The 72,089-nt window shown below is 37.9% G+C and overlaps 1 protein-coding gene and 1 non-coding gene across 2 annotated transcripts; one reads left to right on the top strand and one right to left on the bottom strand.

Moving 5' to 3' along the window:
* Window positions 1-19,883: 19,883 nt before the first annotated feature.
* On the bottom strand, window positions 19,884-24,053 carry LOC136207371 (uncharacterized). The gene is given in 3 exon segments (XM_065998636.1): window positions 19,884-20,825; window positions 21,123-21,829; window positions 21,944-24,053. Coding segments are annotated over 3 exon segments (3,759 nt in total).
* A 537-nt stretch (window positions 24,054-24,590) lies between these two features.
* Window positions 24,591-24,696, top strand: LOC136207785 (small nucleolar RNA R71). The gene has a single exon (XR_010676911.1). It is a non-coding gene; the product is annotated as a small nucleolar RNA R71 (small nucleolar RNA).
* The last annotated feature ends 47,393 nt before the right edge of the window (window positions 24,697-72,089 follow it).

Raw genomic sequence — 72,089 nt, 5'->3', positions numbered from 1 at the left:
AGGTTTCCCTTCAGTTTGGAATTCCCGTCCGCTACATATGGCGGGTGACATGCGGATCTTAACAAGCAGTGATGAAGAGGTGGCGGATCTCATGAAGCAGATCAAGGCGGATGCATGGACTTATGCAGACGCCTTAGCCTTCATGATGAGTGACATTCCATTGATTCGTCGAGAAAGGGATCAATTTATTTATTCGAAAATTACTCAGTTTGATCAAGGTACCTTTCCGTTACCTCAAAAGTCTTGATTATCTTGATGTCTTCTTTGGCAGGGGTGTATCTAAGGCCAATCACGCTCTTGAAGAGACGCGCAGGAAGCTTTTGGAAGATGAAGTGCGCAAGAAAAGTCAAGCGGCTAATCCTCAAGCCGATATGGGCAAACGTCCTGCAGAGATAGCTGTTGATCCGCCACTGAAAAAGAGGCGGCCCAACACTATGGGTAGTACCAAGATTATGGCGGACGCGATACGATCCGCCAAACCTGCTGAGAAGATTGTTCAGGTAATCCATCTTTTGATTTCCTCTGTTGCTCATCCGATTCTAAAGTGATGTATGGCTCTTCTTTGTTTGTGCAGATGGCGAAGCCCGATATTGGAGGATATTGGTCCGCCAAATTGGGGGCCCAAGGTTCTTTTGAGAACGAATCCCTTCTGAATGATCTGGATGAGGGTCAGGTGGGAGAGGTACAAAGGAACTATAACCAAATCCCTGGGCCAACTCATATCCAGAAGGGGAAATCGGAGCTTCTTTCGGTGAGTTCAAAAAGAATGTAGATAATGATAATTCCTTCACCTCTTTTTCGCCCTTGGACTAAATCATTTTGTCTTTTATAGCTGTATGCCCGTCTGCGTACTTTGGAAAATGGACTCCTTCAGAACGTGGCAGATAGGGCAACCATTGAAAGGTTAGAAAAAGAGATAGCGAATGCCAATTCCACCATTGCCTCTGCAAACGCGGATCTTGCCTCCGCCACAGCGGCCTTAGTTCTTCGGGATGAAGAGATTAAAAGTTTAAAGGCAACGATGGCTTCTGATGCCAAAAGCCATGAGGATGCTCTCGGAGAAGCTGAATACACGGCGGGTGTACATGCGTTTTACTACGGCGAGATGCTTATGGCGTACTTCTCCCTGGCCCATCCCGAAGTTGACTTCACAGATCCTCTGCTCGCCGTCCCCGAACCGGAAGACGTGGCGAGGTTCAACAAAATGCCAGATGTCAGGGAGTATCTTCGCAATTATGTACGGAAATGGATGAAAGGACCCCCGCAGGAGACCAAACCTTCTATCACAGTTGTGGCGGACAATTCTGAAGAGATGCCGCCCAAGGTAGGCACAGAGCCCATTCCTGATGCTGTCCTTCCACCGGGTCCTACTTCTTCGAAGGATAAGGAGGTATCTTCTGGTGGAGGATCTGTGACCGCGGAGAAGAAGGATCCTCAAGCAAGCATCATAGGCGAAGGAAGCAAGAAAGAGGATGCCCCTATTATTATTTAGTTTTCTGTTTAAAGATCTTTTTGTAAAAAATCTTCTAAGTACAATCTGGTTAATCTTTTACACTGTTATCTATTTATTTTACTCTCACATTTACGTAGAGAAGTACGTTAAACATAAGCATGTTTAGGATTTTATGTTTGGAGTAGGTGGCCAGCCATACTCCATGGTATGAACCTTTGTGAAGGTTTGAAGCTGTTTTATTCCTTCTTGGAGGAAGTAAAGCTGCCCAGGGGTTCAATTTGCTACCTATCTTTGAGGTGAAATGATCCGCCCGTAGGACTTGTGAATCCCTCTCTGGGAGGGATAAGAGAGTGTAAAGACCTTGCGTCCAAGGATTGTTTTAACTCAATTGGTGATCAGGATCCGCCAAGTGGCGGATCTACATTGAATGTGGAGAGCGTTGGATGCCCCCCTTCTTTTTAAGACTGGAATATTGATATTGCAGCAGTAAACTATAAAAAGAACATGAATAATAAAACCAACAATGTTTATTAATGAGAGAAACACCTTATTACAGCGAATAGGTCTTTATAAATGAGCCTCGTTAAAACCTTTAACAAGAAAAACCACATGGGAAAAAGCTTGTTTAAAGGAAAAAGAGTACTCAAGACCATGGACATACTTCATTTTCTAACAAAGTATTTGCGGAGGTTTTGGAGATTCCACGTGCGTGGCAGCGTATTTCCCTCCATATCTTGTATTTTGAATGTGGCTGGTCCAACCTTCTCCACTATCTGGTATGGACCTATCTAGTTGATCCCCAACTTGCCCTTGCCTTCTCGAGATTGGACTTTATCAGCCTTGCGAAGCACAAGATCTCCTATCTTTAGATCCACAAGCTTGGCATTTTTATCATGATAGGATGCGATCCGCTGTTTATATACTGCCATGCGCACATAGGATTGATTCCTGCGATCCTCAACCTGATCCAGACGCTCCCTTAATCGCTTATCGTTGTCCTTTTCACAATAAAAGGCCACTCGATCACTGGGGACTTGTATTTCAACGGGGATTACGGCCTCCACTCCATGAGAAAGGGCGAATGGCGTTTCTCCCGTAGCAGTTCTTGGGGTGGTACGATAGGCCCATGAAACACTTGTAAGCTGGTCCGCCCATTTTTTGTCGTGTTCTCCCAACCTCTTTTTTATCCCCTTTACAATCGTTCGATTGGTCACTTCGGTCATTCCATTGGACTGGGGATAATAAACGGAGGCGAATCTGTTCAGGATGCCCAATCCTTCACAAAAAGCCTTGAATTGGCCACAGTTAAACTGTGTCCCGTTGTCAGTGATGATGGTATGTGGAATGCCATATCTTCCCACGATGTTGTCCTTGACAAACTCCACTATCTGTTCTGCTGTAATGGAGGAAACAGCCTCGGTTTCTACCCATTTGGTGAAATGGTCGACCGCTACTATTACATACCTTTTTTGCCGACGAGTTGGAGGAAATGGGCCAACAATGTCTATTCCCCAAAGGGCGAACGGACGGCCCTCAATGATTGGCCTTTGAATGTGTTTGATAGTGTGTGACTCATTTGCATGAATCTGACAACTGTGACAAGATTCTACCAAACTTTGGGCATCTAACTCAGCTGTAGGCCAGTAGAAACCTGCTATCCTGGATTTCCTCAAGATCGTGGCGGATGCTTCATGTGACCCACAAGATCCCTCATGTAGCTCCTTGAGGATCTGCTGCCCTTCTTCTGGTAGAATGCACTTCAGCCAAGGATGACTAAAGGATTTTCTGTAAAGACCATCATTGATCAAGGAGAAGTAAGCTGATCTCCTGACAATCCTCCTCGCCTCTTCCTTATCTTCAGGTAATGCTCCATTTAATAGATATTGGCGGATGACTGTCCTCCAATCATCTTCCACCGTTGTGAGTACGGACACTTCTTCGGCAGCAAATGCTGGAGCCATTTTTACTTCGAAGGGACAATCTGGATCCGCCCAGTTTACTTCACTAGAAGCCATTTTGGCCAATTGATCAGCCTCCGTATTGGATTCCCTTGGTATGTGAATCAATTCCCACTTCGTTTCTTTAACTTCAAGGTGATCCAGCAACTTTTTGACTTCTGCTACATATTTGGCCAGAACCTCGTCTTTCACCTCGTAATTTTTGATTACTTGGTTGACCATTAGTTTTGAATCGCTATATATCACGATCCGCTCTGGGGTGATTTCCTGAAGTAGACGTAATCCCAGTATCAGAGCTTCGTACTCAGCAGCATTATTAGTGGCATGGAAATTTAATTTTGCTGCGTATCGCAATCTTATGTAGTGGGGACCTTTGATCACAACTCCCACACCTGCTCCATCCGTCGAGGAAGCTCCATCAGTGTACATTGACCATTCTTCTAACGGAGGCTTGGGATGAGATATCCCTTCGTTAGTGAATTCATTCACGAAGTCCGCCAGGACCTGACTTTTCAAAGATGATCTGCTTTCGTATCTTACATCAAATTCGCCCATTCCATCAACCTTCCTGAAGTGTCTGGCTTCTGTAATACTTTTCTCATTGGTATATTGGTTCGAACTATTACAGTATGCGCCTGAAAATATGGCCTGAGGCGAACTGCCGTGGTTACAACAGCCAGTGCCATTTTATCCAGCTTTGAATATCTGGTTTCAGCGTCTTTCAAAACTTTACTCACGGAATTGTTGGCCATCTTCTTCTCGTATCATGACTGTGCATACAGCTTTATCCGTGACCGATACATACATGTAAAGATCCTCCCCTTTCAAAGGTCGGCTCATCATGGGTGGTTCTGTGAGGAACCGCTTGATTCCTTCAAAGGCATTTTGACAATCTTCAGTCCACTCGAATGCTTTTTGTTTCTTGATGACTTCGAAAAAAGGCTGACATCTACGAGCTGAGCAAGAGATAAACCTGCCCAAGGCTATGATACGTCCGTTGAGGCGCTGTACTTCTCTGATATTCTGGGGCGCTTGCATTTTTAGGACTGCTTTGACATTGTCAGGATTTGGGCAGACTCCTTTTTCGCTGATCATGAACCCTAAAAACTTCCCATATGTTGCCTCGAAAGTGCATTTCTCTGGATTCAACTTGATGTTGTGGTGCCGAAGTACGCCCAATACCTCCTTTATATCTTCTGCATGCCTTTCTACAGTTGTGCTTTTAATGATCATATCGTCTACATAGACAGAATAATTACCGCTTTTATTGTTCGCAAATATCTTGTTCATCATCCTCTGATAGGTAGCACCTGCGTTCTTAAGCCCAAAGGGCATGAATTTAAAACAATAAGTAGCTTGATGCGTTACGAACGAGGTCTTAATTCTATCTGAGGGCTCCATGGGGATTTGATGATAGCTTGACTTCACGTCAGTAAAGGAGTACATTGCGTGACCGGCAGTTCCATCTACAAGCATGTCTATGCATGGCAAAGGATAATTATCCTTGGGGCAAGCTTTATTGAGATCTGTAAAGTCAATGCACATGCGGTAAGATCCGCCAGCTTTCTTGACTAGCACGACGTTCGCCAACCATTGTGTGTAGAGTACCTCCTCAATGGCATCCGCCTTCTGGAGCTTGGCGATCTCTTCCTCTATCACCTTTTGTCTTTCCGGACCATGGTTTCTCCGCTTTTGAGCCACAAGAACTGCATCTTTATCGATGTTGAGCTTATGGGTGATCACATCTGGGCTAATTCCTGGGAGAACTTCGTCCTTCCATGCAAAGACATCTTCAGCTTCACAAAGTACTTTGGTGATTGCATCTCTGATCTTGCCCCGTAGCCCCTTAGCTATTCGTACCTGCTTCTCCTCTGCCATAAAGTACATTTCGGTTTCGCCTAAGGCCATTGTGACACGCTCCTCTTCATCTTCTTCCTTAGATTGAGGGTGAATCATTAAGGATGCCGAATATGTTTCTTGGGCCACCTTTTGACAACCTTTGACCATCACACCTCCCTTGATCGTGGGAATGTAAAGTGTCAAATGGCGAACAGAGATAAGAGCTGCAACTTCGGAGATAAAAGGTCGTCTGAGGATAATGTTATAAGCTAATTGTCCATCCAAGATCGAGAACTCCAAATCTCCTCTCCAAACTTGATCATTATCCACAAGCTCACAATCCAAAGTAACTTGGCCTTTCGTCTGAATGGTATGACCTGTCACTCCCAAAATGTCAACCACCATCGGCTCTACCTGGACGGGATCTATCCGGAGTCTGGTGAATGCTCCTCGGGTAATGACATTACATGAACTATCCGTATCAATCATTACCCTCTTCATTTCCCAACCTTCGACCATCATGGTGACGACCAGTGCATCCGCATGGGGTGGAATCTCAGGACCTGCGTCTGAGAAAGGGAGATTTAATGATGTCCTATCAAGGGCGGTCGTCTTCGCCTTTTTCGATGCTGGCTGATAACCAGGTCCTCCTGCTATGACATTGATGGTACCCTTTCCTTTCTTCTTTGGGTCCTCCTTGGATCTATCCTCTTCTTTTCCTTCAGCTTGGATGAACCGATCCAATTTACCTCTTTCAATGAGTTGCTCAATTTCTCGAGCTAACTCCCAGCAAGCATCCGTATCATGGCCATTTTTCCTGTGATACTTATAATAATTTTTAGGATTTTTACCTTTATTGGTGTACTCCCCCCCTTTTGGCTCGGGGTATGAAATGCTCCGCTTGTGCTGACTGTTTTCAATCCACATAAGAACTTCACTCTTAGAGGCATTGAGAGGTGTGAAGGAGGTGACAAACGTTGATTTATTCCGAGAATCCCTTCGTTTGTTCCAAGAAGAAGAATCCTGACGTTTGTCCTTGTCCCGGTCCCGAGGACGAGATTCGCCTCTGTCCTTTTTTGGTGATGATGGCGAACCTCGGCGAATGTCATCCACTTCTATAAAGTCTTTACAACGCTCCATTAACTCTCACAAAACACTCCACAGCTACGGAGATATCTACATCAACGATTTGTATACACAATTGGTTGAAAGTGTCCACATAATCTCGGAGGGGTTCATTCGCCTTCTGCTTTAATTCAAAAAGCTTTCCAAATTTCACCACTGCAGGAATACAACCAGCAAATTTAGCACAAAATTCCTTGCTTAATTGATCAAAGCTGTTTATTGATCCTGGAGGTAGAGATTGAAACCACAAATAAGCTGGACCTCCCAGTGTGGTGACAAACATTTTGCAGAGCACGGGTTCGGTGGCTCGATTGAGCCTGGCCAAGATTTGATACTTTCGAACATGAGCTTCCGGATTATCTTTGCCTGTGTATATTGCAAGATTAGGAATCTTGAAAGCTCTGTCGGTTTCCTCTGCCTCGATCCAGGCTGCAAAAGGCGAATCCCTATTGGCGAATGGATTGTGCCTAGCATTTTCTTCGTTCATTTGGAGTACTAGGGCCCTCACTCTATCATCAAAATTCTTCGAATCCGCCCTGGGGCGACCCTTTCGTGGCGATCTACTTGGAGAAGAAGAAGAAGAAGAACTTGAATCAGACGATGGATCCGATGGCGAATGTCTTCCAGCATTACCACGTCCGCTCCCTACTCTTCCTCCACCATCTCCTCCACCACTTCCTCTGCCTGGGGGAGTTGGACCATTTCCTCCTTGCTGGCCTCCAGACGAGGTGCGTCCACCAGTTCCTGAAGATGGATGTGGCGGTGGTCCACCTATATGAGATGTTTTTTCTGGCCTTTTACTTCTTCTACGACCAGTAGATGGAGGTGATCTACCACGGCGTGGGGATCCTGCTTGCTCATTTTTATCCTTTTTATGCTTTTTACGAGTGGGCTCCTTAAATCCGCCAAGAGACGAATTTGTCCGCGGACGCCTAGGTACATTTGGTCCATCAAGATTAAACCTTGGAATCCCTGATCCGCAAGGAGGGACCGTATCATTCCTTTGACTTCCCTCGCCAGGAAATAACTCCCTGATAACCGGTCGTCCGCCACCCGATGCCGTAGTAGTTATCATGGAATCAATGTTGTGAGCTTGAAGGAATGAAGAGCTATGGGCACCTGGTCCCAGACCAAAGTTTAATGGAGGTAAAGATGAGACAGCTGACGTAGATACCGTACTCCAACGAGGAGGAAGAGTCATGAACGCCCGGAGGCGGTTCCCAATTTCAAGCCCATATCGTGCCTCGATATCCCGAGCACACATATCGATGAAAGAAGCAGTAGGCATGTTTCCATATATATTTGTTACAGGAGCAGTTGTGTTAGTGCGATCAGCACTAGATGGTGTAATTATCGGTGATTCAATCCCAGAGGAGGGATTTTGTCCTCCATCGGTCATGATGTTTCAGTGTGAACGAAAAACCCTTTATTTGATCAAGGATTCCATGCTCACCGCACTAATTGATAACAAGGGAGAAACTTCTGATCGGAGCTCGTCCCTGTGGGGGGCGTCGTTGGGTTCGACGGGGGAAACTCCGATGCCAAAGTCAGTAGAGAATATGAAGAATAAACTGTATTGACAAAGCTTAGAGAATATAGAAAAGTCTGAGTGTACCTTGATAACTTAGGGATGTAGGCTATATATAGCTAGGAAGTCGTAACCTCTAGGTAACTAGAAAGTCCCCATTAATGCTCATTTAATAGCGGTTACAAGTTACTCTTAACCTGGCGGGTAAGACAGTTAATGACCCATTTAATGATCCTTTATGGCCGAGCCGGCGGCCAGTCGTTACCAAGGTGAATGGAGAGATTCGCCTTATAGATCCGCCAGCGGATCTCTTAGAGCTAGTCCAGGGAGATACGCCAGCTGACTTCCTTTGCTACGTGGCATACTTAAAGGCAAATATCGCTTTTGGTCCTCATGATAATATCTCGATGTTATCAGCGGGTTTTCAATTTTACAAGATTTTTGTCTCTTTTATTTCTGTTGTAGGTATGGCTCGAGGAGAAATTGGGTTTTATTGATCCACCTCATGTCCCTTGGAAAAGGTATAGCCCGCACAACTTCTTGTCTCGAGGCTTATCTTTGAAGACGTTTGCTGGATTGAGCCTTGAAGACTTCCATAGATGGCTTAAGACTGTCACTGATGAGCAGATCCGCTGGATGTGTCCTTGGTGGAAGATTACTCACGTGGTGATGAAGATGCATGCTGATTGTGTTGGAGTTTAATGTCCTAAAGACAATTGTTTTAGGATATGAATATCAATGAATAAATTGTTTATTTAATCATTTGTTTTAATCAGATATAGCATAACTAAAACTATATATAAAAGGCATTAATCTTTTGTAAGAAAAGTAATCCCAAGTTTATTTAAGTAGTTATAAAGTGTTCATACAAGCATGAAGTGAGACTATACTTTATAATAGACCAATAAACTTAAAATCAACCCAAGTCAAGTAATGTGTTAAAATGGCTGGCATATTACTGTCGAGACTTACATGTAACAGTGTTTTCTGTCAAGACAGAGAGCTGATCTCACAAGCTTTAGATATGGAGATATCTAGGCAGTTACATGGATCTGGTGAAGCAGTTCATTAGGATTGGGACCCGACTTGAGATAACAGCATGGATAAATTTATCTGAGTGTCAAATGTTCATCTCATTGGTATTAGTAGGTATAAGTAATCCTCAGACTCAAACATTCATTAATTAGTGATTCTGGATTATAGAGTGTGATGCTTTGATTATGTGCGAGCACGATCCACTACAGGAGAGGCCCTGGGGTGTGTGAGAGCAGGGTTGGGTATCACATAAAGTAATTGCAGGATAGTTAGTGTTAGATTGGGCATTCATCACTCATGATAAATAAGAGATATATCCAAATGGCCATTTGTGGTGAATTGACTGAAATCATTGCAAGGTGATAGAGGTAAGAGTAGAAATGGAGATTTCACTTAACTTATATTTCAGAGTAAATGCAACCTGGACAAGTAAAACAGACTCTTCGCTTTATGTAACCTTGACACATTCCATGGTTATAAGAATTGTCTAAAGCATATAATTGATGAAGGATCAAATTATAATGCACCTAATGCGGAAAGGTAAACGTCAGTATTCAGCCTGTCTTCTTATTTGCACTGGGGGAATGTCTTAGGTTCTGCTAGTAACAGCTCGCGAAGTCATTCCCTTATATATAAGTTGAAATTAATCAGGATGAATTAATTCCAAAGGATATATATGGCTAGTAGCAATAAGAACCTAATGCGTCGCACATGGGACTTGGAACCAGAGGACGGAATTGTAATTTTAGTGGGACATGTGGCATATGGGTCGAAATTTGTAGTTAATTAGAGATAAATTAATTTGATTAATAATTATAATTAGACTATAATTGTGAATTAAATTAAAGGATTATCTGATAATATTAATTAGAGGTTTTAATGTGATTATAACTCTAATTAATTATCCCTAAAACTAATTGGATTAGAGTTATTATCTAAATATATTTAGATATCATTAAGATAATAATAATAAGTATTTATTTAATTTATCTAATTAGTAATTCTATTCCGAATAGGATTCTAACTAATTAATTAACTAATACAACTAGAGTTAGGGTTTGAGAAGTCTATAAACAATACTGGTGGCTAGGAATCGTTTCGAAATCATACCGGCTAAATTACTCTCTTCTTTACTCTCTCTTTGATCTCCTGTCGATTCCTTTAGAGGCAATTAACTTAGATTGCTATTCATTGGTTGTTTACTAATCACTTTACTTTTCTGTTGTGATTGTGGTTCGTGATACATGGATTAAGAGTTGTGGGCACTTCGTTTGCAACTATAGATAGTTCGTCAGAAAAGGTATTTCGTTCTATCCCTCTTTGTTTGAAATAACAACTAACAGATCTTGGAAAAGGGAAATAGATAAAATAGATAAAATTTTATTATTCCGATGTGCCTAGGCTTGTCTATTTTCCTTTAGATTGTATACAACTGTCTGGTCTAGACCAGACATGCTTCTATTCTTTGACTCGGCTGTGTCGACAGTTTGGCTTTGATAACATCCATATATTATCCAAGGGCGAATCCACAAAGCTTCATGTAATCAAAGGACCAAAAGAACATTTGGGCATCAGCTGTGATTAGAGATCCGCAACTTAGATAGCGTACGGAGCAAGTCATATGCCACCAAGGATCTATAATCCAAAAGATACGCCTCGTGATGATCAAACATATTAAAGAGGCCCACAACCGCCATATCTTGGAAGACCCGCCATCCAGCATTGATCCGCCCAAAGGATGTCTGCATCGTCTTCCCATATGGAAACCGAAACCATTGATGACAAGTAATAGCTCCATAAATGAGCTAAAGGTCACACTTAAATGGACATAGTAATTACCATTAAAGTAGCATTAATGGAAGGCTTTCTAGTTACTATATCGATGGTTACAACTATCTTAGTATAAAAAGCCTCACATCCCAAGACATTGAGGTACACTTTCTACACTACACTTTGTGCTTACAGTTTATCACTATTTTATACTTTACTGACTTAAGCATCAGAGTGCCCCCAGCCGAACCCAACGGCACCCCCCACAGGTGGAGCTCCGACGAAAGTTCATTCATAAGATATCAACTAGGAGAATGAAAGACACAATCCTCATGCAAACAGGGATTCGCCATTTATAAGGTGTATCTTGGGATTCGCACCAGGAAGATGTTTCAAAGCCCCATATCTTCCAAGCTACAAAGGAGACGATAATCCAGAAGCCCATACCCTTAGTTGGTTCTGAATTGATGTGACATCCTTTCGGAGCCTTTTTTATTCCTCTTGGACTTTCGAGACAAATTTATGCATAATCTTAAGATTTTCATCCTGTCTGGTATTGTCTTGGAGGAGGTGTCGGATGTCTCCGAGTTTAACTTCCTCAACCTCATCACATCTTCTGGCGAGTGCTCGTATTTTCTTGTTACATTTTTTAACAAGAGAATACACATCACACAGAGCATTTATCATTTCATTTCTAAGGATAGGGAGAGAAATTACCTCAGTGGTTTGGCCATCATTTTCGGAGGCATATGAAGGTTCTGGCACTTTGGAAGCACATCGTTCTTCCATCTCAGCAATCATGAAACATATGTTTGCTGTCTCAACAACATCAGCTTCAGAGGACGATGATTCATCACTATCACTCCAGGTTGGAACCACTGCTTTCTTCCCATTCCTTTTGTCTTTCTTCAGAGTAGGGCAACTGGATTTTTTGTGACCTGGTTGATGACATTCAAAGCATATAATAGGCTTTGAAGTTTCTTTTCTAACCTTGTTGTCACCATACTCATTCTTGGCTTTGTCATATTTTTGGAAGGGCTTCTTTCTATACTTTTCGTTCTTCCGGAACATCCTCTTTATCTTCCGGGTAAACATAGCCATTTCCTCATCATCTGAGGCGCTGTCATCAGTAGAGTTTGCCTTCATGACCAAAGACTTCTGTTTCTTGTCCTTTGACTTTTCTTTATTCTCAAAGCTCTTCATTGAGATTTCATGCGTTAGAAGAGATCCGATAAGCTCGTCATATTTATAAGTTGTTAGATCTTAAGCTTCTTCGACAACAGTCTTCTTTGCTTGCCAACTCTTTGGAAGGCTTCTGAGTATTTTCTTCACTTTTTCTTCTTCTATGAAGGCCTTTTCAAGTCTTTTGAGCTCATTGATTATATTGGTGAATCTGGAATTCATCTCCGAGATGCCTTCCCCATCATTCATTTCAAACAGCTCATACAACCTCATATGCGGGTTCACCTTTGACTCTTTCACTTTTCTTGTGCGTTCATAGGTCACTTCCATCATCTTCCAAATTTCCTAAGCTGACTCACATCTTGAGGTTTTGGTTATATTCTGCAGCATCCAATGCACAGTGAAGCATGTTTATAGACGAGGCATTATTTTGCAATTTTTTAAGGTCATCTTCTGACCACTTAGCCTATTCCTTTATGACTTGTTTACCATCAACCGTTTCATATGGTATGAACGGGCCTTTGACTATTACTAGTCAGACACTCATATTCATATTGAATGAGATTTTTCATCATGTTCTTCTAGAAGGTATAATTTGATCCAAAGAATAGAGGTGGTCTAGTGATAGACAAGCCCCTAGGCAAGATCCGAGTTGTTTCATTTCCAGGTAGGAAACGAGTGCTATTGACAACCATTTTAGGATCATGCTCAAGATAGTGTTATCTTATGTGTTGAGCTTAAGGCTCTGATACCACTTGTTGGTCCATTGTAATGTGAGAATTAGTTCTTAAAGGGGGGGGGGGTTAATGGAACTATTGCCGGTTTAAAAAAATTCTCTAAGTAAAAACAGTTCTCACAGTTTCAATAGCACGGTACAAAGGGTGTATTTTAAAAATCAGAATCAACTTTAGTTGACTAACAACTAAGATTGTTTTTGCCCTTGGTTCGGAAGGTAGCGTCTCAGAGGGGCTTCCGAACTTAGTTCATTTTAGAAGAAACTCTAACTAATTTAACTTTAATACTTCCGAAACAAAAAGCAAGCAATAGTAAAAAGTAAGAGTTAGAAAATGATACTCATCAGTTTTATCTTGGTTCGGCCTCTTGCCTACATCCAGTCCCCGAAATACCCTCTTCCGAGCTTTAATCCACTACCGAGCTCTTTGATGGTAGAGCACAAACCTTTATAGTAGATATTGAGATATTACAAAGTACCTTCCTCTATAACATACACTCAACTATCTATCCCTCTGTTTTCTTAATACCGAACAAACAGAAGAGCTTCTGAACTATTCTATTTTATTGATGATTTTGTTCTGACTTAGAACGCAATGAATGAACTTAGAGATTTTACACATACGAGTACAATAGTTGTGTAAATGGTTTTTGCTTTGCTTTGGTTTGCTTTGGAACTTCAAGAATAATTCTCTCTTAATTTTAGCGCTGAAGATCAAGTTCCAATGTAGCAAGTGATGGGGCTTTTATAGTGACACTTTAAGGCATTGGTCATTTTGAATTTCAAAATAACCGTTGGAGGGAAATGGCTCTCATGTCCCTTTCATCCTTAGAGCCCAATGTCAATAGCCAATAGCATTCCTTCTCTTTTCCGTTATTTTGTATGTTGCGATGTGCTTTAGAGCTTGGTCAGAGGCAGACTGGTTGTCTAACCAAATCATGCAAAGTTTCCAAGTTGACCAGAGGACAAGCCGTTTGGAGCTTTTGAATCTTTCCTTATTCGGTGAAGCTTTGTTAGTTGCACAGAGTCAACTTCTGAGCTTGTCTCACGTGCCTTGATCCTTTGTCTTCTGAGTTTGTCTTATCTTTGAGACAACTATCTTGTGCTTCTGGATCCTTCTGGCTGTTAAGCTAAAGTTGATCCAATGGCCTTTCATCCATGGGCTTTTGATTTATCTCTTAAGGCCTTTTCTTGTTCCATTAATTTTATACTTAATTCATCAAAAAAACTTAACAAACACATTAGTCCAAATAAATCAATATTTAAATTTAATGTGTTATTAATTATGGAGATATTAATTTCCTTAAATATTTTTGTCATAATCAAAATTAATGTGGAAATTGTGTTTCAACAATTTCCACCCATGGCATGGTTGTCGATCCCCTCACCAAACCTATCAAAAGAGATGTTTATGTTAAACATATAAGACCCCAGGGGTTACGTAGGATCTAAATGTACTTCTATGTTTTTTCAATGTTTAGTGAACTTGAATCATTAATAAAGGTTTTAAGAATTGTTTCCAATACACGAGTGTGAATATTTATATGTTTATATCTGCTATTATCTGTTTCCAAATACATGTCAAGTAGAGCAGTAGCTCACTCACACGAGTGTTTACCCTTATTTTTGTCATATGTCACAAATAGTAGGATGATGCCGCTTTTGAACATACGAGAGCATGTTCAATAGCAGAGGCCGTCTTGCAAAAGGGATGAAAGAAATTTTATCATGGTGCAAGATAACTACATACACCTCAGGTATATGTGACAAATTTTATGGAATCTGATAGGAAAGTTTGCGACAACTTAAAGCCTTCTACCTTTACAGCCAGGAGTGTTCGCTACAAGCAGTGAACTAAAGTTAGATGTTTTGGCACATTTACACCTAAGCTCTTGCATGGTGTTATATTTAAGGTACATGCTCTTCTATAAGTAGAATTGAACACCATGGCACTTGAATGTGACAATGTGTGCTTTAGCGACCATAAGATGGAAAAGAGTCGATCTCGTCTTTTCCTAGTGTGAGACTTACATCTCGAAATTATGATTTCTAGAGATATATATTGTCCTTGTGACTTCAAGTTTATTCCAAAAATAAAGTCTGATTACCCTCAGGTTGATGTGATAATTCCAACCAAAAGGAGCCTAATTAGATAGCGAGTTAGACAATGATGGACGAAATGCAACAAGAAGGAAAGATGTCCATTGAGTTCACATCTTGAGGCATTCTGTTTTTCACCGTCCGGACACTTATGCTTTTGAGCGTACTTGTGAAATCAGATGAACTATAGAGATCTAAGTAATTACACGAGATGAGATAAGGAATCTGGGATAATGCATACGCCAAAGACGACCCATGTTCAGGTCTAAAGGCTACATATCTCCAATGAGTATATAGTCCCAAGCTTGAAACATGCACATCGAGCAACTGTATATCTCCAATGAGTATATAGCAATTGAGCTCTTGATAGTATGCCGATCGCATGGACTATTAGCGAAAGGTGAGATAAGAGTTTTGAGATGAGTATTATAGGAATTGGTTCCATTGCATATGAGTGGGAGATGTTAGGATTAATTAGGATTAATGTATGTTCATAATGTTCCTAACCCCCATGATATCAATTAAGGTTCCAGATCAGCCTAATTAATCAATAACCCTATACTTAACCTTAAAATTCTAACCCTTTAAAAGTTCAATTATCATAATAGACTAATAATTTAGAAAAGCAATCATATATATTGGAAACTATACGAAAGGATAAAATTCTGTCCGGAAAACGCTCACTGGAGTCTCACCAAAACGTGGGATCGGTTGCCGAAATATCGTCAGAGTTATCGGAAGTGCGAACCGAGACTACCACGAGATAGCCAACATTCAGGGGAGTCCAAAAACACACCGCTTTCACAACTAAAACCGCCTAAAAGGTTGGCATCTAACACTTTGCCGGTGAAAAGTACCCGCTTCGGTTACCATACTTTTTGCTCAGAAAAATATCAATAGTGGTCTCAAATTGTTCCTCACGAAACAAGAAATTTAATGGTATAATTTTCGTTTCAGGAGTTAGCTGGAATAAGGAGTTATGATGAAAAATAGAACGGAAGAAAATAAGAAAATGAAAAAGAAAAAGAGAAAGAGCAGGTTTTGATTTTCGAATCCCTCGTATTTATCCTCTGTGACAAACTTAATAATAATAATAATTACATATAACTAACAACTTAATTTACCAATAAATAAATAAATAACTAACAACTTATTACTAATAATAATAAGGGTAAATTACACCCATGGCCACTGATTTTTATTCATTTTAACATTATGGCCACTGAACTTTCAATTCTTACCGGTATGGTCGCTGAGCTTTACACTTTTTAACACCGGTGGCCACTCAATTTTAACTAACTCCTCAAAACAACCATTAACGACCTCAAAATGAAAATATTCAAAACTTAAAGTTGTTCAGAACGAAATTTACCGTAAAACCACATTTTTATTTTCCAAAATCACATTTTTTGAGCTTTCTCTCTCTAAAAATTCACTTTCTCTCTCCCAACCAAACAACACCTAAATGACCTCAAAACAAAAATTTCAAGAATTAAAGTTCCTTAGGATATCATTAACTCTTCGAATTTTTTATTTTGAGGCCGTCAATGGTCGTTTTGAGGTGTTGAGTGGCCACTGATGTTAAAAAGTGTAAAGTTCGGTGGTCATACTATTAAGAATTGGAGTTCAGTGGCAACAATATTAAAATGGTAAAGTTCAGTGGCCATGGGCGTAATTTACTCATAATAATAATAATCTATCTATATATAATATAAAGTAAGTAGAGTATCATTCCCACAAGGATTGTGTTTATAGCTATTGATTTTTATGAATTTCTATTAAGCAATAAATTTTGGATTTGATGATTACTAAACTAAAAACAAAAATAACTGCACTCAATTAATTAAAGAAAATAAAAACAATATTTATAACTCTTATGATAAATGTGCTAGAGCAAGGCTTCACCTAACCTAATGTATATAATCCACACAACAATCCTATCCAAGTTCTTAAGTTTTAATCTAGAGACGGTGATTATTTCCTAAAGTAATTAACCTAGCTTTGGGCCAGTCAAGATTAATCCTATTTCACATACAATTACCTTAGCTTTGGTCTAGTCAAGAATAAAGATATAATGAAAGCATTAAGTTCTCTGAAATAACCCCAAAGTTAAGTCGTGAAACTAAACCCTGAAAAACCGCACCGCATAGACACAGGTCTAAACTATGTATTTCCATTAATTATCTTAGTGTCGGTCAACCAAAATAATTAATTGTAATTTAGCTAAATATTGATCAGGTATCTAACTAGGAAATTAAGCTCCATAGTTTAATTCTCTATTTAATAAATTATGAACTTGAAATTGGATTGCAAGTAAATCATCTACTTCGATTAGGATCCGCCATAGCTCTAGCTATAGAGGAGTTAGTTCATGGTAGATGGAACAAAACTAAGAAATTTAATAGAAAACAAACTAATAGAAAACATAACTAAAGTAAAGAGAAGAAAAGATGAAGTGAGAATAAACTTTGAAATAAAAACTAGAATGTGTTTACAAGAAAGAGAAAAAGGAACCAAAAGAAGATTATAATAGGAAATTAACAGATGTGTTCCAGCTCTGTGTTGAAGTCTGTTCCACGTCTCCTTTCATGCTTCACAATGTAGGTATTTATAGTTGCACATGCTTCATGCATTCCTTGTAACTTCCAACTTTAATGCCATTAAAGAGAAGATTAATGGAGGATTGAATTCTTTGCTCTAACTCCCTAACTTTGATGTAGTTAAAAAGAAGATTAATGGAGAGTTGAATTCTTCTTTGTAACTTTTTAACTTTCATAGAATTAAAGAGAGCATTAAGTAGTGTAACTCCTTCTTGAGCATTCAAAAGACTCTTTAAATAGTATTAAAATAGTCATAACATTCATTGGATAGTTTTGGAGGAATTTATGACTATAAAGATTTATTTAAAGAGTCATGATTCTTCATTCTTCAACTGCTACAAGGTCACCAACTAGAGGGAGTTCTAACTTTGCAACTTTATTTACTTGAGTAATGATTCCTTAATTGCATTTTTTTCCCAAATAATACCTAAAAACATATGGAACAAGCATTAGTTCTTGAAACACAAAACTAAACATAAAACAATTATAAAATATTAAAAACTATCTTAAAATGTATGATTATTATAATTAAAATATATTAAAAACTATATGAAAATGCAAGATAACAACTTCCTCACACTTTGAACTTTGCTTGTCCTCAAGCAAGCCTTAGACTCAAAACAAACTCTAGAATACTCACTATAAGTAATTCACACAATAATACGATTTACTTCACTTGCATTCATAGATCTCAATTTCACAAGTTTGGATGAAAAACAAAAGGTTTGGACGCTAAAAGATTCTAATCGTTTCTCCGCAAACCAACACAAGCAGACGTATCTTCAATCATATCACAAAATCAAAAGGCAAACTATTTTGGTACCTCACTAGTGGTCACTCATTTCACTCAAGTGTTTGGGTGTAAATTTTGTCTCTCAAGCCCTATACTAGCTTTGGCTACGGTGAATTTGCATTGTCATCCAGTCGTTACCATTATGCTTATCTAGTCAGAAACAAGATCCCAAGGTCTTTTACGGGTTGTAATGTTGGTTTAGGGACAGGTTTGGATAAGGAAAATATGTGGAAAGTGAATAAACAACTAGTTGTGCAAAATAGATACAATAAGACTCGAAGCTCTTCAAAGATTAGCCGATAAACATAACATGTGCTACTGATGAGAAAACAATTTTTCCTTTTTTTCTTCTTTATTAGGTATTAATTCCAGAACAAGGCCAGAAGCAAGAGTTTCATAAGCAAGCATATGAGAATCGCTCTTTTTTTTTCTTTTTACTCACTTCTATCACCAAGACTGCAACCAATAATGTTGAGTATTCACTCGTTTATCCTTGTTCTTATCTTATTATTACATATTACAATTCCTTGCTTCAAATGCATTTTTTTAGATCGATTGTGCATGAATCTCCACCTCGAACTAAATGACTAAAACCAATGCTTTTTTCTCTTTTTTTTTCTTTCTTTTTTTTCTTCTTTTTTTTTTCTTTGCAAAAGCACATAAAGTAGCAAAAATAATTCTCGGCTTCCTATTTTCCACAAATCTTGAGCTCCCTAAAACATTCCTATTTGTGCACAATAATTGTAAATTCACGGGTGAGAAAAGGGTATTTAAGACGTTAGGGGTTTGTAATGTGGTGAAACAAAGAAAGTGGTATACGTAGACTTCAACGGGGCTTAACTAAACACGATGTAAAAGGGTTTTGGGTTTAAACAAGAAAAAATAAGTTTTAACATTAACAAAGGGCTACACTTAATTGCCTTGATCACGCCAATGCACAAGGTTTCGACTAGCATTTGATGCAAATTCTATAGACAATAGCAAGTATGAGCACACTCAAGAAAAAAAAAAATAAACCGAGCAATGTGTAATAAAATGCTCAAATATTTGGTCTCAAAATCTCACATATGTTCGGGTTAATATTTGTACCAAAAAGTTTAACCAAATGACAAGTTCAATGCTTATTTTCAGTCCACAAGTGTAGTCTCCGGAACTCCCATTTTAATCTAAAGTTCCTCAGTTTCGTAATTCTAAAAAAAATGTAATTTCAAAATTTATGACTGCCATGGTGAAGTTTCATCCTATTAAGGGTCAATTGTTTACGAGTTTTCTTCCTAAGTCCATCTCAAATCCTTGAAAAGCAAAGACAATGATTTTAACATGTAAGGAAGCATGCAACTAAATGAAATTATCCTAAAAAAAACAATAAACACAAACATAAACAATAAATAATAAAAACTTAAACTAAGATAGATAAAACCCTTTTTACCCTTCCTCACACTTTAGAGCATGCATTTACTCCCAAAAATACGATAAAAGGTAAAGTGAAAAAGTAAAAGGGTTAAAGAAAAACTCCCTTAAACCAAAGGTGGTAGAGGAGATGGGATCTTTCACTTTAACTGTTGGGCCAATTTGTTTCTGTTTTTTTTTCTTTTTCTTTTTTTTAGTTTACCTGCAAAAAATAAAAAAAATAAAACTTACGTTAAAAAAATATTGTAAATAAAAGAGAAATTAAGAAAAGAAAAAAAATAAAAAATAAAAACTCGGGTTGTCTCCCATTAGCGCTTAAGTTTAACGTCTTTAAAGCTAGACGGAGCGTGGAGTCTTTTAACTCCTTAGTGAACTCTCTGAATGTGATGATTCTATTCTTGGTGGTGGGTCGGGCATGTAAAGTGTTAACTTTTGAAGCCCAATCTCTCCACCTTCATAATGCTTTGCTCTTTGGCCATTTACTTTAAACGGTGGTTCCTCGTCCTTTTGAACTTCTAAAACTCCAGAAGGAAACACATCAATTACCGTGTATGGTCCATACCATCTAGATTTTAATTTTCCCGGGAAGAGTCTCAGACGTGAATTATAAAGTAACACCTTATCTCCCACATTAAAAGTCGTTTGGAGGAGATATTTGTCATGCCATCTCTTCGTCTTTTCCTTATATAACTTTGCATTCTCATAGGCCGTGAGACGGAACTCATCGAGCTCATTAAGTTGCATTAATCTTTGAGGACCTGTAGAAGATAGATTAAAGTTTAGAAATTTAAGCGCCCAATAAGACTTATGTTCCAATTCAACCGGTAAATGACAAGCCTTCCCGAAAACAAGACGATATGGTGACATACCAATAGGGGTTTTGAAAGCCGTCCTATAGGCCCACAATGCATCGTCAAGTTTAAGGGACCAATCTTTTCTAGATGAATTTACTGTTTTTTCAAGAATGTTTTTTAATTCACGGTTTGATATCTCTACTTGGCCACTTGTTTGAGGATGATACGGGGTTGTAACTTTATGTTTGACTCCGTATTTCCCTAACAATTGCTCGAAAAGCTTATTACAAAAGTGAGAACCCCCATCACTAATGATGGCTCTAGGTGTACCAAAACGAGTAAAAATATTTTTCTTAAGAAATTTAGTAACCACCCGAGCATCATTAGTGGGTGAGGCGATTGCTTCAACCTATTTAGAAACATAGTCAACAGCAACAAGTATATATTGGTTACCAAATGAACTAGGGAATGGTCCCATGAAGTCGATGCCCCAAACATCAAAAATTTCACAAACAAGAATATTAGTGAGGGGCATTTCATATCTTCTTGAGATATTCCCGGTTCTTTGGCATTTATCACATGATTTAACAAATTCAAAAGCATCTTTATAAACAGTAGGCCAATAAAAACCACACTGAAGAATTTTGGCGGCCGTTCGGTTAGGGCCATGGTGACCGCCAGGATCACGAGTATGACAAAGTTCAAGTATAGGTTTCACCTCTTCCTCGGGTACACATCGCCTAATTATTCCATCTCCACAAATCCGAAACAAATAAGGCTCTTCCCATAAGTAGTGTTTAACATCAGAAAAGAACTTACGCTTTTGTTGATAGGAGAAACCGGATGGAATGATATTACCTGCTAAGAAATTGGCAAAGTCAGCATACCATGGAGGTGAGGAAATAGAGAAGAGTGACTCATCCGGAAATTGTTCTTGAATTTCTTTAGTCAGAAAATTCTCCTTTGGCTCAAACTCTAATCGAGATAAGTGGTCAGCTACCATATTTGCTACTCCTTTAGTATCACGTATTTCTAGATCAAATTCTTATAGCAATAATATCCATCTAATTAGCCTCGGTTTTGCATCCTGTTTAGCTAGCAGATACTTGAGAGCAGAGTGGTAAGTGTAAACAATTACTTTAGAAAGCACAAGATAAGATCTAAATTTATCAAGAGCAAAAACTATGGCTAGCATCTCTTTCTCTATAGTAGTGTAATGTTGTTGTGTTTCATTGAGAGTCCGACTAGCATAGTAAATGGGTTGAAAAATTTTGTTTTTCCTTTGTCCTAAACATGCTCCTACCGCTATATCACTAGCATCACACATGAGTTCGAAGGGCAAAGTCCAGTCTGGACTAACTATGATGGGGGCTTTAATCAAATTTTCTTTTAAAGCTCTAAAAGCCTCCATACAATCTTGAGAGAGATTAAAATTTGCATGTTTGAGCAATAATTGGGTCAAAGGTTTAGCTATCTTTGAAAAGTCTTTAATGAAACGCCTATAAAAACCTGCATGACCTAAAAAGCTCCTCACGGCCTTTACAGAATTTGGTGGAGGCAACTTCTCAATTACCTCTACCTTGGCTGGATCTACTTCTATGCCCTTGTTTGACACTTTATGGCCTAAGACTATTGACTCTTTTACCATAAACTGACATTTTTCCCAATTAAGCACTAGGTGAGTGTCAATGCATCTTTGAAGGACTTTTGCTAAGTTATGAAGGCAAAGATCGAAAGTCTTACCAAAAACAGAGAAATCATCCATAAATACCTCCATAGAGTCCTCTATCATGTCGCTGAAGATTGCCATCATACACCTTTGGAACGTAGTCGGTGCATTACATAACCCAAAAGGCATTCTCCTATAAGCAAAAGTACCGAATGGACATGTAAATGTGGTCTTCTCTTGATCTTCTAGTGCAACTGGAATTTGCATATAACCTGAGAAACCATCCAAATTACATAAGTACTCATGTCCTGCTAAACGTTCAAGCATTTGATCAATAAAAGGTAAGGGAAAGTGATCCTTCCGGGTGGCATTATTTAATTTCCGGTAATCAATACACATACGCCACCCGGTTACCTTTCTAACCGGAATGAGTTCATTCTTTTCATTCACTTGAACGGTTGTTCCTCCTTTCTTTGGAACCACTTGTACGGGACTTACCCACTTACTGTCAGAGATAGGAAAAATAATACCCGCATCTAAAATTTTAAGGATCTCTTTCTTGACGACTTCTTTCATACTTGGGTTTAATCTCCTTTGTGGTTGGGCAGTTGGTTTTATTTCATCTTCCATGAAGATCTTGTGAGTACAAATCGAGGGACTAATGCCCTCGATATCTGCCAATGTCCATCCGAATGCCTTCTTGTGGTCCTTTAGAACTTGCAACAATTTTGCCTCCATCTCACCTGTCAAAAAGGAAGAAATAATTACAGGTAAGGTTGAATCTTTTCCCAAGAATACATATTTTAAATTCGAAGGTAATGGTTTAAAATCCAATTGAGGAGGCTCCTCAAATGATGATTTTGGTTTAGGAATATTCTTCCTTTCTATCTTTTCATAATCTCGAGTCCAGAAGCAATCTTGTACTCCCTCATGTAATTCCTCAGTTGTTAACTTCACCTCTGTGTCTACTATTATTTCATCCTGGTTTATGCCTAAACCATTTATCACAACTGTTTCTAATGGATCTTCATATAAATGATCCTGAAAAACATCCTCCACAACCTTATTAGTAATATCAAGAAATTTACAATGTTCAAAATTGTCAGATGGATATTTAAGAGAATCAAATACATTAAATGTGACCTCCTCATCTTGCAACCGGAGGATTAATTTTCCTTGTTGCACATCAATAAGTGTTCTCCCGGTTGCTAGAAAAGGGCGGCCCAAAATAATAGGGACTCGTTCATCTTCTTCCATATCAAGTATAATAAAATCAGCAGGGAAGATGAATTTGTCCACCTTGACCAATACGTCTTCTACCAATCCTTTTGGGAAAGCTAGAGAGCGATCAGCTAATTGTAAAGAAACTCTAGTGGGTTTTGGTTCCCCAAGGCCTAGTTGTCTAAAAGTAGGCATTAAATTTATACTAGCACCTAGATCACATAGAGCCCTTTTAAAAGTTATACCACCTATAGTACACGGGATAGAAAAGCTTCCCAGATCTTTAAGCTTTGGTGGTAATTTATTTAACAAAATTGCTGAGCACCCCTCTGTTAATTTGACAGTTTCATTATCCTCAAATTTTCTCTTTTTAGAAAGGATATCTTTAAGAAATTTCGCATAAGCAGGCATTTGCTCAAGAGCTTCGGCAAATGGAATGTTTATGTGTAATTTTTTAAAGATATCAAGAAATTTGGAGAAGTGTTTTTCTTGTTTTTCTTTATTCAACCTTTGAGGAAAAGGAATTTTAGTTTTATAAGGTTGAACATTGGGGTCAGCAAATAACTTAGGAGAAGGGTTAGAATTACTTACCTCGATTGGCACTTCTTCCGTCTTTTTCTCGGGGGTGATTTGAACTTCCTTTCCACTTCTCAACACGATGGCTTTAACATATTCACGAGGATTAGATTCAGTATTGCTAGGTAGAGAACCTCTAGGACGCTCAGATACTTCTTTGGTTAGTCGGTTGATGTTGGTTTCTAGCCCTTTAGTAAAGACATCTTGATTCCGTCTCCATTCCTCGAAACTATCAAAGCGTGAATTGATGTGCTTCAACATTGACATGATAGTGGAGTTATCATCCTCATTATTTTTCCTTTCTTGGTTATGAAAACCGGGTGGTGGTTATGGTTGTGGTGGCCTTTGTGGAATAGGATTTAAAGCACTGTTAGGATTGGACCATGAAAATGCGGGTGACTTCTCCAAGGGTTGTTATAGTTATTTTGTCTATTATAATTCCCCACATAATTAAGTGTTTCTCCTGTGAATGGGTTACTAAATAAACATTCCCCACTTTTATGTCCACTCAATCCACATAGTTCACATGTTGGTGGTTGGGCTAGGTTGGCCATTAACAAGTCCATCTTTTTGTTTAATTCATCAATGCTAGAGTTGGACTATGACTCAACCAAGTGTACACTTGCTCTTCTTTCCAAGTTTCTATCTTCATTCCAATGGGAACACCTCTCCACTAGCTCTTCTATGAGATTGTATGCTTCCTCAGATTTCCTCAAAATATTTCCACCTGCAGCAGAATCAATAGTAGCACGGTCAGAAGCGGACAACCCTCCATAGAAATTATTTACCAATAGGCTCTTTGCATATCCATGATGTGGGCACTTCTTAAGTAAGCGACGAAACCTCTCCCATGCTTCATATAGGTTTTCCTTGGGCGATTGGCGAAAAGAGTGAATTTCATTTTTATACATCGCCGTTTTAGATGGAGGAAAATATTTAGCCATGAACTTATTGACTAAAATTTCCCATGTAGTGATCACCCCGGTATCTAAAGAATCCAACCAATCTGCGGCATCATCTCGAAGAGAGAAAGGAAATAATTTTAATTTAATTGCTTCTGGAGACACCCCATTCTGTTTTAGCATTGAACAATGCTTATTGAACCTGGTCAAGTGGGCGTTGGGGTCTTCTCTAGGATCACCACCAAATTGACCAGCGCTTTGCAATAGTTGGATAAGAGCTGGTTTGATCTCAAAATTATTTGCGGCTATAGTAGGTTCTACAATGCTTGAATTATTTTCAGACCAATTAGGTGTGAGCAACTCCATGATTGATGGCGGTGGTTCTACCATTTTCTCCCTTCTTTGTTCCGCTCAAATCCTACGACAATAACGTTTAATTTCAGGATCAAATTTAAATGAATGAAGCAAACTATTACTTCTAGTGAGCATAAACAAAAAAATAAAAAAATAAAAAAAAACTTAAATTAATAGAATTCAATTTAATCAAAATTATAAAACAAACAATCCCCGGCAACGGCGCCAAAAACTTGATGGACGAAATGTGTATCGTGCAAAACTAAAAGCAAGTGCACCTTATCCTGATCAAGTAATATAAAGTAAGTAGAGTATCATTCCCACAAGGATTGTGTTTATAGCTATTGATTTTTATGAATTTCTATTATCTAAGCAATAAATTTTGGATTTGATGATTACTAAACTAAAAACAAAAATAACTGCACTCAATTAATTAAAGAAAATAAAAACAATATTTATAACTCTTATGATAAATGTGCTAGAGCAAGGCTTCACCTAACCTAATGTATATAATCCACACAACAATCCTATCCAAGTTCTTAAGTTTTAATCTAGAGACGGTGATTATTTCCTAAAGTAATTAACCTAGTTTTGGGCCAGTCAAGATTAATCCTATTTCACATACAATTACCTTAGCTTTGGTCCAGTCAAGAATAAAGATATAATGAAAGCATTAAGTTCTCTGAAATAACCCCAAAGTTAAGTCGTGAAACTAAACCCTGAAAAACCGCACCGCATAGACACAGGTCTAAACTATGTATTTCCATTAATTATCTTAGTGTCGGTTAACCAAAATAATTAATTGTAATTTAGCTAAATATTGATTAGGTATCTAACTAGGAAATTAAGCTCCATAGTTTAATTCTCTATTTAATAAATTATGAACTTGAAATTGGATTGCAAGTAAATCATCTACTTCGATTAGGATCCGCCATAGCTCTAGCTATGGAGGAGTTAGTTCATGGTAGATGGAACAAAACTAAGAAATTTAATAGAAAACAAACTAATAGAAAACATAACTAAAGTAAAGAGAAGAAAAGATGAAGTGAGAATAAACTTTGAAATAAAAACTAGAATGTGTTTACAAGAAAGAGAAAAAGGAACCAAAAGAAGACTATAATAGGAAATTAACAGATGTGTTCCAGCTCTGTGTTGAAGTCTGTTCCACGTCTCCTTTCATGCTTCACAATGTAGGTATTTATAGTTGCACATGCTTCATGCATTCCTTGTAACATCCAACTTTAATGCCATTAAAGAGAAGATTAATGGAGGATTGAATTCTTTGCTCTAACTCCCTAACTTTGATGTAGTTAAAAAGAAGATTAATAGAGAGTTGAATTCTTCTTTGTAACTTTTTAACTTTCATAGAATTAAAGAGAGCATTAAGTAGTGTAACTCCTTCTTGAGCATTCAAAAAACTCTTTAAATAGTATTAAAATAGTCATAACATTCCTTGGATAGTTTTGGAGGAATTTATGACTATAAAGATTTATTTAAAGAGTCATGATTCTTCATTCTTCAACTGCTACAAGGTCACCAACTAGAGGGAGTTCTAACTTTGCAACTTTATTTACTTGAGTAATGATTCCTTAATTGCATTTTTTTCCCAAATAATACCTAAAAACATATGGAACAAGCATTAGTTATTGAAACACAAAACTAAACATAAAACAATTATAAAATATTAAAAACTATCTTAAAATGTATGATTATTATAATTAAAATATATTAAAAACTATATGAAAATGCAAGATAACAGGGACTAATAAATTAATTACCCTATAATATAAAACAGTAATGATGGAGCTGAGGTGTCATTTCCTCCTTTTTTACTGATAAAAAATATAATATATAATATATTAATTTTAATTATATTATTATATTTATCTATAAAAGATTATTTTATCCGTACTATATCTAAGAGTTTTACAGAATTTAAATTAATCCCTAAAATCTTTCTAATTCTCTGCATATCTATATATAATATAAAAAAGTAACGATGAAGCCAAGGTGTCACTTCCTCTTTTTTTGCACCGCTTCTTTCTAATGAACAAATAGACTTTCTTTGGGAGTGTCCGGCTAGTTGTTCCGAACAAAAAACTCGGATAAAAAATATAATATAATATATAATATATTAATTTTAATTATATTATTATATTTATCTATAAAAAGATTATTTAAAGTAAATGTGTAAATAAAATAATAATATTTCATTTATATATCACCTTTATATCATTAATTGTAATTATTAGATTATATTTTCTTAATATTTATATGTTAAGATGAATCTGTGCATCGCACGGGCCAAAAACTAGTAATATGTTAATTATAGTTAACGGATACAGATAAAAAATTAATAATTTTATTTTATATTACTATAACTATAATATATATATTATAAAGTTTAGTTTTTAAAGTCACTCTATAAATTTTATGGATGTTACATTCACTTTTCGAGAAATCTACAACATCGTTGAAAATTTCAAAACTAGGGAACTCCTCTACATTAACCACCACAGGCCTCACTTCTACCAAATAAGCACAAGCTCATTCTTTGATGAATGGACGGACTAGAGTCTTCCCATTGTTCCCTTTAAGAGGCTTCGTCACATTCCCTGATTTATACCCAAACCATGGCGATGACGTTGATCGACATCGATGTTAAACAAGGTAACTCCTTACTGATCTTTACCAAGCCCTAGACCTGGAACAAAGGTCATTTTAAGCATATCATTGGCCACCCCTTTGGGCATATATTCACCATAAATCTTGGCCACTTGGAACCCTCCATATGTGATGCGAACCCACGAGAAACAGTGCCTCGAAAACCCGACAACTAGATTTGATCCCTAGGAAAGCTAACGAATCAGGGTCGGGCAAAAAAGAACCCTTACCTACTTAGGTTGTAAAGACCCAATCCCAGTCTCCAACAATTAAGGATTTAATCCCGAACTGTTCAAAGTACTGCCCCAAAGAACACAAGAGAAACCATTTACAAACTCTTAAGAGTAATATTTTTATTAATATCAAACTTGTGTCTTACATATGAAAAAGCTCACCCTTAAATAGGTAAAGCAAATACAAACAATGACTTGAATTGCCCTTACATATCTTTGATAACAACAATAATACAAGAGCATTTAAGTACTTTATTTAGTCAACCATTAAGAAAAGAAAATCAATGCACATAATTTGACAATAATGCAAATGAGAAAACAAGACTCAATTCTCATGAAATTGATTAGGTTCACATGGTTTTTTGGAAGTTGTAATTTTGACCATTGAAAAAAAAATTAAATCAATTCATATTGAATTTTATTTTTCCCATAAATCCAAATGGTTAAAATTCATATGGTGATTTTTGACTCAATTTCACCACTTGTTTTGTTTAGTCCATGTTCGGTTTCTTTGATGTGTTCGCTTTTCGAATAACCCGAGAGATATGAAAAAGTTATAGCTTCTTGAATTCCACCTGCGTCAATTTGGTCTGATATATCTAACATTTGCACCACATATGTTTGGAGCTCATCTTCAAACTGCTTAGCACGTGCTCGAGTAACAGATCCATCTGGTAGACGTATTCGCTCCATATGAGAATCCAGATTTTCAACACGGGTTATATCATTCCCTCCCTCCTCAGAAGGATTCGACCTCGAATCAGAATCTGCATCATAAAAAGATAAATCAGTAACATTAAAAGTAGCAGATACATTATACTCACAATTTTGTAAGCGTTGTCATTAACACGCTCTAAAACTCGAAAAGGACCATCGCCTCGAGGTTGAAGCTTATTTTTACGAAGTCTTAGAAATCTCTTTTTTCGAAAATGCACGCACACCAAATCACCAGGTGCAAACACAACCCGTTTACGATGTTGGTTTACTTTAAAAGCAACCCGTCTATTTTTTTCTTCAATGTGCTTGTGAACCTTCTCATGAATGGATTGCACTAATTCTGCTTTCTTAACGCCATCTGTACTAGACGTGGCATCCATAAGTAAAGGTAGTAAATCCATAGGAGTACGAGGGTTAAGACCATAAACAACTTCAAATGGTGAAAACAAAGTAGATGAGTGAATACTGCGATTATATGCAAATTCTACCATAGGTAAACACTCTTCCCAATTCTTAAGATTTTTCCCAACCACAGTACGCAAAATTTGTCCAAGAGTTCAATTAATGACCTCGGTTTGTCCATCCATTTAAGGATGACAAGCAGTAGAATACAAAAGCTTAGTACCCAATTGATAGCTCCCATTTGTATAGGGTTTTTAGACCGTTTCTGGTTCAGTTTCGCTTCGTCTTCTTTAAGTTTTATATTCATTTTCTTCTCTTTTAGTAGAAATAAGTCCTCTCGTGTATTTATGGCACTTTCTGTGTTTTCAGGTGTTTGAAGGCGTATTTGAGTTTTCCCAAACCAGACCCGAACCTTTTGGGGCGATTCCGGACAATTCAGGGACCGTTGGAGCACTTTTGGGATTCATAAGGAACCATTAGAGCGGATTTCGGAAGCCCAGGGACCAAAGTGAAGAAAAACCGGGAATTACCCCATTTGGGAGCCTGTCTCGTCGAGACACTAGACTGTCTCAACGAGAAGGCCACTTGTCTCGGCGAGACAGCCTCTGTCTCAACGAGACGAAGCGGGAGAGGCACAAAAATGCCTCTCCCCAGCTGGAATCTCGAATTTTAGCCCAATTAGAGGCGTGTAATACGTGGGAAATGCCATTTTTACCCCTCTAAGACCTAGGTTTGCTGCCTATCGCTATAAATAGGCAGCTTAACATACAAAGTGGGGGTCGTTCTTTTTGTTTTTCATTATTTCGAGAGCAGACACCAAAGTAGAGTTTTAATTTCACACTCGTAGCCTAGGTGTATTTTCGAAGAACTGCTCAAAGGGTGGAGGATCTACCTTGTTTACCTTGTAATCAGACAAACGGGTTTAGAATTTCTTTACCCTTAATCTTCTTTACATTTATTCAAGAATGTCTACATTTATCCCCTATAACATGTTTATTCTGATTAGTTTGTCTATGAACTAATTCCCATCCAATCTAGGATGGGGATGAGATTGATTAAGATGCTATGAATGGTAGGGTTTAGGGTTTAAGAATTGCTTATTGAATTGATTGGATTATGTATGCTTTATGCCTAGATGATGTTAGGAACAGGATTAATTGCTAGAATGAGCATTGATAATGCTCAACTAGCGCGTTTATGTATATATTGCGCCTAATGCCTGTAACCCTGACATGAGCTAGATATTAGATAGATCGATTCTTGACCATGGAATCATCTTTACCGAATTTGCATAAATCTGACTTCGCTAGAGACCTCTAGGAATGAGGCTTTGTGGCTGGGCTACGGCTTTAGCCTTAATTGTCAATAAACCTAATGCTTTGCATGACCTAGGGTATATGCCTAATCAAGCCGTCACCCGAATGCATGTGAATAGGAAAGACAATACTGATCATATTAGTCTTTCACCTAGGGCGATTACCTTCAATCTTTATAAAGCTTAAACCTGAACCCCTTTTACCAAATTCGTAGGGATTAATCAATGGATTCCCCTACCTGGATTGCAACTATCATTGACCACAATCCACCCTGCGGCTAGTTCTGTTTATTGCTTTCTTAGGATAGGAGTTTATTTTATTAGTTTAAAGCATAAAATTGCTCTTCAACCAGCTGAATAAACATATTACCCATTGAAATCAACAAATTGGGATAGTAGTCCTTGTAGTTCGATCTCGTGCTTAAGCACTGTATTACTTGTTGCGATAGGATACACTTGTCCTATTTACTGCTATATATTTTACGAGCATCACCAATCGACTCCACCAAACATGCCAAAAATGACTTAAAAATTTAGCATCTCTGTCGGATAATATAGTTTTTGGTATTCCATGCAACTTTACGACCTCTCGAAAGAAAAGGTCAGCAACATTGGTAGCATCATCGGTTTTACTGCATGCAATCAAATGTGCCATTTTGCTAAACCTATCAACCATAACAAAAATGGAATCACGACCTTTATTTGTCCTAGGTAACCCAACAATAAAGTCCATAGAAATATCTACCCAGGGTTCCGTAGGCACGAGTAACGGGGTATAGAGACCTTGGGACAAAACCTTAGACTTAGCCTTTTTACAAGCGATGCACCTAGAACACAGTCTGTTGACATCCCTACGCATCTTTGGCCAAAAGAAATGTTCATGCAAAATATCTAAAGTCTTACGTGTTGGGGTTTAGTGTCCTATAGACAATTGTTCTAGGATACAAACTTAATGTAAATGAAGTATTCTTTATATCATTTGTTTTAATGAGATATATGTTTTATAACTATATAAAGGCAATCCCTTTTAAGCACTAAATAAAGTCTAATAAAAGGAAATCCGTAAGTTTGTTTAAAGTGATCATAAAGTGTTCATACAAGCATGAAGTGAGACTAAACTTTATGATAAACTAATAAACTTAAAACCACCCCAAGTCAAGTGATATGTTTAGGATTGATATATCACTGTTGAGACTTGCATGTAACAATGTCTTCTGTCTGACAGAAAGCTGATCTCACAAGCTTCATATATACAGATATCTGGACAGTTACATGGATCCGATGAAAAGTAGTTCATTAGGATTGGCGATCCGATTTGAGATAACAGGATGGATAGATTCATCCTTGTCACCTGTTCATCTCATTGGTATTAATAGGTATAACTAATCCTCAGAATCAAAGGAATATTAATTGGTATTCTGGATTACGGAATGTGACGCTTTGACTCTAGTGTAACACGATCCTTAACAGAGATGACTCTGGGGTGTGAACAGTAGACGTTGGGTATCACATGAAGTGATTGCGGGATCGTTATATATTGGATTGAGCATTTATCACTCCCGATAAATGGGAGATACATCCAAGGATCGCTTATGGAAGACTCGACACTAAATCCTTGCAAGGTGATAGCTTAAGACTTGAAATACAGATTTCATTTAACCTATCTATTTGAGTTGACTCGGCCTGTACAAGTAAAACGAACGTCTCGCTATATGTGACTTGACATCATCCATAGTCATAAGATTCAGTTCAAGGATGTAGTTGATAAAGGATCGAATTATACTGTAACTAATACGGAAAGGTTAACGACATAATCAACCTGTCTTCTTATGGCTCTGGGGGAATGATTACGGACTTGCTAATCACATACTCTGTACATCATTCCGTTATGCAAAGATTAAATATAATTCTTTGAAAATTATTTAATAACGTTGCATACGGCTAGAAGCAATAAGAACCTAATGGGTCACACATAAGACTTGGAACCTAAAAGAGAGATATATGTTAATTAATTGATGGAAGCCCAATTGAGCCCAATAAGGCCCATGGACCATAAGGGGGTCGAAATTCATGTAGTCAAAATACATGAATAATTAATTTGATTTTATTAATTCTAATTAGATTAGGATTATGAATTAAATTAATTAAGAGATAAATAAGTTAGGAGTTTTAATTAGATTATAATACTCTTATTATTATCCAATAACGTTATTATTATTATCTTTAATATATTAGATATATAATGAGATAATAATTAGGAATTCTATTCCGAATTGAATTCCTATTCAGTAACCTAATTCTATCTAACTAGGGATTAGATACAAGAGATTATAAATAAACCCTCTATGGGATTTTCGAAAACTACTAGCCAAATCCCTACTGTGATTTTCGAAATACTCAGTGCAATCGGGAGAGAGAATTTCGACACCCCCAGTTCGAGGACGAGATTTTCCATGGCTTCCTTCCGATCAATTGATTTCATCTATTTCTTTTATCTTTGATCTTGTGTTGATTAATTAGAGGCAATCTACTTTGGTTGCTATTCAACGGTTGATTCTAACTTAATCTTCCCGTGTTTTATTTCGTGCTTGGGAACTCGGAGAAGAGTTGTGGGCACTTCATTAACAACGGTAGATTGATCATCAAAAGGTAATTCTTCTTATCCATCTTTATATGAAATAATGATTAACGGATCCTAGGGTTAATGGAAATAGGTTAAAAATTTTATATTTCCGCTGCTATACCTTAGCCTAATTTCCAACATTACGAACCCCAAAATTTCCCATCAGTCCACCATCGTGGGCTTCCTAGACAAGCAATTCTCGATATGAACATTGTGGCGCACATAGTCTATTTTCACGGAAAATCCATCAAGTAAATAGAATTTGTCCACCGCAAACTTACCGTATGCAAGGTACATATCACCAAAATCAACATCACCTTTATACAACTCCTTAAGATGTGTAAATCCCAAGAGCTTAGTATTCAAGGAACTTAAAAGAATATACATGCACGATAGTGCATCAGCCACCACATTTTCTTTACCTTGCTTGTATTGAATAGTATATGGAAAAGTCTCAATGAACTCCATCCACCGGGAATGTTGTTTATCCAACTTACCTTGTCCCTTGACGTGTTTTAGGGACTTATGATCAGAATGAATAACAAACTCCTTAGGCCAAAGGTAATGCTGCCATGTTTCTAACGCCCTCACTAGAGCGTATAACTCTTTGTCATAGGTGGGGTAATTAAGTGAAGCCCCACTCAACTTCTCACTGAAGAAGGCAATTGCTCGTTTATCCTGCATCAAAACAGCACCAATACATATGCCAGAGGCATCACATTCAATCTCAAATGCTTTCTCAAAGTTAGGTAATGCAAGTACATGAGCAGAACATAATTTATCCTTCAACATATTAAAATCATTCTCCTGTTCTATTCCCCATGAAAATCCTACGGTCTTTTTAATCACCTCAGTAAGGGGAGCAGCTAAAGTGCTAAAGTCCCTCACAAATCGTCTGTAGAATGATGTTAAGCCATGGAAGCTTCACACCTCAGACACACTATTAGGTGTAGGCCAATCACGGATTGCCTTAACCTTTTCCTCATCTACTTTAATTCCTTTAGCAGACACAACATAACCAAGGAAAATAATGTGGTCTGTGCAAAAGGAACATTTAGACAAGTTAGCATATAATTGTTCTTTTCTAAGTACATCAAAGACACTCCTTAAGTGACCTAAATGCTCTTTTAAAGACCTACTATATACCAATATGTCATCAAAGTAGACCACCACAAACTTGCCTATAAATGCACGCAACACATGATTCATTAAGCGCATAAAATTTGACGGTGCATTGGTTAGACCAAAAGGCATAACGAGCCATTCATACAATACGTGTTTAGTTTTAAATGCGGTTTTCCATTCATCCACTTCTTTCATCCTAATTTGATGGTATCCACTTTTCAAATCTATTTTACTAAACACAATAGCTCCATGTAATTCATTCAACATATCATCTAACCTAGGAATATGGTGACGATATTTTACCGTAATGTTATTGACGGCTCGACAATCAACACACATTCTCCATCTTCCATCTTTTTTAGGAACAAGAAGCACATGTACGGCACATGGGCTCATCGACTCCCTCACGTACCCTTTAGCAAGTAACTCCTCCACTTGTTAGTGTAACTCCTTCGTTTCCTTAGGATTACACCGATATGCTGGACGGTTAGGAATGACTGCCCCAGGTACTAGGTCGATCTGATGTTCGATGCCCCGAATAGGTGGTAATCCTTCAGGAAATTCCTTTGGCATGACATCTTGATATTCTTGCAAAAGAGAAATACAAGAACTAGGCAGGACATTATCAGCTTGACTTACATATGCTTCTCTATAAACAAGTAATAAGACAGGTTTATTTACAGAAAGAGCATACTTAACCTCGCTGACCTCGCAAAGAAATTAGCCTTACCCTGCCCCACACTGTTATTCTCTCTTGACTCTCCTTTTGCATGTGGCCCCTCTCCTTTTGTAATTTCAGAATTACTTTTACCTCGACTATCTCGCTCTTTGGCCACATCATTATCAATTCTCTCATTTTTTTTTAATTTTGCTTTTCTCTCACCAAATCCTCATTTTCATCACTCTTCTCACAATGCTTTTCTCTCGACTCTCGGTTATAATCAGATGATACATGAGTTTTATTAGAAACAACCGCACTATGATTTCTAAGCTTAATTTGGTCTTCATAGACCTCTGTAGGCGTTAAGGGAGCTAAAACAATTTTTTTTACCAACATGTTCAAAACTGTAACGGTTCTTTCTCCCTAAATGCATAACATCTCTATCAAACTGCCATGGTCTACCCAATAAAATATGACCAGCTTGTATGGGTACGACATCACACAGTATTTCATCCTTGTATTGCCCAATTTTGAGGGACACTAAGACTTGTCTATTTACCTTAATCTCCCCACAATCATTTAACCATTGCAATTTATAAGGGCGCGAGTGCTTTGTGACTGGTAACCCTAGCTTCTCTACTAAGGTGGGACTAGCTACATTAGCACAACTACCACGATCAATAATCACATTACATACCTTGCCTTGCATGAGACATCGAGTGTGGAAGATGTTTTCCCGTTGTATCTTGTCCTCGGCAATCTTCATTTGAGAATTCAATAGTCGTAGGACGACTAACGACTCCCCTCGTTCGGCTCTAGTGAAGCATTTTGCCTCCTCAGAGTCTTCGTCTTCTTCTTCGGCCTCATCACAATCACTTTCAGTGTTAGTGACTACTTCTCCGCCCCTCATGATCATGGCTCGTCTATTTGTGCATTCAAATGCTATGTGACCGAATCCCAAACATTTGAAACACTGAAGTTTGCTTGGTCTCGGTTTCTCTTCTCCCTTCTGCTTATTTTTGTCAACCGAGTCTGACTTGTGTTTGGCATTGTCAAACTTTGAAGGAAATCTGCTTCCTTTCTCTTGGTTACCCCACCGGTTCTTCTAATTAGAGTTAGAAGATGATGAACCTCCTATGTAGGATTTGTCATACTTTCTCTCCTTGAGTTGTCGTTCTACTATCTTTGCTGCATGTACCATGTCTTCCACGTCTACACAGTGTTGCAACTCGACAATATTAGCTATGTCCCAATTAAGACCAGCTAAAAACCGAGACTTAGTATCTCTTCGATCTTCAACGACATCGGCTCTTAACATTGCTATCTCCATCTCCTTGAAATATGCCTCTACACTCTTTGAACCTTGTTGAAGGACTTGCAATTTTATATATAAACCTTCATAGTAGTCAATGGGGACAAATCGCTTTCTCATAACAGTTTTCATTTCATCCCACGTGTCAACTTGCGGCTCTCTACATCTGGTTCTCGTGGTGACAAGTTGATCCCACCAGACTAATGCATAATCCGTGAACTCAATTACTGCTTCTCTCACCTTCTTCTCCTCTGAATAATTGTGACAATCGAATATGAGTTCAATTTTTTTCTCTCATTCTAGGTAAGCTTCAAGATCGCTTTTACCATTGAACAAGGGAATTATCAATTTTACATTTCCAAGACCTCTATCGTCTCTAGCATTGTCATCCCGTTGTCTATTCCGCCTTTCTTCATTATCACGCCGGTTTCCCCCCACCAACTCGATTTGCTTCTAGAGCAACTCGATGATTTTCCTCCATGGCGTCCATACGTTCCATCAATCGGGTTAACATGGTTAATATCTGATCTCCCGCCATTATTATACGAAAAAAAAATAATAATAAATCAAATTTAAACAAAACTCACGATTCACTCGGTGTTTTCACTCAAATTTTTGGCTATTCTCTCTAATATGCTCACCGCTCTGCCTTTTACCGCTCGATTTCTCTTATAGTGTTCTTTAAAGAACTCAGTAAAACAAATTCAGTTTTAAAACCCCAGTCAAAAATCAAAATTCAACCTTACAACCTAAGAAGCAAGACATTAAACAATGAACGGAACGCAGATAAGCAAATCGATGACCAAAATATAATGTGGACGTTAGAAAATAATCAATAAAAAATCATGGAGTACAAAATTGAAATTAATTTTGTGAATTATGGTTCTACCAAACCGGCCGAAATATTAATGGTGTAAGATTTTTTTTTTTTTGAATAAGAGAAAATGGAACTGCAGCTTGATTTTTTTTTTCTTTTTTTTGTGATATGAAAAAAATGTATATGTATAAATATATTATATAAGTTTATCCTTCACTTCACGTACTGGACAAATCTTTGATTTTTTTTCTTTTTTTTTCACTAACAAATTTTTGTTTTTTTTAAACTGAGACAATAACCTTTTTTTTACTTTTAACAGAAAAAATAGAAAAGAAAAAATTAAAATAAAATAGTCAAGAATATTATTAATAGATAAAACCTGAAAAGTTAGAGCTCGGTTCTGATACCAAACTGATGCGAACCTATGAGGAACAATGCCTCGAAAACCCGACAACTAGATTTGATCCCTAAGAAAGCTAATGAATCAGGGTCGGACAGAAAAGAACCCTTACAAACCTAGGTTGTAAAGACCCAATCCCAGTCTCCAAGAATTAAAGATTTAATCCCGAACTGTTCAAAGTACTGCCCCAAAGAACACAAGAGAAACCACTTACAAACTCTTAAGAGTAATATTTTTATTAATATCAAACTTGTGTCTTACATATGAAAAAGCTCACCCTTAAAAGGTAAAGCAAATTCAAACAATGACTTGAGTTGCTCTTACATATCTTTGATAACAACAATAATACAAGGGCATTTAAGTACTTTATTTAGTCAACCATTAAGACAAAGAAAATTAATCCACATAATTTGACAATAATGCAAACGGGAAAACAAGACTCAATTCTCATGGAATTGATTAGGTTCACATGGTTTTTTGAAATTTGTAATTTTGACCATTGAAAAAAAATTAAATCAATTCATATTGAATTGATTTTATTTTCCCCATAAATCCCAATGGTTAAAAATCTTATTGTGATTTTTGACTCAATTTCACCGCTTGTTTTGTTTAGTCCATGTTCGGTTTCTTTGATGTGTCCGCTTTCCGAATAACCCGAGAGATATGAACAAGTTATAGCTTCTTGAATTCCACCTGTGTCAATTTGGTCCGATATATCTAACATTTGCACCACATATATTTGGAGCTCCTCTTCAAACTGCTTAGCACATGCTCGAGTAACAGGTCCATCTGGTAGACGTATTCGCTCGATATGAGAATCCAGATTTTTAACCCGGGTTATATCAATATGACCTGTTGGGGATTAATCATCGAAAATCAACGAAGCGCAGCGGAATGCTACCGTTAAAATTTTCTATAATCCAGTTAAGATCGTGTTAGATTGCCACTGGATGAACCTCAAAACAAAACTTAAAACAGAGATTAGAAACTCACAGGATATGTCTCTTCTAGAGACGACTGCAGTAATCCACAAGTCGAGTGAATCTCCAAATTTTAATGCACCAACCGTTTAGGAATTGAACCGATGCTAGCCGTAATCGATACAAAATGTCTAGAACATGAAGAACGCAGTAAGGGAGAGTGAGGGGGATGAAATTCTCAATAATTGAGGTTAGGTTAATTAATTGTTTTAACCTAAGCATTATATACATGTACCAATTAGGTTTAAGTTTAGTGGTTAATATCTAACTAGCCCCTTCTTGATCCCTAATCATAGATATAACCCTACAGATTATATTTAATTCAATTAGGATCAATTAGGCCTAATTCAATTACCCCACAAATATAATTAAGGCTCTAATGAATTAAATTGCATTATGGTTCAATTAATAATTTATCCTATGTAATCTAATTAATCATTTAATTAATTAATTACATTTGAAAATTTAATTAATTAACCATAACCAAATTAAATATCAAATTGATTAACTTGTTATATAACAAATAATCAATTAATCCTTTTGTTAATTAATTAACTTATTCCATTCCGATTAAATACATAACATGTATTTATGATTATACATTTATTCAATTCCACGAGTTGTGTTTGCACGATCCTAAGGGCCCGTCCTTAACCAGACATAGGCCTAAAGACCAATGACCATAAGTGGGTTCTAGTAAACCATTATGGCCCCTAGCTGATACGAATTATTTCAGCCGTCTTTAGAAGACACATAAAACCATGTAGATGATCTCTCAGTATCTCTTACCAATTGCATATATATATCATAAACTAGAGATATAGTGGTGTTCATTCTCTGTACAGTTTATTTATTTCTTGATCTAAAGTGGACTGATGATCAGACAACTAAACTACTTATCAGGGCATAATTGTTGGTCCATTGTGAGATAGAATCTAGTTCCAGGTGGGTGAATGGAACTATATGCAAATTTAAAGCTTTATAAAATATTCTCACAATTACTTTTACAACACGGGCCACTGAGAATCAGAGGCAAACATACTTTGCTGTTTTGAATAGAAGTTAAGATTGATTCCTCTTCTGGAGTTGTACACTTAGGCTATGTAACTGGGTGCAGCCTATGTGTGGCTTAATTAAGTATGCTATTGAGTATGTTAATCAGAACCACAAGATATATAATTTACACACACAAAAGCAAGCAATATAGTTGAATCAGAAGTAAAGGGTTAACAAAATTGTTACGCAATGATTTATCCTGGTTCGGCCTCTTGCTTACGTCTAGTCCCCAGAGTATCATCCTCTGAGCTTTAATCCACTAGCGAACTCTTTCACAGGTAGAGCACAAACCCTTACAATAAATACATAGGTTCTGTAAAGTACCTTCCTTTACACTCCACACTCAGCTATCTATTCTCCTCTTTTCATGTCTACTTATAACCCAAGCAAACAGAAGAGCTTCTCAACAATCTAAGCAATTGATAATTTTTTGTCCTAATCACAGAACACAATGTGTGATATTAGAACTTTTTACACAAATAAATACAATAAGTGTGTATATGATTTTTGCTTTGCTTTTGGGACTTCAATAGAGATTCTCTTAAATATCAGCGTTTTTTTGGTCTGCCACAAATGTAGCAAGTGATGGGGCTTTTATAGTGACATCTTGAAGGCTGGCTAATTCGAATTTCGAAATAACCGTTAGAGGGAAATGACTCTTCTGTTCCTTTCATCCTCAGAGCCTAGTGTCCTAAGACAATGATCTTCTTTCTCTTTTCTGCTATTTTGTCCGAGGTGCCACACTTCTGATCTTTGAGAGAGGCAGTTTGTTTGTCTAACCAAATTAGGCAAAGTTTTGAAGTTGACCAAGAGACACACCGTCTGGGGCATCTGAATCTTTCCTCATTTAGTTATACAATGTCAATCGTACAAAGTCAAAGTCTGATCTTGTCTCTTGCGCCTTGTTCTACTGTCCTCCGAGTGATTCTTATCTCAAGACATGGCATGGTGATTCAGGATCCTTCTTGCTATGAGGCTCAAGTTGATTCACGGGCCTTGATCCATCTTCTAAGGCCTTTGTCTATTTTTTTTAATCTTATATTTTAGTTTAACCAAAATACTCAATAAACACATTAGTCTAAATAAATCAATATTTAATTTTAAAGTGTTACTTATTATGGGTATATTAATTTCCTTTAATATTTTTTGTGATAATCAAAATTAATGTGGAAATGTGTTTCAACAAACTTCCCCATTTTGATGTTGGCAAAAATTTAGAGGATAAGAATAGAGTGTCAAACTCCCCCATAATAGTTACATTGCTTCTGGATTCTCCCCCATAAGGGTTGAACTACTGAAGATAATTTTACTTAAGAAAGAAAGAATGTTAGACATTTTAAGTTGAATAGTAAAAATTAAAATCAGAGTGCGAAGCATATTAGTCAAGATGACATATATATCAAGGGTATACCATAATGATACTCAAGGTTTAGTTGTAGCATCCTTAGATTTGTTCATGTATCAAAGCATACATTATCAGATCATTTGAATTGTTGAGGATCTATCAGAGTTCTAGATAAATAAATCTTGGAGATTTAATGTACTTAAGTATGAGAGCATATAACTGAATATCTATATTTGTTCAATGCTTAGAATGTTTTTCCTTGATTTATATTAAGGTTAAGTGTTGATTATGTAAGATCAAAGTAAGAGATAATAATCAGAAGCACTAAACATATAGAGGCTATATAGGAAAAGATAAAAGAGAATATATAATTAACTCGTCATACATAGAGAATAAGACTTACTAGTTTATAAGCAAATTAAACACAAAACAATCATACAAGTCCATATCTAATAAGGTTTAATGTTTAGGTTTACTATTGACTTGAACATTGTTAGATTTTTTTTATGTCTGGGTGGATGTTGCTGACTTAATACTGGATCTTGTCTAGAGGTGGCAACCTTATCATGTTTTGCTTTCCGTTCTTCCTCAGTTTCTCCCCATTTTTGCCAGCATCAGAGATGGGAAGAGAAACAGAAGGGGAGGCATGAGTACCGACACTTCGAGAGGTAAGCTGCTTAGTAGAGGTCTGAAGCTTTTGAGAGCTTTGAGTCAAAACATTGAATATAGAAGGACCAGTGCGCATTTGCTCCGGAGAAACAGCACCGGAGTTACATATGCTGCTTATAATGAATTGAAAAGCTTTGGATACCGTTGGTGCATGTTTGGGAGAGCACGGTCCGGATTCCTCTAACGATTGTCCAGAGTCTGCATCTGCCGGAGAGTATCAGCATTTTGTTGGTAAATGGCAGAGGTGTTCTGGTCCAAAGTTTCCATGGCAGTTTTGTTAATTGTCATGAGTCGTATGGATTCCGTAAGTTGATCAACAACAATAGTTGGGGCTGAAGCAATTGTCTGCTGGACCTTAATGAGCTCAGAGTTCATCTATTGTAATGGAGAAGATAGTCTTTCAGAGATGTCTTCAACAGATGGCACATTTGTTGGGAGAGCTTGAATCTTTGCTTCAAGAAGATTAATGTGCTGAATCATCAAGAGTTGAATGGCTGACATTCGATCAACAAAGTTATTAGAGCCTTGTTGGGAGATCAAAGCAATTATGGTGTTGAGGAGAGATTTGATGCTGGACATCTCATTCAACAACTGTATTGTCTCATTGACTGGATTTCACACAACAGGAGCAGAGCTTGTGGAGGCAGAAGTGTGAGACTTAGCCATATCTATGACCAGAGCATATGCAGCTTTCAATAGCTTGTTCCCTTCAGAGGTGGCATTTAGAAATGAAGGTGATTTGGCTAACTGTTGGATGGTGGCAGCAGTTGGTGGGATCTGGATTTGATCTGAACCCGTCTCAGAGGCTGATATCTTTCCCTGTTCTATTTGTTTGGATGAGGAGTGTAGACAATTCTTAGCATATGTATCCAAACCAGACACAAGAGCCTTATTCTTATCATAAGCTTTCTTTGAGAAATGGGAGATATTTTGAGCAGAGGCACGATTTTGAGGATTTATGCCGAAGTTGGGTTCAGAAACAGATTTGGCTTGTTCCCGAGAGTTAGGAATAGAGGCTTGATTTTCCTTAAATGACTCAGCAGTTGGATTATCATCATCCTAGAATGATAGGAAAGGAATTTCTATAGAATAAGGATCAAGTTCAGAGTCTTGATCGGAGGAGGAGTTGCTTGCCTTATGCTGTAAAATCGAGGTACCTTATGCAATTGTGAATGTACCATATGCAATTATGAAAGGCATATGTTGTCAACCCAATTGAGCTGGTCGTTTGGCCCAGAGGCGTCATAAATAAAAACAGAGGAAAGATCAACCTTGCTCAATTCGAGCACTTTTTTCAGAGTTGTAGCCTCTTCTGGGTGCATTTGTTCCTTAACAGGGGTTTCATCAATTTTCTTCCCATTTTCTTTGTGCCCAGAGGATGCTGGAGTTGCTTCAACAATTTTCAGAGGGGCATCACTGAGGGACTTTAGCCTGATTGTAGTGTGTTTGGTGAGGGGATGTTCGTCAGATGAAAATTCAGAGCCGGTTCTCTTGGAAGGCTTTGGAGATTTGAAGGTTTTGGCTGACTTTTGCTCAGAGGCTTTGCATTCCTCCTTTTTCCCTTCTACTGTTGTACATCCGAATCTTCTTCTTTTGGAACTCCTTCGTCAAGTTCTTGTACCTTGCTGTGTGCCAAACTGTTTAGCCCGTCTACAGTTATTTCACTCCTAGTGACCGACTCCTTTTCACAAAATTTGATCTTGTAGCATCTGAGGATTGCAGTGATGAGAGCTCCATGGACGTACTGCACATAACGCCTTTGGACCGCACTAACCAAGAAGATAGAGAGATTCATAGGCTTGTTCTCAATTATGTGCCAGATGATGCACTGCTCAAATTTAGACACTAAGTTGACAGAGCTCTTTTTAGGGAACATATAATTTGTTATAAGATAGTAAGCTTGTCGATAGGGTTGAGTCATGAAGGCGGCATAGAGCTCACCAATATATCCCCTTGGTTTGCAGAAGTCTTCTGGAAAGACTTTAATGTTTTTCTCATCGCCATTGTTTCGAAGTTCAGAGCCTTCATTCTTCAGATCCAAAAGTTCGGCGAGAAACTTTGGAGTTATGATTATATGCTTTTTGTTGACTACGGTGATGAGATAATCGCAGTCGTCTTCAGCAACTCGAATATTCATATAAAATTCTCGTACCAGATTTGGGTAGACTATGCTCGGAAGAGCAAATAATTTATCCCATTGTTGCTGAGATATCCAACTACAGAATGGCTCAGCACTCCTTAAGAAGGTAGTAGAAAAATATTGTGATATATGAATCACAGGGTTCTTCACTTTATGTAGTTCAAGATAGACTGTTGAAAAGGTGACTAAGGTGTTTGGCCTTTGATTTTTCTGGGAATTTTCTGCATTGTTCCCGATGGATGGTTTGATGATTTGAACTTGAAGAAGAATCTCAAGATTATCCTCACTAAATGATGAAGAAACATCTTTAGGATTGTTGGAGGAGTGTTCTTTGTTTCACATTGTTTTTCAAACGATTTTATGAAGAACTTAGAATGATGAAGAATTTGTTCTTTAGAAATTTAGAGAGAGAGAGAGAGAGTAGAATTGTTTAAGTGTAAAGAGAAGAAGAGAAGATTTGATCTCTTTTTATATGAGAGATTGGGGCAGATGAAAGGTCAACATTTTAAAGATCAGAATTCGAAAAGTCTGTACTAGACTCATTTATTGCCCATTATCTGACATTAAATTAAGTGACTGTGAATGCGTTATAGCCAACATTAATTATGAAGGTGATGTCATCCTAGTCACTAAGTTTGTATATATGTAGCTATGTTAAGTAAAGTTGGTTTTTATAGTTGATAGTTTCTTACTGAGATTTTTGTCTCATGTTTTTAAATGTTTTAATGTTGTTAGGTGAGACAGTACAAGATATAGAGAAGGTTACCGACCGATTAGGCGAGGTTTGGAAGTTGGCTGCTTATTGTTAGCATTATGGTTAGAACTTTGGTATTGCAATTGTAATTAAATGATATTTGGATAAATTGGGGACTCCTAAGTATTGATTATGATCTTTCTATTTCACGCCCGATGCCAATTGAGGTCGTTTAGGGTCGGGTGTGACAGTTTAATTCCTTATCCATGATGATCTCCCGCATGTACAGCATTATCCAAAAACCACATGTTTTATCATCTCGTTGCTCAGGTATCCCCTGTGGCACGGAATATAATGGTTAGACCCCAAAAAAGACAATATACACTTGCTTGTGTAACTGTAAAACTCACTAGAAGCGGTGTCATCTTCAGCTTGGTCTTCGTCACCTTCTTTGGGTCTTTCTGAGCATAGTAGAACTCCATCGCACTGCAACAAGTGTAACAACATATGTGCATATATGAGTAACTATTTGAATGCGTACACATTAGAGACATTTTGTAACTTACTTGCTTACAACATCCGTCCATTCTGTGGAATTTGGCAATCTCCTTTTCAATGGATCTAACCAATATGATTTTTTCTTCTCAATGTCAACAACAGTGAGAGTCCAATGTGATCTGCAAACATTAGCCATTTCAGCTGTATCAATATCAGATAATCAACTGATAAACACACAGTACAAAGGATTCATAGTTACCCTGAGTTGTAAGGAATAAGGAATATAGAATTAGCACCACCCTGTTTGAATCGATCCATCAACTCCTTCGAGCGGTCCGTTGGAGTTTTCTTAGTTCCAAGAGCAAAAGTGGTACATGGATCAACAAATAACACCCTTTCTTCCATTCGTGCTTTTTTCAATACATGGTGTAGATGACTGGGCAAATACATGTATAAGTGTTGATGAAATAGATATCCAAATTAATAAATTTGTGTATTGCATTCATGTACCTCATGTAAAATGTAATTGTGCCTGCGGTCATCTCATGAAAGTGTACCATTGCTTTAAACACACCTTCAGCCTCCTCCTTTTCCAGTTTCAACTATGGAAATAAACATATATAAATCAGTTATACATATGTGTTTTATCAATCACATTGTGTATTTGAATAAATGCTACTTACAATTTTTTTAACCACCTCCTCTACTTCAGTGTCCTTAAAATTTCCCAGTTTGTCTTGCCTTCCCTTTATCCAATATGTGTGCCTGCTGATTTTTTCCACTTCCTCTTTTGATAGCTCCGAGGTCTGACACATAGTACAAATAATATAAAAAATCATACAAATCTGAAGTCTGAAAATAGACAATAAACGACCATACCATTTCAACCCGGATTCCTCTGTACCCCTTGCGAGACATCCAATGGTTGTACTTGTTCTTTTGCCGTTTGGATATCTGCACTTGGCGAATTTCCTAAACAATACAACCATATATATATGTGTATTTGTTAGCACGACACATACAAACTAACAAATTAAGAGTAAAGCATATACGTAAATCAAATGGCAAACCATGTGCTGATTTGTAAGCTGATCGGATACAAACTGATGTCAGTCGTCCTTATTCATAAACCGGTAGTCATCATGAACCTTTTGCAAGACTTCAACATCATCCTTGTGGGGTATGATATACTTGGACGTAAGTAAAGACTTGAAGTTCCTCAATTTGGTTGCAGTAGATACCAGGACTTCCTTCTTTTGACTCGGTCATAGCACAAACAACGACTAAAGAACAGCATACAAGTACGGTCTAAAGAACATCATACAAATAACGTCTAAAAAACAGCATACAAACAACATCTAAAGAATAGCATACAAATATGTGTATACCGTAACAGATTCCCAAAGCTGTTCCTTTGCATCAGCTGACACTTGTCTCCAGTCTTTGTACACGATGGATATCCTCGTGCGTGCCAACACTCCTATATAAGATTACATGCACCCAAACTCTTTGCCAATAGGATCTCCATGGCGATTATACTTAATGTTCATCTTCTTCATCTGAATCATGGCTTGGGTTAGCCACGCCATAGTCACGGTCTCACGTTTTAGCAGTTTTAACCCACCAGTCACATTTGTGACTTCAGGTTCATCGACAACAGGTGGCGATTCAGAGGGAGGTGAACTCGATTTACGTTTACTGAGGGTTGTGATCGCTATCTCGTCATTATTGGGTGACACTTTATGTTTTCTCTCAGTCTGATTGACCCTCTTTCGTTCCAATGACTTCTTAGCAGCTTGCTTTAAGTTTTTTGCAAGATGCTGCACATGCGTTTTTCCTGGTGCTCCTCTCGTATTAGAGCTGGGTTCCATGATGATATTCCTGAAGTTGCATCAATCAAAACATGCATGAAGGAAACTTGTAGGTATATGACATTAGGATTATGCATAATAACTCACAATCAATCACATTATAACCAAAGCAAGTTCACACACAATAACTCAAGCAAATCACATTGATTTCATCAAACATCAATTATTCCAAAGTGTACAAGTAAATCCAGATTGACATACATGGTATAAGAACAAGCACACAAACAATTTCATCATCATTTCACTTATCAATCCAGATTACTTCTTCTCCTGGTCTAGCATATGAAACTGTACAACCGGCGTCAACATCATCGAAGGTAGGCACATTTAGTGGATGTTCATCGAATATCCTGCTGTTATCATCATCATAATAATCATCATCAACCACATCAGCTTTATCTTCGTCATCACATTTGAAATATTTATCTGGGCACGTCACGACAACCGACCAATCAGGATCCAAGGGGTCCTCAATGTAAAATATTTGCTTTACATGGGTAGCCAGCACGAATGGATCATTCAAATGACCAATTCTATCTAGTTTGACCAAAGTAAAGCCTAGATCGTCTACCTTCACCCCTCTAGCTGACTCAACCCAATCACACAGGAATACTGGAATCCTAAAGTGGTAGTAGTCCACCTCCCAAATCTCACTGATACGGCCATAAAAATTCATATCCATAGTCTTAGGCCTTTTATCCTTTACGCTTGCAAACTGCATAGCATCGGCAACTAAGAAGACACCACTGTTTTGAACTGATCTGGTAACATCCCGTGCTTTTGTTTTGAAATCAACGTCGTTGACATGATAACCCTGATATGTAGGAACGTGACTATTCAGTCCAGAAGCAAGCCACCTCAAGGTCTCTGAAACGGCAGACTTGTCAACTCTTATTTCATTTGAAACCTGACAAATGAAATCATTTATAGTTAGTACACAAAAACCCATTACTTCAACCGGATATGCATAATTACCCTGACAAATAAATTCATGCAAAAATTACCCTGTTTTTAAGGCAATCAGGAAATGTGTTGTTTTGTCTATCTCTCATCCACTTAGGATTCTTTTTTTGGTCGGGATAACTCAACTCTAAGAACTTCATATACTCCCTGCAATTCATACATATTTCATAGATAAGCAATAATAACTTATTCTACAAACAAACAAAAATAAAGCAAAATCACAAGGTATACACGATAGTACTTACAGAAAATAAGGTTGTACAACTTCACAGTTTTGCAAAACTGTTAAATGAGCCTTATGCAGTTGTTCTGAGTCCACATGTACAATTGTAGGGGCAGATAAAGACTTGCATCCATTTACTAGTCCCTTCATGTTTCTTCTAGGAAGCCCCACAGTTGCAACACCTCCATTACTCATATGCTCTTGAACAAATTCTACGGCTTCTTCAACAATGTAGCACTCTGCAATGCAACCCTCAGGAAATTGTCGATTATGAACCATTCCTTTAAACACTTTCATATACCTCTCAAAGGGGTACATCCATCTATAAAATACCGAACCGCACAACTCGACTTCTCTTATAAGGTGTAGGGTTAAGTGAATCATTATGTCAAAGAAAGAGGGTGGGAAAAACTTTTCAAGCAAACAGAGGCTATTGACAAGCTCACTTTGGATTTTGTGAAGGACTGATATGTCGATTACTTTAGTGCAAACAGATTTAAAGAATAAGCAGAATCGAACGATGGCAATTCTAACAGGTTTGTCCAACACTGAACGCAATGCAATGGGCAGTAGCAATTGCATTATAACATGGCAATCATGAGACTTTAAATTACCTATTCTGGAATCTTTTAACGAAACTAGGTTCCGTACATTAGATGAAAAGCGAGAGGGAGTCTTTATATTGAAAAATGAATTACAGACAATCGTTCGTTCTTCCGCATACAAGTTGATCTGACTCATAGGCAACTTGTCTCTCTTATCGCCAGATGTGGGTTTCAAGTCAGTACGGATCCCCATAGCAATCATATCATTTCTAGCTGCAACTCCATCCTTTGTTTTACCTGGTATGTTCAATAGTGTCCCAAGAATAGACTCACAATAATTCTTTTCAATATGCATTACATCTAGATTATGCTTGACTGGAAGGAATTTCCAATATTCTAGTTCGTAGAATACAGACTTCTTCTTCCAACATGGTCTAGACTCAGGGTCACACTTATACGGAATAGATTTCTCACCCTTCCCACTAGCTTTGGGCAAGCATTGAACTCTTTCATATAACTCCTCCCCAGTTAATGGTTTAGGAGGATCATCCTTTTCTATAGTATTATCAAAAGCAGAAGCTTGCTTCCTATAAGGATGGTTTCTTGCAGTCCACCTACGAGTCCTTATATAAGCCATCTTTTTAGAATACTTCAACCTTATCGGTTTGGTCTGGTCAATGCATATAGGACATGCATTGTACCCTTTAACAATGCTCCCTGATAAGTTCCCATAAGCGGGAAAATCGTTAATAGTCCACCACAAGACCCCTCTCAACCTAAAGTATTCTCCTCTCACTGCATCATACACCCGATCAATTCCATCATCCCACAAGACTTTTAGGTCAGCTATTAAAGGTTGCAAGTACACATCAATATCATTTCCGGGCTGCTTGGGTCCGAAAATTAACAAAGTTAACATCATGTACTTTCGTTTCATACATAGCCATGTCGGAAGGTTATAAACAACCATTATGACTGGCCAACACGAGTAGGTGCTGCTAAGATTGCCAAATGGGTTAAAACCATCTGAATATAGTCCTATCCTAAGGTTCCTAGGTTCACTACCAAAATCTGGCCACTTAGTGTCAATCATTTGCCAAGTTGGGGAATCAGTTGGATGTCTCATCAATCCATCCTTTTTCCTACCAGTCGAGTGCCAAGTAAGTTCCTTAGCGGTAACTGTGGATTGAAACATTCTTCTAAACCTTGGGATTGATGGAAAATACCATAAAGTCTTACATGCTACCCCTACCTTCTCTGTATTATCCCTAGCTAGTTTCCACCTAGAGACATTACATGATGGACATCGAGTAGCATCCTCATTAACATCTCTATACAAAATGCAGTTATTAGGACATGCATCAATCTTCTCATATTTCATCCCTAAAGCATGAAGAGTTTTTTTGGCCTCATTGGCAGACATTGGCATTTCATTCCCATCAGGAAGTAGGGTGTGAAACAACAATAAAATGTCAGTATAACAAGACTCGGTCAGACCATGTTTAGCTTTCAGATTAAAGGTTTGTAGTAAACCATTCATCTTGGTGGATTTAGTACAACCAGGATACAAAGGCTTGTCTCCATCATGAACGAAATGCATAAATTCATCTGACTCTACTGAGCACCCATCTTCTTCTAAGTTTCTCCCTAAGTCATGGTTCATTTCAACTGTTTCAGAACTCTCACCTATATGATTTGAGTCTGTAATAGAACACTCAACGTGCCATACCCAAGTTGTATATGTTTTCATAATTCCATTACAGATTAAATGATCCTTAATAAAGTCAATATTACCACCTCTAAGGTTACAACATTTGACACAAGGACAAAAAATATAGTTTGAGTTTGTAGCGTTAGCAGTTGCAAACTTCAGAAACTCTTGTAAGCCTATTCTAAACTGTAGTGATCTCCTATCAGCCACCATCCATGATTTATCCATCTTGAACAAACATAATCTATAATCAGTTGTAACAATAAACACATACATTGACAAACATAAAACATCAGAGAAACCCAAAATGTATATGTAAATGTATCTGCAAGACTATAAACCCAACATCAAAAGTACATTAAAGAATCATCTCCAAAGTAAACACAGCATCAAAAGTACAAGAAAGAATCATCCAAAGTAAACCCAGCATCAAAAGTACATGAAAGAATCATCCAAAGTAAACCCAGCATCAAAAGTACATGAAAGAATCATCCAAATAGAACAACATTGCCAAAAAACCAGATAAACATAAAAAATAACTAGATATACTAAAACCACATAAAACCCTTATTTCAGAATGTCAATACCTAATTTTAAGCAAACAAACTTCGAATTATAGAAAGAATATGCAATAGATTAAGTCAAAACTAACATGCAGATAGTATAATAATTTCAAGAACAATAGTCATGAACATAGCGTAATGTGTTAAATAAACCCTAAAATGAACCTTACCGAGATGAAGAATTAACGAGTTAGAAGACGATTCACCCGATTGAGAGAGATAAACCAAGCAGGAGAAGATGAATTGTGTTTAGGGCTTTTGCAGAGGTGGAGATCGAAGGAGAAGAGGAGTTCGAAAGACTGGGTTGAGGCTAAATTGGCCTTATATACCCCGTTCTTTTTTAAGCGTGCAAAATAAAAGTTAGAGTTTTTGCTCCCCCGCTTTTCTAAGTTTTGGTTGCCACTTTTTTATTTTCGTACAATAATGACAGTCATTTATTCTAAGTGTCGTCTGATGCTTAAGTGACTTTTCCATCAAAATCGCGTTCTTTTGGGATGACAGCATACTGTAACCATAACATCATCTGAGACGCGAGCGCATTTTATTTTGCCTTCCAATGACATAGAATTAAAATACTGTCACGAAACATATTCAGACGACACGAAAACAAATGTCTGTCATGTATCTTGTGTCATGTGAAAGGGAAAATGGTATATTGTTATTATTCAGAGGCATGCATATAGTTCAGATCTATTGAAGAGGATTGAACATACCTATTAATTCTCTTAGAGCACATAATTGTTCTCGTGCCAGAGGCTTACTAAAGATATCGGCAAGTTGTTCTTCTGAGGGTACATAGATCAGTTTGAATTTCTCCCTTAAGAACATGATCTCTGATGAAATGATGTTTTATGCTGACATGTTTCATCCTGCTATGTTGGATTGGATTCTTGGATAGGTCAATAGCACTCTTGTTGTCACACATGACATTAATACTCTTTGTCTTTAATCCAATCTTCTAGTTGCTGCTTGATCAGAGGATTTGGGCAACACAACTTCCAGCAACAATGTACTCAGGTTATGTGGTTGACAAGGCTATAGAGGATTGCTTCTTGCTGAACGAAGATACTAAGCTGCTTCCGAGAAAGTGACATCCTCCGGACGTACTTTTTCATTCAAGCCTACCTCGTCCATAGTTAGCATCCGTATATCCCAAAAGAGTGAACTCAGAGGTATTGGGATACCATAGATTTACATACACAGAACTTTGCAAATACCTAAGGATTCTTTTCACTGCTATATAGTGAGATTCCTTAAGATTAGATTGATATCTAGCATAATAGCACACATAGAATTGAATATCTGGCAAGCTAGCAATAAGATAGAGTAAGGAGCCAATCATACCTTTGTATAATTTGCTGTCTACCGACTTACCAGACTCATATATTGAAAGCACTGCGTCAGTACTCATAGGAGTGGAAATTGACTTGCAATTTACCATGTCGTACTTCTTCAATATCTCATTGGCATACTTGGTTTGACTAATGAAGATTCCTTTCTTGCCTTGCTTAATTTGAAGTCCAAGAAAGAAGCTAAGTTCTCTGATCATGGACATTTCAAACTTAGTTTGCATTTGTTCGCTAAATTCTCTACAAAGTGTCTCGTTAGTAGCACCAAAAATTATGTCATTAACATACACTTGTGCTAAGAGGGTATCTTTACCCTTCCTCTTAATAAAAAAGATTGTATCGGATTTACCTCTGACATAGTTTCTAGTCAGAAGGAAGCTCGTTAAGCGTTCATACCAAGCATATGGTGCTTGTTTTAATCCAAATAGAGCCTTCTTGAGTTTATAAACATGGTTTGGAAGCTTGGCATCTTAAAAACCAGGAGGTTGATTTACATATACCACTTCATTTATAATCCCATTGAGGAAAGCACTTTTAACATCCATTTGGAATAATTTAAAGTTCATATAGCTTGCATAGGCACATAAGATACAAATAGCTTCTAACCTTGCTATTGGAGCAAAAGTTTCTCTATAGTCAATACCTTCCTGCTGACTGTATCCTTGTGCGACAAGTCTGGCCTTGTTCCGACTGTTTTCTTATTCTTTGGCAGAGGGACTAAGTCCTAAACGTCGTTCCTTCTGAACTGGTCTAATTCTTCATGCATAGAACTCATCCAGTATTCATCTTCTTCTGCTTCTGAGAAGTTTTTCGTCTCAACATTTTATACAAAGGCTACGTTGTTAAGTAGCCTGAGCTGATTTCTAGTTCTCACTCCATTTTGGAAAGTGTCTAAGATGTTTTCCATAGAGTGTCCTCTGGGAACTTTCACTTCTCTAGGCAGAGGGTTGTCTTCAGCTGTGTGTGTTTCAACTAGGGCTGGGCGCGGATCCTAAAGATACTGGATCGGGCCGAATATCCGAGGAAAAAACTCCGAAATTGGACCGTACCGTTGAATTTTTTGGAGAACCGAACTGGATTGGACCGTTGACTTTTCATCACCAAACTGGACCGAAATTTATCCAGCACCGGACCGATAACCGAATTGGATTGGATTGGACCGAACTGGACTAAAATAGCCGAAAGTTTAGCAATAATAAATTTATATTTCATACATTAACTTTTGTGATGCTTTTTGTATCAGTGGTTTTTTACCCAAGGTATACAATTAAGTACTTGATGGCTAAGTACACTGAATTTTATAGTGAGAACGAGGCTAATGAGTTGGTGGCACAAGTCACAAAGATTATTATTGCATCGTTAGATGAGTATATAGTGCAAAATGTGCAAGAAAATGTGAATCTTGGAGCACATTCTTCTAGTTTGGATGAAGCGGATGATGACATTGATGATGAGATTGATGATTATTTTTTGAATATTGATAAAGATATGTCAATTGAGGGAGAATGGGAAAGATATGTCAATGAGGCACCTGAAAAATATGTAATTGAGTTTGACCTTCTATTGTGGTGGAAGGTTAATGCTATGGGTGCTTTATCCAAAGTTGTAAAAGATGTTTTTGCAATTCAATGCTCAACTGTGGCTTCTGAATCTACGTTTAGCACAAGTGGTAGAACTTTGGATCAATTTAGGAGTTCTTTAACTCCTGCTACAGCTGCGGTTTTGATTTGTTGTCAAGATTGGTTGAAAACTTCAACTCAAGCTTTCAAGCATGAAGAAGAAGTTGAAGATCTTGAAGCTATTGAAGAAGGTAATATTTACTTAGCAATTATATTTCATAGTTTTATTTTAATTAAATGTTTATGAATACTAACTATATAAATGTTATTTAATTTGTAGAAATTAGTTCTGATCCTGAAATTGCATCGTCTCTTTTATCCATATTTCAATTGGATATCTAAGGTTTTTTTAACCGAATGAAATGCACTTTGGTAAGCATATTTTTTTCCTTTTACTCTTTGCTAGTGTGTTGATTAATTTTATTGAAGTGAAAGCTAATTAATGTAACATTTGTTGATTCACTAATATGGTAAATTTTATATGTTTAGGTTGATGTTTGGCTTTTACTGTCTTTCTTTTGGAAAACAAGGAATTTGTTGTGTTAAGAAGATTCAATTACAAATTGGGATGATAATCAGAGAGATTGTTATCTGGTCATATTTTACTAATGAAGTGTTGTCTTTTTTGAATTAAAGGTTGTTTGTTTTTATCGATTTGTTATTTTGTAACTTTGATTTTGTGAGTTTTTTTAGCCTTGTTGTCTACTGCAACTTTTAATACTTTGATTTTGTGGGGGTTTTTTTAGCCTTGTTGTCTACTGTAACTTTTAATGAATGTTGTTTACTTCCTAAAAAAATATTATTTATTTCAAGTTTTATAAGGAAATAAAATCCAATATTTTATTATCTTATAAATTAAAATTTTAATTTATGTTTTAGGACTTAAACTATTAGATATTTATTCGAATCATCGAAAATTTATATTGGATTGGACCGGAACCGAATCTCCGAATCCCCGAACTGGACTGGACTGAAATTTTGGGATAATTCAATTCTGGAGATTTATTCTTTCAATCCAATCTTGGAGATTTCCTTTTATTAATCTCCGAATTTCAATCTAATACTGGAGATTCATGAATCCCCGACTTGGACTGAACTGTGCCTAGCCCTAGTTTCAACAATCTCTGCAGGAGCAATTTCATCAGTAAAAATAATCTCAGACTCAATTTTACCTTGTGACATTGTAGCGGAAGGGAGATCAGTAGCTTGAAGATACCTGATAGGGGCGTTTCGTCCCTATCTTTTAGCGTGGTTTACGGTTTATTTTCGAGCTAAATAAATAAGTTTAATTACAAAAATAATGCGTTTTAATAAAATAATGAAATAAAAATAAAAACCGAGCTTTCGGGTAATTTCCGCTATTTTTAGTTAAATTTAGGGAATAAACGTCAAGCTAACTCGACTCGTGAGAAGTGTATTTCGCAGGTACAAAAATACAATACACGCAGGGCGTATTCCCATCCACGCGGGACATGTAGACAGGCGTGTCAGAAATGATTGATCAATCCTGAACCACCATATGGAATCTACTCAGCACACGCAGGGCGTGTCAACCACCACGCAGGGCGTAGGACATCTGTCAGAAAATGATTAACCCAATCCTGAAAGTCAGACTGCATTGTCCCCTAAGTCAATTATCAATACGCAGGGCGTGTTTTGGGATACGCAGGGCGTACATAGGGTAATTCGAGCAATAAAATGCCAGGAGCTCAAACACGCAGGGCGTATAGCAAGACACGCAGGGCGTCTCCTCCCATACGCAGGGCGTGCCCTGAGAATTCTGCACCAAATAATGTACCTCTATGATTGTACTTTGTGAAATTACCACTCCACCCCTAGCTTGATGTATAAATAAGAGTGACTAGCACTCATTTTAGTATCTAGACTTGGCTATAGAGTTTAGACATTCAGATTTTGTATAGCTTTATTCTATCACCTTGAGAGCTTGTTTGTATATCCCGTCATTCCATCAAGTTCCGCTCCATCATTCGTCACCAAGCTCGAGAGTTCCACCTTTAAGTCCTAAGCGACGGCCTTGAGTCCGGTTGGCTAATTCCGAGGGCCGATTCTTCCCTCTTCGCTTGCTAATTAGCTTGCACTCTTCCTATGTACTAGCCTTGGTTGTATTCATCATTTATGCTTTCCACATTTATAATATATGGTTTGCAATTCCCGTTTATATATACGTGTTGATGTTTATTACTTGTTTTGATACTCATAATTGACTATTGTGTAGGGGAACGCGATTTCCGACGCCATTCGGGCTATCTTTACGGATTCATATAGGTGTTGCCTTACCGGAAGTGACGCTCCGGAAACCGTAGGACTTGACACACCACGGAACTTACGGGCCCTAGTTTCTGATCCCCAGCATTAGACACGCCTTGACTAGGAATCACATAGTCTAAGTACTTCACGGGTCGGTCGAACTACACGTAGTCGTCTTTGCAAGAGTAGATTATTAATCGTATATATTCGGAGTCTTTGTTTGTCATATTTATAACTTATCGTCGCCATTGCACTTCGTAGAGTATTTGTTATATAAAATCTGTCTCACCAATAGTTTAGGAGTAGTTGGCAGTCGTCACCAAAACCCCTTTAAAGTATTCACCGCTTAAATAACGTATAAAACCGAGTCGTTTAATACTTGTAGTTATAAATCCCGTGGATTCGATACCCGGTCTTAACCGGATTATTACTTGATACGACGGGGTACACTTGCCCCTAAGTAGTCGTAGCGTCTAAGTAGAGTCAAAGAGCAATTTGTAAAGACCATATCCATAGACATAACACATTCACCGCAATACACATTTAATCGTCGTAAGAAAACTCTACCACTAGATTTTACGCACCATCAAGTTTTTGGCGCCGTTGCCGGGGATTTATAATTTCTTGCAATATTAGACAAAAACGTTTTATTGTTAGTTTAAGCATTTGTAAATATTACTTTCTTTTTGTATGAATAAGTTATTTTGTTTCGTGTTGTTACTAATGATTTGCTTCATGGTATGATGCTTCATAGTCGTCATCGGTGGGACGACCGCATGGATGACGAATGCCCACACTCAACCTCGCAATTCGATGTGATAAATTCTTTGCTTAAAGATATTCGTGAAAGATTATCTAACACTGAGACATATTTCAGGGAAATAGGAAATCTATGGGCCAGATTGAAGTCTCCTCCTGATTCCGCCGCGGACGAATCAATTCGAGATTCCAATTCGGTTCGCCAAAATGGGAAGCTCGAGTTAATTTAGTTTTCTCAAAAGGATCCCCCAAGGAATAAAAGTCGTTTCAGTTATGAGAAAACGGACATCGATGAGTCGGTTGTGCGCGGACCCATGGAAATAAATCCAAAGTTAGAAGAGTCGGAGGTTCCTTCTACGTCGGAACATTTCGCTCTTTTTGAACTACCAAAGGAGTCAAAAAGGGAGCAAACTAAACTCTTCGATAATTTCTGTAAATATAGTTTTTGGTTTTTGTTAAATTCTTTTGAAGCTAACAATCCGTTTTGTAGGCACGGGTTGTTTATTCAAGAATTTGGATATCTTACGCGATTAGAGGCATTCACCTAGGATGGAAAGAAGTCGAGCTACTCCGACTCTAAACGTAGCATCGGTTTGAATTTCTCAAACCACTTGTTCATATATATCTAAACCATTTTTTGGCTTATTTATTTGCACTCTTTCTCTATTTTTACATGTGCCATTTTTCTCGTGTCTTGTTATATTGGTACTATTTTTATTTTTATTTTTATCTTTTCTCAAAAATTAAAAGAAAAACAAATCCCTTTAGAAATCCAAATTTACGCGGGGCGTACACACCCTTACGCCCCGCGTGTTCCGGGCTCTACTCTTTTTCATAGCAAAAATTGCAGAAGACGCGGGGCGTCCCTACTCCACGCCCTGCGTGTTTCCCTGTTCTACAAAGAATAAAAAGGCCACGTGTCAAGGACACGCAGGGCGTCCCTTCAGACACGCCCCGCGTATCCTGGGGAGCTGCGAAATGCAGATTCCCCATGGCAACCTTTCCTCCTTCCTCTCCCATCAATCACCTCTTCCCCAAAAATCTTTCCCACTTCTCCACTCCACCTCCCTTTCTCTCCAATCACATCACAACCTTTTCAAATCCATAAATAAATTCATCTTAATCACTCTCTTAATTACTCATTAGAATAATAAAAACATTAAATACACCATTAAAACCCATAAAAATTTGAAAAGACTAAGAAAAAAAACGAGCATGCACGCGGGACGTCCCATGAGTACGCCCCGCGTCTCCGCCTTCTCCCCGAAAAAAACTCTAACTAGGAGACTTGACACGCAGGGCGTGCACCCAAGCACGCCCCGCGTGTCCAACCAAAATAAAACCAGGAGGCGGGACACGCAGGACGTGGCCCCTTCACGCCCCGCGTGTCCCGCTTGGGAATCCGAACACTCTTGGATTCCCCCTTCTTTTTTTATTTAAACTTACCCTTCTCTTCCCTTTTCTTCCTCACAAATCACTCTAACCTTCCCCAACATCTCTTCATTCTTACTTCCCCCTCATACAACCATGACCCGAAGCAAGTGACCCGCGAGTGACCGCCCCCCACGGGCCACTCGTGCTCGCTCCGCTCGTTCCACCCAAAATCAACCATCCCCCGAACGGGAAGAAACTCCACCCCTCACCCGACAATACCGGGCACCCTTCCACCTTCTTTCCGAGGCCGAGGCCGAGGCGTATCAAGCCCTCTCCACCAATCAGCCCTTGATCCTCCCGTACTTCACATTGGACATTCTCGAGCATGATAACGTCCGTGATGCTTTCGTAGAGTGCCTCCGCACTCTTGGTTTGGAGGACCACTTCCGGGCGCGGCATCATGTTTATCCATCCTTGGTGTTGGAATTTTTCACCACCATGGCCTCCAATAATGTCCCGGGTGCGGCCCTTTTCAACTTCCGTCTGCATAACCACCCCTTCTCCATTGACACTCAATGGATCCGCACTCACTTCACCAAACAAACCGAAGAGGGCATCGTTGTATGGCTGGATGGCGTCTCCGCTAAGGAATTCTGGACCTCCATCACCGGGTCCAACAAATTTGACGTCTCCAACCTCCGACCATCATGCATCCGAGACCCCGGCCTCCAACTTCTCCACCGGTTCATCAATTATTATTTCTCGGGGAAATCGGAGGCCGTCAAGGTGAACATACACGAACTGCTGGCCCTCTATTGTGCCGAGAATGCGCTCGCTTACGACTGGTCCTATCTCGTGGCGGTCCACCTCCACGCAATGCCACAGCGGAAGCGGACTCAACTCGGTTTGGGCCACCTCATCACTGTCTTCGCCACCTCCGCCCTCGGTGCAAACGCCTTGGATCACCTCCCCAGCCACGAACCACGGCCGCTAAGTAAAAACGCTTTCAAATCCCTTGGGCAGCCTACTTCCGGTCCGGGGGAGAGTTCGGGGGCAGCCCGACATGCGGGGGAGGCCTAATATCAAGGGGATAGCGGTTCGGACTCGGACATGGGGCTTAACTTCAGCCCACCGCCCAACCATGACTTCAATGACATTTATTCCCGGTTGGATGCGGTGGAGGCCCAACAACGTCAAGACCGGGCCCATTTCGATTCTCGATTCGAGAACCTCCACGCCACCATCACCACTCGCTTCGACACCCTTGAAGCTCACCACCTCATGGATCACTCAACTTTCATCACCCGTTTTGATGCGCTTGAGGCCCAACGAAGAGAGGATCGGGCCAACTTTGACACTTTTACCAACACCTTCTTCGCCCACTTCAACATCCGCGACCCCACTCCGCCTTCTTCTTAGTCCTTTAGTCTTTGTGTTTTCTTTATTTTGTGCTCGTTTGTATTTCGTTACTTTCGTTATCCTCTATGTCCTTTTGATTTTGTTAATCGTATCGTATGCTTTGTTATTTCCGGTTTTATGTGTTTTGGAATACACCGGCACGCAGGGCGCCCATCACACTACGCCCTGCGTGCCCCCATTAATTAAGCAATAATCGGACCAGGAGCAGAAACACGCAGGGCGTCCCATTCGGTACGCCCCGCGTGTTTCTGCCTCTGGTCCCAACGTGTTTAAAAAACACCTTTTGCGCAGGGCGCCTCTTCTGGCACGCCCTGCGTGGGGACCAGCAATCTGGGCCCCCCTTTTTTCGCTTTATCTTCATTTTTGCTTTTGTTTTCTTTCTTTTCTTTTGCGAAGTTTTTGGAATTAACGTCACCTTTAAACACGCGGAGGGTCGTGCAACCCCGCACTTTCAGTTTGTTTTGCACTAAACAAAAACAAAAATCAAATAACATCAAAATAGTTAAACAAAGTTATTAGCTCATAAATCACTCCGACACACCACCTCCCTCGGAAATCAATTAAAGTTCCGTTATTTGTCCTTAAAAGTAAAAACATCGAAACAAAGGATCGGTTTCGTTAAGGAATTTTGGTCTTAGTTCCGAAGTTAGGGAATTTATGCAAAATCTAGGTTTGTACTAATCAAAAGCATTTGAGTCCTAACCCACGGGTCATCTCCATAATGAAGTTTAAAAAGGCAATAAAAACGGGATAGTTGAGAATTTAGCGAAAACTTGATAGTACACAATTTGAACCCGAATCTTTGTGAGGTATTTTTTGAGCCTAAAAGAGTTCGTACGAGAACTCTAATTCTTTCATAATTTTTCGAGAGCTTTGACTTCACTCGACTCATAGAATTTGCATCCAATACCGGGTTAAGTACACTTATTTGTGGTGAAAACGGCAATAGATGATAAACCGAACCCACTTAGGCTAATTTTTCTTAATTTATTTTTCTCGTTTTCATTAAACATTAGGAAATCCCTTCGAGCCTAATAACCCATTTTTTCTGTTAATACCCTTTTATCATTCAACCCTTTTTCCTCTTGTCCAAATATCGACAAAATCAATTTGCACCCGAATTATCCAAAATAAGTCACGACCTTAGCAAATGAGCACCATAAGCTTTCAAAATTTTGTTTTTGTGCCTCTATCAAAACAAAGCATACAATAAAAGTAAAAAGGCATTCTCAAGCTCCACCCGAGCAATTTTGAAGTATATCTTGTAAAATTCGTTAAGGCCGAAGCAAAATACGGTGCGATCATAAGCCGGTATTTTGGAACTTGAGTTTCTCAAAAACTAACCACTGAAAATCCTCCCACATTACAACCCCCCTCTGGGTTCATTTTTAATATTGCCTAAACCATAAAGTAGGAGGAAAAACCCGGATAAAAATGCAAATTCAACATGATCTCGAGTAAGTGCAAAGAAGAGCGATAAAACACCGACCCACCTAAAATTGAGCGTAAGAGCGAAATTCCTTGGTGAGGTACTATCGGGTTCTCAAAAGATAAACAACCCCCGTTAATATTGTCTATTAATTTTGATCATGGAGGTTTCAAACAAGTTTTGTACTCAATTGTTTACGTAGGTACTTACCGAAACCTTTGCATAAAACCGTAACTTTGAAACCACGCACTTGGTAAAACCCCGAAGGTTTGTTTCTTAATCATCTCAATCCCTTGTCTTTCGATTTCTTTTTACTTGAGGACAAGTAAAACTTTAAAGTCCGAGGAGGTTTGATAGGGGCGTTTCGTCCCTATCTTTTAGCGTGGTTTATGGTTTATTTTCGAGCTAAATAAATAAGTTTAATTACAAAAATAATGCGTTTTAATAAAATAATGAAATAAAAATAAAAACCGAGCTTTCGGGTAATTTTCGCTATTTTTAGTTAAATTTAGGGAATAAACGTCAAGCTAACTCGACTCATGAGAAGTGTATTTCGCAGGTACAAAAATACAATACACGCAGGGCGTATTCCCATCCACGCGGGACGTGTAGACAGGCGTGTCAGAAATGATTGATCAATCCTGAACCACCACATGGAATCTACTCAACACACGCAAGGCGTGTCAACCACCACACAGGGCGTAGGACATCTGTCAGAAAATGATTAACCCAATCCTGAAAGTCAGATTGCATTGTCCCCTAAGTCAACTATCAATACGCAGGGCGTGTTTTGGGATACGCAGGGCGTACATAGGGTAATTCGAGCAATAAAATGCCAGGAGCTCAAACACGCAGGGCGTATAGCAAGACACGCAGGGCGTCTCCTCCCATACGCAGGGCGTGCCCTGAGAATTCTGCACCAAATAATGTACCTCTATGATTGTACTTTGTGAAATTACCACTCCACCCCTAGCTTGATGTATAAATAAGAGTGACTAGCACTCATTTTAGTATCTAGACTTGGCTATAGAGTTTAGACATTCAGATTTTGTATAGCTTTATTCTATCACCTTGAGAGCTTGTTTGTATATCCCGTCATTCCATCAAGTTCCGCTCCATCATTCGTCACCAAGCTTGAGAGTTCCACCTCCAAGTCCTAAACGACGGCCTTGAGTCCGGTTGGCTAGTTCCGAGGGCCGATTCTTCCCTCTTCGCTTGCTAATTAGCTTGCACTCTTCCTATGTGCTAGGCTTGGTTGTATTCATCATTTATGGTTTCCACATTTATAATATATGGTTTGCAATTCCCGTTTATATATACGTGCTGATGTTTATTACTTGTTTTGATACTCATAATTGACTATTGTGTAGGGGAACGCGATTTCCGACGCCATTCGGGCTATCTTTAGGGATTCATATAGGTGTTGCCTTACCGGAAGTGATGCTCCGGAAACCGTAGGACTTGACACGCCACAGAACTTACGGGCCCTAGTTTCTGATCCCCAGCATTAGACACGCCTTGACTAGGAATCATGTAGTCTAAGTACTTCACGGGTCGGTCGAACTACACGTAGTCGTCTTTGCAAGAGTAGATTATTAATCGTATATATTCGGAGTCTTTGTTTGTCATATTTATAACTTATCGTCGCCATTGCACTTCGTAGAGTATTTGTTATATAAAATCTGTCTCACCAATAGTTTAGGAGTAGTTGGCAGTCGTCACCAAAACCCCTTTAAAGTATTCACCGCTTAAATAACGTATAAAACCGAGTCGTTTAATACTTGTATTTATAAATCCCGTGGATTCGATACCCGGTCTTAACCGGATTATTACTTGATACGACGGGGTACACTTGCCCCTAAGTAGTCGTAGCGTCTAAGTAGAGTCAAAGAGCAATTTGTAAAGACCATATCCATAGACATAGTACATTCACCGCAATACACATTTAATCGTCGTAAGAAAACTCTACCACTAGATTTTACGCACCATAAATACCCAGTAGGTACTAAGATCTGGTTTTTTGTCCTCATTGCTTCTGAGTTTACCTGCATGGTCAGTCTCATCGAATTCCACATGTACTGATTCCTCAAGTACATGGGTTCTCTTATTGAAATTCTATAGCTTTTGTTGTTTGTTGAGTAGCCAAGAAAAATGGCTTCATCAGCCTTTGAATCAAACTTTGCAAGATTGTCTTTTATATTTAAAATAAAACATTTGCAACCAAAAGTTCGGAAGTATCATATCTTAGGCTTTCGCCCTTTCCATAGTTCGTAGGGAGTTTTCTTTAGTATGGGTCTGACTAGAGCCCTATTGAGAATGTAACACGCAGTGTTAACAACTGCTCACCAAAAATACTTCAGAAGCTTATTCTCACTCAGCATTGTTTTGGCCATTTCAACTAGCGTTCTGTTCTTCCTTTCAACTACCCCATTTTGTTCAGGAGTTCTAAGAGCAGAAACGTTGTGGCCAATGCCTCTGGTATCACAGAATTCATCAAAGATTTGATTTTTAAATTCTCCACCATTATCACTTCTGATGTGAGCGATTTTTAAGTCATTTTCATTTTCAATCCTTTTATAGAGGTCTGAAAAAGTCTCGAATGTTTCATCCTTGCTTCTGAGCAAGATGACCCATGTATATCGAGAAAAATCATCTACTACTACCAGTGTAAATCTTCTTCCGCCTAAGCTCAGGGGCTGTACATGCCCAAAAAGATCTAAGTGTAGTAGTTTCAAAGGACGTTTGGTTGACACTAGGTTTTTGTTTTGAAAAGATTTCCTAGTCTGTTTTCCAGCTTGACAAGCATTGCATAATTGATCCTTCTCAAATTTCAAAGTTGGCAATCCTTCAACTAATTGCTTTCTTGCTAATTTGACCAGAAGGTCCATGCTCACATGACCAAGTCTTCTGTGCCATAGCCAGTAATTTTCTTCCTTTGAGATAAGACATATTTCTTTTGAAAATTTGTTTTCTAAATTCAGCATGAAAACATTGTCTATCCTAGAAGCAGTAAGGATAAGAGAGTTTGTCTTACTGTCTATAATTTGACATCCAGAAGCATTGAAGATAACCTTTCTGTCTTTGTCACAGAGTTGAGCCATGCTCAGTAGGTTGTACTTCAGACCTCTGACTAGGGAGACTTCATCAATAGCAGGATTAGTTCCAATGGATCTAGAGCCTACCATCCTTCCTTTCTTGTCATCTCCAAAAGTTACAGTACCGCCTCTTTTACATTCAAGTGTGATGAATTGAGTTTCATCACCAGTCATATGCCTTAAGCATGCGCTATCAATATACCACAATTTTGATCGTGTGCATATCTCAGGCCAACCTGCATAAGTACCAAGGTTTCTTAGGCACCCAAGTCTTTTTGGGTCCTTTGGAGTTAGTTTTCACAGGTTCGATATTTTCATGTTTGGTATAGTCATTTCTGTGCCAAGAGTCCTTGGTGGTGTGGCCATACTTTCCACAAAAGTCATATTGGACAGTCTTCTATGGCTTCCATCTTTTACTATTGGAAGAGTTACTTCCATAGTACTTGTGATGGCGACTATACAGATTCGGAGTCAGATGACTCTGAATCAATATGATATCATTCCGAAGGGTCTTAGACTCCTTTTGAACTTTAGAGACAAACTTATGCATAATCTTTAGGTTTTCATCTTGCCTAATGTTGTCTTGAAGGAGATGTCAGATGTCAGAAAGTTTGACTTCCTCGATCTCATCACATCTTCTATTGATTGCCTCGATTTTCTTATTACACTTTTTAACAAGTGTATAGACATTATAGAGGGCATTAATCATTTCTTGTGTGAAGATAGGAAGAGTTATTACCTCAACATTCTGAGTTTCATTCTTAGAGGCAATTGATGGTTCTTCTTCATCTGCACTCATTCCTTCTGTTTTATTTTCCATGAGGCACACACGTGCTGTCTCAACAGCTTCTGCTTCTGAAGATGAAGACTCATCAATATCGCTCTAGGTGGCTACCATAGCCTTCTTTTGAGATTTTTTATCTTTCTTCGATGCTGGACAGTTTGGCTTGTTGTGTCCAGGTTGATGGCATTCATAACAGGTGATTAGTTTGGAAGAGTCCTTCCGAGCTTTGCTTTTACCCTATTCTCTTCTTGGTCTCTCAGACCTTCTGTATGGATTTTTGTACTGGTCACTCTTCTGAAACATTTGTTTCATCTTCCTAGTGAACATTGCCATTTCTTCATCGTCAGTAGTGTTGTCTTCTGATGAGTCAGCCTTGAGCACTATAGACTTTTGCTTTTTATCTTCTGAATTCTCCTTTGCTTCGAAGTTTTTCATCGAGATTTCATAAGTCAGAAGGGATCCGATCAACTCATCATATTTGTACTTGGTTAAGTCTTGAGCTTCTTTTATAGTTGTCTTCTTTGCTTGTCAACCCTTCAGAAGGCTTCTAAGAATCTTTTTGACTTGCTCTCCCTCTGAGAAGATCTTTCCAAGTCTTTTGAGTTCATTCATGATGTTGGTAAATCTGGCATTCATGTCGGATATGCCTTCACTTTCCTTCATCTCGAACAGTTCATAAAGTCTCATGTTCTGATTGACTTTAGACTCCTTTACTTTGCTGGTTCCTTTGTAGGTTACTTCGAGCTTGTCCCAAATTTCCTTTGCTGACTCGCATCCTGAAATTTTATTGTACTCTATAGCATTTAAAGCACATTGAAGCATGTTGATAGTCGAAGTATTATTTTAGAGCTTCTTCAAGTCATCCTCTGACCACTTATCCTCAGTTTTCAAAGTGTTAACTCCTTCAACTGTTTCACACGGTTCAAAGGGGCCTTTTACTATTGCCAACCAGGCACTCATGTTCTGGGCTTGGATAAAATTATTCATTCTGTTTTTCCAAAATGTATAGTTTGATCCAAAGAACAATAGGGGTCTGGTTATAAACAATCCTTCAGGGGGGATTTGAGTAGTCTTATTCCCTGGAAGGAAATATGTGCTATTTACCGCCATTTAGGGATCTTGCTCAAGATAGTTATATCTTTATTTACAGAGCTTGAGCGGGTGAATGGAACTATATGCAAATTTAAAGCTTTATAAAATATTCTCATCGTTACTTTTATAGCACATGCCACTCAGAATTAGAGGCAAACTTACTTTGTTGTTTTCAACAGAAGTTAAGCTTGATTCCTTTTCTGGACTTGTACATTTAGGCTGCGCAACTGGGTACAACCTCTGTGTGACTTAATTAAGTATGCTATTGAGTATGTTAGTCAGAATCATAGGATATATAATTTACACACAGAAGCAAACAATATAGTTGAATTAGAAGTAAAAGGTTAACGAAATTTTTACGCAGCGATTTATCCTGGTTCGGCCTCCTGCCTACGTCCAGTCCCTAGAGTACCATCCTCTGAGCTTTAATCCAATAGCGAACTCTTTCACATGTATAGCAAAAACCCTTACATTAGGTATATAGGTTCTGTAAAGTATCTTCCTTTACACTCCACACTCAACTATCTATTCTCCTCTCTTCCTGTCTACTTATAACCCAAGCAAATAGAAGAGCTTTTGAACAATGTAAGCAATTGATAATTTTTTTCCTAATCACAGAACACAATGTGTGAACTTAGAACTTTTTACGCAAATAAATACAATGAGTGTGTATATGATTTTTGCTTTGCTTTTGGGACTTCAATAGAGATTCTCTTGGATATCAGCGTTTTTTTGGTCTGCCACAAATGTAGCAAGTGATGGGGCTTTTATAGTGACATCTTGAAGGCTAGCTAATTCGAATTTCGAAATAACCGTTGGAGGGAAACGACTCTTCTATTCCTTTCATCCTCAGAGTGCACTGTCCTAAGCCAATGATCTTCTTTCTCTTTTCCGTTATTTTGTCTGAGGTGCCACATTTCTGATCTTCGACAGAGGTAGTTTGTTTGTCTAACCAAATCAGGCAAAGTTTCGAAGTTGACCAGGAGACACACCGTTTGGAGCATCTAAAATATTTCCTCATTTAGTTATACAATGCCAGTCGTACAAAGTCAAAGTCTGATATTGTCTCTTGCGCCTTGTTTAATTGTCCTCCGAGTGATTCTTATCTTGGGGCATGGCATGGTGATTCTGGATCCTTCTTGCTATGAGGCTCAAGTTGATTCATGGGCCTTGATCCATCTTCTAAGGCCTTTTTCTATTTCTTTTAATCTTATATTTTTGTTTAACCAAAATACTTAACAAACACGTTAGTCCAAATAAATCAATATTTAATTTTAATGTGTTACTTATTATGGGTATATTAATTTCCTTTAATATTTTTGTCATAATCAAAATTAATATGGAAATGTGTTTCAACAATAGCCATGCACTTCTTTAGTTCCACTTATCAAGTGGCCCGGTGATATCTGCTCACCGTTAGGTGAATGGTAATTCCTTCACTTCATCTATCTACAACAATGTGTTCAAACGATTCACCAAACACACCCATATCTGGCATCCTATTACAGACTTCTTAGGCGTATATCAAAGTGAACGGATTCCCATGTCATTTAATACAATGAAATAGGTCTGGATATAACAGAGTTCTACACTTAGAAAGATCAATGATACATCCACCATGAATCTTTCTAGAGCGGATCGGTCCAGTCCCACATTGAGCTACATCAATGTGTACATGTTTCTATATCTGACTATACAAGTGTTGTAGTGGTGCTTCCTACACAACTACACATTTAGTTATATTCATTCCCATGAATAGAGCAGGTCTCAGACATTTTATGATTATCAATCAACGGATACTTCATACATGTTTCATAACACAAGATACCAACATCATGAGTTATTGCCTTTATTCATAAAATACTTATACAATGTATTTAACAATATACAAAATGTCTAATACATATTATATGACCAATGCCTATGAACTAGGGCACACCAACATAGCCTCCATCAATCATAGCTATGACAGGCATCTCATTTGCCTTAATGACTTCAATCTCATCCGCTAATGGGAACTTGATCTTCTGGTGAAGAGTAGATGAAACTCCTCCCAACTTATGAACCCATGGATGTCCCAGCAATAAAGAGAATGTCACTAGAATGTCCAAGACGGTAAACTTCACCTTGGTTTTTATTGAACCAACTTTAATCTCCACTTCAAAGGTACTGATGACTCGCCTCTTGAAATCATCATAAGCTCGAATCACAGTATGTGATTCTTTAAAACTCTCCACTAGCAGACCCAGTTCACTTAGCATCTTCATTGAGCACACATTCAGGGCTGATCCATCATCAATCATAACACATGGGATCATCATGTCAAGCATCTCCACCCTTACATACAAGGGCTTGTTATGATTCCTTGCCTCAACTGGCAAATATACATCACAGAAAGAAATTTCTTCGTTTGATACACATTCGGGTCAATATACAACCCAAAACATCAGTTGATACAACTGGGGGAACCTCCATATTCGACAAAGCTTTCACCAAAAGCCATTTATGTTCTGGGGACTTTATCAAAAGATGGCACACACTGGTGTGTGCTGGTGTCTTCTTTAACTAGGAGATCAGCACATCTTCCTTCTATTTCTCCTTTTCATTTGCCATTAGTGTGGCCATAGGTGCACTTGTAGTTCCTGCATCTACTGAATTTCCTTTTAGTGGAGGCACTGTATTGAAAGATCAACCACTCTAGGTCATATGGTTAGTCTGTTCGGCTTATCTTCCATCTCTAAATCTGAGGATACATAGCTCAAATCAATTAGGCCCACAGACTAGACTTTCCTAACTGGTATAGATTGGATGCTCGGGTTGGCCTTTCTTAACTGCTCAAATACATACTTCTCACTCACCCCCGAGGACATCATGTGCACCCTCTTCCCGAACTCATGAAAAGGATTCCTAGTGGTAATTGGCTTGGAAGGATCCATAATCTTTCCACTTTCAATTTGCCACTTAATATCATGCTCAGTAGTTGGTGTGGTGACCGATAACCTGATGATAAAATAGAAATTACCCAAGTCTGAACCCGGAGGTAACTTCACATGCAGCTTACGTTGTAATGCCCGTAAAATAAAAGAGGGTGTTATTATATTATTATATTCATTCACGTAAATCCTTGAAATTTAAAAATTTAAAAATAAATAATTAAGATTTATCATTTTAATAAAAAGAAAAAAAATTAATATTATATAATTATATTTGAAAATAATATTTTTATATATTAAATAGTTCCAAATAATTAATAATTTAGGGGAAGCTAAGTACGTTTATGTAGTATTCTTTTTTGAACAAATTTATGTACTAGTATAATGCTTAACATAAAAGATATATATTTATCATTTAGCAAAAAAAAAAGTTTAATAATTATTTCATTTAACCCAATTTTAATTGGGATATAACTCTTTTTTGGATATAGAGAATAAAACCTAACTTTTGGTGGAGCCGCAAAAACGATATGATGCTGGAAAAATATTTAGTTTTCTCTCAACATATGAATTCAGGGAGAGAATAGGTTGATCCATTGCTAATTAATTTGGCATTGCGTGTGTGACGTAAGTGGTTAATTATATATATAATTGTATTGTTTATACGTCCTTTCTTATCTGATTTCTAAACTTGTAATTGTCTTGTTTGGTTCGTTGATATGTTAGACTAGTGATAATAAATGACCGAGTGCTATTAGCATTTATTGCTATGAATGATAATTAAGATCAAAATATGATTGATGGTTGCTATGTAATTATCTGGTTATTAATTATATTCAGGTATATTAGATGAATTAATTATTTACGATGGTTACATTGTATTTGAATTCGATAAGAAATTTAATTGTGATATTTGTTCATGAGATATTGAATGTTTGGCGAAACGAATATTTAATGTGTTTGGTAAATAAAGGAAGCTATGATGATTCATAGCTTGTCTTAACAAAGGTATATTCAATGGTTCATTTTTATGATGGTGTATATGGTTGAGTTGAGATATGATTTGCTAGGCACTTGTCCTTGAGGCTAGTGTCAGAGTATCTCGGGATGGAGGAGATATCTTGTGCTATTTTTGCTACGCACTGGAGCGGTGAGAGGTATCCTGTGCTGTTGATATATAATATGATGAGATTGTGATAGTTGAAATTGACCGGTGAACCATTGGGTATATCTCTTGTTGACAAGCGGGGCCCTTAAATAGATATTAATAAATAAATAGTAAAAGTCGTGTTCTGATGCTTGGTCAGCTAATCATTATTAAATGTTTGAAAGATGAATTGTAAGCGAGTGTGGTTGTGCTAGTGTAAAATTAGCTATCTTACTGAGCTTCCAAAGCTCACCCCACTTTACCAGTTTTTTTTTTCAGGTTAAAGGTACTAATTGGCTAGCGGTTCAACTGTCAGGAAGATCAGTATATTAAACTATATTGTAGTTTATAGTTAAAATATAGACTTATTGTTAAGTTTCTAGATGTAAAGCTTGGCCAATTAATAAATTATGTTTATGATAGTTGTTCATTTTAGTTGGTGGAATATTAATTAAAAATACATAATTTGAGGGAGGGTGTTACATACGTGAATCAAGAAGACGCACCTTCTTCAGCTTATTGAACAATGAATTCAAAGGGACTGGTACCCTGAATATTCACAGGCTCACTTGTTTTACCACGCCCACTATTTTCACGAGTGCTACAAGGAACCAGAAGTTGAATTTGGGTTTGTGAAATTGGTGGGCGTGACTTGATTAAAAGTCCACCCACGATAACCTCCTGATCCTGATCATTGGGATCCTTTATACTTCTCCACTCTCAAGGCCATCTTGTAGGACTTGAATTTGTGATATTTGATCGCTTCTCGATAGAGTGGATCAATCAATTTGATGATCATGTCCTCCTCCTTATGTGGCTTGTTCTTGACAAGAAGTTCCTTGTCCATCCATATGTTGAATGGTTCGTTATGTTTTTGCTTTACTCATAATTATCAATGAAAGCTTCAGCTAACAACTTCCAATCATTTTGAACCTCATCAGTAAGGTTGTTATACCACATCAAGGCACCATCCTCCAATATGGTAGAGAAGACTCTTAGTAGCCTATGTTCCTATCATCACCCTAGAGTACCAGTTTATGTGAGAGATTAGTTCTCACTAGATCGACAATCTATGAATCTGGTATCCCATGGGAAAGGTTTCAATCCCCTTCTCTAAATCAACAAAAGTCGGCTTCGATGGAGCCTTATCCTTCTTCTCAAGCTTCTTTTACAGCCTCAGCCATCTGCTGATTAAACTTCTGGTCTCTCTCACTCTCCTCTTCATCAGATGACTCATCCTTATTCTCTTTCCTCTTACCCTTATCCTTCTCCCCAAAGACCACTATCACCTCAATCAGAATTAGATTGGGTTTCCTTCATCAAGGAGCATGTCCACAATCATTTGCCTCATTTTGGCCATTCTCTCTTCAGCCGAAGACATTGCAGAAATTTTTTTCAAAGGCACAGAACTATTCTGGACTGAATCTGAGCTCCCGCCTGAATCACTATTGGCGATTAACCCTTCTTAAAACTGCTCTACCGTTTCTGCTTTTCTGCTTAAACGATCGTCTTTTCTGCGGGACCAAATAGAGTTACTAGACTCACTTGAAACAGGCAACACACACTATGACTTCAACACACACTATGACTTCTATGTATGCATGTTATGAATGATACGAATGCTTTATGGTGATGTTTTTTTTAACACAACAGACTATGTGAGAATGATCAATTTTCATTGTCCAAGAGACACGGACCGTCGATAGGTCTAATTTTTACTAAATAAGGCTCCAACTCATTCCTAAAAACACCATATAGAATCCAATATGGATCGGTTGTGTTTTAAGGAGGTCAAAGAAACAAATAAAAGCTAAATTAGTAATAAAAAAACCATCATATTTTTGGTATCGGATTCGTTGCAGTTTGTATTTTCACAACAAAAAATCTCTCACAGTGTATTCGAAATGACCAGTTTCCTCAAAACGACAGGGATGGAAATAATAAGATTCCTTTGAAAACCAAAAAAAAGTCCAAGCTTTTTCATTTTATCTTTCATTTTTTAAAAATAAAAAAGCAACAAATTGAGCACTCATTCATTCAACAACATTTAAATCCAACAACACTTTAGAAAACTAAGCACAAAATTCCTCAGGGACATCTTATTACATTATAAGCATATAAAAATAAAAATAAAAACAACAGAAACTTAGAGAGAAAGTATTGGAATCTTCTCAAAAGAAGTGGCCTTCTAGAAACCCAAAAAAGCAGAAAATCTTACAAAGAAGAGAGAGTTCTAGGAACTCTTTCAAAAG

This window comes from Euphorbia lathyris, chromosome 9, assembly GCF_963576675.1.
Source record: "Euphorbia lathyris chromosome 9, ddEupLath1.1, whole genome shotgun sequence".
Lineage (NCBI taxonomy): Eukaryota > Viridiplantae > Streptophyta > Magnoliopsida > Malpighiales > Euphorbiaceae > Euphorbia > Euphorbia lathyris.
The sequence above is the reverse complement of the archived record's forward strand: the minus strand, read 5'-3'. Positions and strand labels throughout refer to the sequence as shown.